General features: G+C 39.9%; 2 protein-coding genes and 1 pseudogene across 2 annotated transcripts; 2 read left to right on the top strand and 1 right to left on the bottom strand.

Annotated features, from left to right (window-relative positions):
* Positions 1-1,622: 1,622 nt before the first annotated feature.
* On the bottom strand, positions 1,623-3,033 carry LOC133866201 (photosystem II CP47 reaction center protein-like; annotated as a pseudogene).
* A 1,407-nt stretch (positions 3,034-4,440) lies between these two features.
* On the top strand, positions 4,441-5,419 carry LOC133866200 (uncharacterized). Its single transcript, XM_062302740.1, has 2 exons — positions 4,441-4,929; positions 5,120-5,419. The coding sequence occupies exons 1-2, from the start codon at positions 4,441-4,443 to the stop codon at positions 5,417-5,419; spliced, it is 789 nt and encodes a 262-aa protein (XP_062158724.1).
* A 16,511-nt stretch (positions 5,420-21,930) lies between these two features.
* On the top strand, positions 21,931-31,322 carry LOC133865813 (uncharacterized). Its single transcript, XM_062302297.1, has 7 exons — positions 21,931-22,604; positions 23,034-23,168; positions 24,857-25,215; positions 29,598-30,342; positions 30,519-30,615; positions 30,725-30,779; positions 30,943-31,322. The coding sequence occupies exons 1-7, from the start codon at positions 22,118-22,120 to the stop codon at positions 31,003-31,005; spliced, it is 1,941 nt and encodes a 646-aa protein (XP_062158281.1). The 5' UTR covers positions 21,931-22,117; the 3' UTR covers positions 31,006-31,322.
* The last annotated feature ends 29,626 nt before the right edge of the window (positions 31,323-60,948 follow it).

Below are 60,948 nucleotides of genomic sequence, written 5' to 3'. Positions count from 1 at the left end.
TTAAATGGAAAGTGCTTATGTATATTTCTATCGAATAGTCGCATGTGTTAAGATGTCATACATTGAACTTGAAAGTACATGGATACATGACTGCCAAGGTGCGAGTGACGACATGTCTATGAGTAAGAAGGTTGACTGTTATTGTTCTTCAGGAAAGACGTGTTAGCATGATTGAGTTTAACTCTAGTGCTCTCATGATCTACAGACGTTCAAGGAACGAAGCTGAAATACGATTAGAGATGATGTTGTGAGTGTTTTGTTGAAGGATGTTATCCTAGTATGGAAGAGTAAGATGCCATGTTTTATTGCTTAAGACTTATGTGTAGACGCGATATCTGTGATGGAGTGATCGTGTGCACATATGTCTGAGCCTCCGTTGAAAAGTATTATTATAGAGGGATCTATATGTAGAAACTTTCAAGGAGGGATGACTGGAACTTCTACATATGTTCACAACTATATAGTATGTTTTAAATGTTTTCTGAATAGTCGGTGTTTGCTGCATTAGCTATTGGTAAATTGTGGCTAATATAGTGCTCGTACGACTAAAAATAAAATAAAGGTTGGTTCTTTGTGAAAAAACTCAGTTAGTTTTATATCACTGAGGTCTTAGTATGTTTATACTGAGGCGGTGAATTTTCACCTATGCGGATGTGGATACCACCACAACCGTGTAGATGAGGTTTCTTGGTTGCAGGTACCGCGGATGTAGATGATGACCAGCTTGCTTAGCATATGGGATGCTATGATTGGAGCATATCGCGACAGTCATATGCCGGACTCATGGGTAGTCTGCTTTTTTGCATATTTTGTTATGGCTCGTGTCCTATGGGGCATGCATTTACAGACCCTGTATTTTGGGTATGTAATTATAGTAATATGTTTTATAAGCTTTAACCAGTTAGACACGTAATTAGCTCTTGTTGTAATTAACTGTTATGTATTAGATGTATTTCCACTTATGAAATGTGTTCCGCTACACATGGATTATTATATTCCGTTGTTAGATGTAACTCTGATGATCTGGTGCATGTTATGGGGCATGTGCCATATGTTGGCTGAGCGACACGTAGTAGTGCCACTGCGATGACTCGTTTTACGTTTCGTATAAAAAAAAAAAAAAAAAAAAAAAAAAAAAAAAAAGGGTCATCATAGGAGTTATGTTATTGAACCCTGAAGGTCAAGACCTTCGATTCGCAGTCAAGTTGAGTTTTTTCACCACCAACAATGAGGCAGAATACGAGGCAGTTATAGCTGGCTTGTCCATTGCCCGAGAAGTGGTCGTCAAGAATATAGAGATCCGAAGCGATTCCCAAGTAGTGGTGGGCCAAGTCCAAGGAGAGTTCGAAACTCAAGAAGTCAGGATGGCCAGGTATCTAGAAAATGTACGCAAACTCCAATCTTGTTTTGACAGGGTCATTATCACAAAGGTACCAAGGGAGGCCAATACGACGGCAGACGAACTCTCGAAATTGGACTCGGGAAGTAAAGAAGAAATTGAAGCCTCGGGTCAAGAGGTTATTGTTCTAGCCAAGCCCTCCATTTCACAAAAATCTGATGTTATGGAATTGGAAGCGGTTCCAGTTGAACCCCGAATGTCATTTAGTATCTGAAAAACGGCCTCATATAAGGTTGTGGCTCGGAAGGTCAGGTTGCAGGCGACTCAATACAGTACCGGCAAAAACATCTCTGAACAAGGTTCTAGCACCATGCCAAATGTGTCCGAAGAAGAAGAGTAGAGCAAACAAAGCATGTCCAAAAGTAAACCAACCCCTTGGACTGCTATGAAAAACACCATCGGATTTCAAAGTAGCACGATCTAATTCAAAAATTTCTCCCAATTGAGCACGTCAAGCATATTTTTTCATAGTAGCAGGATCACTATAACTGACTCCATTCAGTTCGCCGCCATAGAACTCCACAGTTACACCTACTTGTTCGACACTATACTTCGATTCTGCCCTTCGAAAAGGAACATCGGCTCTAACAATTCCATCCCCGTCTACCAAAACAACCAGAAATGTTTCAAAAAAAGTAGGCATATGACATACAAAAAGTTCACGCCCTTCTTTTTCTCTAAAGATAGGGTGTCCAAACCACCTAACAGCTATTCCATCCCCGTTGTCTGTTGAGCCCGCTCTGAATAATCCCTCCTTTGCCGGATTATTGCCAATGTAAGCATAAAAAGATAATTTTTTTAGGAATTTTAGACCAAGCTTCTAATAAACTTTGATTTTCGGCTAGCCCAGCACCAACTCGTCGATAAATTTCTTGCTGGAAGTATCCCTAATCCCATTGATAACGAGTGGGACCAAATAATTCAATCGGGGTAGTTGCTGAACCATACCACATAGTTCCAGCAACAACAAAGGCGGCAAAAATAACAGTAATGATACTACTACTGGAAAGGACAGTTTCAATATTTCCCATACGTAATCCTTTGTATACACGTTGGGGCGGACGAACACTAAGATGGAATAGACCTGCTAATATGCCCAATGTCCCTGCTGCAATATGATGAGAGGCTATTCCTCCCGGAACAAAAGGATCAAAACCTTCCACACCCCACGCTAAATTTATAGATTGTACCCTTCCGGTTAGTCCATAAGGATCAGACACCCATATTCCAGGACCATACAACCTCGTTACATGTAATGCGCCAAACCCAAAACAGGTCAGTCCTGAAAGAAATAAATGAATTCCAAAAATCTTAGGTAAATCCAAAGAAGGTTTTCTCGTGCATTCATCACAAAATATTTCTAGATCCCAATACACCCAATGCCAAATAGATGCCAAAAAGCACAAGCTAGAAAACACAATATGTGCACCGGCCACACCTTCGTAACTCCAAATACCCGGATTCGTTATAGTCCCTCCTGTGATACTCCAACCGCCCCATGAATTGGTTATTCCTAAACGAGTCATGAAAGGTATAACAAACATACCCTATCTCCACATTGGATCAAGAACAGGGTTAGAGGGATCAAAAACCGCTAATTCATATAGAGCCATCGAACCAGCCCAACCAGCAACTAGAGAAAACCCATGGAAATACCCCTTTATCAACGAAAAATAAACACTATGTAGCTTTATTGCATTGGAAAAAACTGTGCTATGGACCTCCCCTTTTCAGTAGATTATCTCGAGGAAAGGATTCAAATTTGTTCTATTATAAATAATGGAAGAGTTTTGTTTGTAGGAACAAACAGAAACAGATCTATTCTATAATCGATAAGTACCAATACGCAATGGTAGGGGGTGGGATCCCGGTTTCATTTTCTATGAGTGAAAGCATACATATTTGTTCATATCATTCAAAAGACCCATTCTTAAAAATCATTATGTCTTCCCTTTTTTTCTTTTTTCTTTTTTATTATGTTATGAACTTATTCCATTTTTGGATAAACTATTATAAAGGCTAATCTTATTCAGACAATAAAACCATTTTTACGCTTCCACATCAAAGTAAGATATAGTACTTAATTCTTTTTTTCTTTCATTTAATGCCTATTGGTGTTCCAAAAGTACCTATTCGAAGTCCCGGGGAGGAAGATGCATCTTGGGTTGACGTATAGTGCGACTTGTCAGATATATTGGGTCACATGGGATTCCCCTATTCTCTCCCCCGATCGAGATATCCTCTCTTTTGCCCAAGAAAGATTGATTGAATCATCAAAAATTTGGAGCGTGAAGTGCAATTATATTTATTTTGTTTTTTTGGAGGGGGTATCTAGATTAATATTATCAATTAGAATAATTTTATAGTTGGCTCAATTGGACCAATAAAATGAAGTATCCAGGCTCCGTTTAGAAAAAACCCAATTGGTAATATATCTATGATTACTATTTTTATCATATTATAAACATGAGCAATCTCAAACTGTTTAACCAATTGAGTAATATAACGAATACATTGAATATTTGGCAGAAGACATGAAATAAATAAATAAATAAAGCCATAGCAAAAACACGTGGTATTGGGGCATTTGCCCTATATGTGCAAATAAAAATCGGGCTGATCTTTACTCGGAGTAGAGCATAAACCTAAAAAACTTGAAGAAGCCCATTCCGGAACAAGAAAATGACATCATGATTTGGATTCGATCTCAATGAAACAATAAATCAATGAGAAGTTCGTTCGATAAGTTTAGTAGGTTACTTTTTATCTATTTTTTTTATTTATAGGTAAAGTAAACAGACCAAAACTAATCTTTCTTGAAAAATAGAAGAAAAAAGCCATTTGTTAGAAGTTAGAAGGAGCCCCACTAACTCGGAGGTATCCTTTACAAAAGGGGATACTCTGAACCCTTACTAAAGTGCCTCCCAAAAGACGAAGCAGAGTATGTGATGAAAGAGATCCATGAAGGCGTCTACAGGAACCATTCGGGAGCTCGGATGTTGGCACACAAAGTAACTCGGGCCAGTTATTAATGGCCTTAGATGGGCAAGGACTCGGCTCGAGTCGTGAAACATTGCGACAAGTGCCAAAGATTCTCCAGGGTAGTAAATTCACACCCCGAGAAGTTCACCGCCATCACATCTCCTTGGCCCTTTGCGAAATGGGGGGTAGACATTGTCGGTCCAATGCCTCCGGGGAAGAGCAACAGGAAGTTTCTAGTTGTGGCTGTTGACTATTTCACCAAGTGGGCTGAGGCAGAAACAATGGCAACTGTTACCACCACAAACATAATCAGTTTCCTTTGGAGGTCGATTGTTTGTCGATTCGGAATACCGCACGCTTTTGTAACAGATAACGAGACACAATTTGATTGCAAACAGTTCCGAGAGTGGTGCTCCGAACTCCAGATCCGAAACTATTATTCTAGTGTCTTACGTCCTAAAGCAAATGGACAAGTGGAGGCAACAAATAAAGACCCTGATGAGAACATTGAAGAAGAAGCTCTAGCAGAAGAAAGGGGCCTGGGTAGAGTATGTCCCCGAAGTGCTCTGGTCATATTGTATGACAGTCTAAACACCGACTGGTGACACCCCCTTCTCCCTCACTTATGGGACCGAGGCGGTCATCCCGGCAAAAGTAGGATCCTCGAGCTTCAGGGTAGCATACTACAACCTGGGGCTCAATGATGAAGGTATCAACTTGAACTTGGATCTTTTGCAGGCAAAAAGAGATGATGCCCAGGTGACCTGGGCAGCCTATCAGGATCAAACGACTCGGTACTTCAACAAGACAGTAAACCCCAGGAAGTTCCAAGTCGGGGACTGGGTCCTCAGGAAAGTGAGCTTGATGACCAAAGATCCAACTGAAGGGAAGTTCGCACCAAAATGGGAAGGACCCTATCGAGTAGTGAAGTGTCAAGAAAAAGGGGCCTACCATTTGAAGTCCGAGACTGGGAAGATACTCTCGAGAGCGTGGAATGCCGAGCATTTGAAGAAGTACTTCTTCTATATAAAAAGGTAGCTGTTGTAGCTCGGCAATCTTATCATCAATAAAGGAATCTTCTTCTATATTTATTGTCTACTGCGAAGTTATTATGACAAAGCTATACAACTATCTGCATGACTCCTCCCTAAAAAACTCAATCGAGTATTGGAGGGATACCCAGGGGATTATTTGCCCAACTCCCTCCCCAAAAAACTTGGTCCAATACTGGAGGGATACCCAGGGAACTATCTGCCCGACTCCCTCCCCAAAAAACTCGGTTGAGTATTGGAGGGATACCCAGGGAACTATCCACCCGAGTCCATCCCCAAAAAACTCGATCGAGTATTGGAGGGATACCCAAGGAACTATCCACCCGACTTCCTCCCCGAAAAACTCGGTTGAGTATTGGAGGAATACCTATTTGCCCGACTTCCTCCCCAAAAAAACTCGCTTGAGTATTGGAGGAATACCAAGGGTACCTGACTATTCACCTAAGTTAAAGGTGATAGCTCAACAAAAAGATATGAATAAAGATACAGATATAACCAAGAAAAAGGTCAAGATCCGAAGACAACTCAGAGATTATAAAATTTTTGGAGTTGAAGGAGATATCCCCGAAGCAGAATCCAGCTATCGGGCTCAAATCTCAACGTAAATGCCTCAGAAGAAGATATGAGGACAAAACCTCTTTAAAAAATTATTAAGTAAGTTTTAACCGAGGGTAAAGTTCAAAAACCCTCGGGGGGTACAAGTTTCATAGTGCATATTAATTAAGTTTTAACCCTCGAGGGTAAAGTTCAAAAACCCTCGGGGGGTACAAGTTTCACAATGCATATTTAGTAAGTTTTAACCCTCGGGGGTAGAATTCAAAAACCCTTGGGGGTATAAGTTTCAAGAAAAATTCTACAAGTTTTGGGAAGAATATGAATAAGAAGAAAAAGAAAAGAAAGATTCTAAAATTCATTCATTGACTGTTGTTAGTATTTTATATTGGCTACATTCTGGATAATAAAAAACACTTTATGTAATCGTTGCGAATTAACAGGATGGTCAGTTCTCAATTCAAAATCTTCATGTATTCAGACAGTGTTCAAATCAAAGCATGTGACTGATCACAAGCTTCTAGAAGATGTCCATGAAGAGTCCTTGCAAATTCCAAGCCAAATCAATCGGTTCCTGTACAATCGTCCGGACGAGCCTTTGAAGGCGTCCTGACACCTCGCAGTGTCCAGCAGTTTGCTTTGAAGACGTCCCAATGACAGAGTAACACCGTCCGGACGGCTAGGTCAATCAGTATTCAACACGGAGTTGGATTTCAGAAGTCGACACTATTTGAGAAGTCTCTGCAAGTCATCCGGACGACGTGGCAACATGTCCGGACGCTGTCCAGCATTTCAGAATATTCCAATGTTCCGTTCGAACACAGAAAGGAGTTATAGTGAAGACCGTCCGGACCCTCGGCGAAGCCGTCTGGATGTGGACCTGATAAGGATAGAATTGCGCTGTTTCTGAAAAGATATCGTAGAAGACCGTCCGGATGTGGCTAACTTCCGTCCAGACGCTCGACAGCCAAAGTCTGAATCTCAGCAGTTTTAGGTTTTCTGTAAGCCTATAAATAGAGGACCCTAGGCTTGTCAATTGTACAGAATTCGGTAGTGAATTCTCTTAGCTTTGAAAGGGTGTTTAGGGAGATTTGAAAATTCGCTAGCTCTCAAGCCGTTGTCGGTGTGTGCTACTTTGTTTGTGTGAAGTGTATCTTAGGGGTCAGCCCTAAGGTAAAGGATTCCATTGAAGACGCCTTCAAGTAGGAGACTTGGTTGGGAAGCGTTCACGATGGGCTTCGTGTTATAGTTAAAGGTATGATTACTGCAATGGTTTTTGTGAGTACGAATGCTTTGTAACTTGCTTTATTTTTGGATAGTGGATTTCCTGGGTTCGGCAGTCCCGGAGTGGTTTTTCTCTTCACAGAGTTTCCACTTCGTCAACAAATATCTTGTCTTCTTTAAATTCCGCATTTAAGACATTTTGTTTCCTAAGTGTGATCCATGACTTCTTCTAACATAAATCTTCTTGAGTTCTCAAAAGATGATTTTTATGATTTCTCTAAATATACCCTATTGATAGGTAAACTCTTTAAGAAATCCAATAAAGAACTTAAGAAGATTAAGCAAGAAAAAGAGTCTTTGATTTTATAATTATCTGAATCACATGTTTTGATTGACTCTTTGAAATCTGAGAATACCATGCTTTTTGATACTGTTGATGCACTAGAGAATAAATTAAAAGAATCGGAGGATCTCTTGGAAAAATTCTCTAGTAATAATTTGAAAAGCATGCTTTGTATTTATACAGATATTTCTAACAAGCCTGATTTAATTGTTAATGATTTAAGTACTTCTACTTCACATGCTTTTGATTCTAAATTAGATTCTATTGATATTAAGCCTGTGATGGAAGATACAGCTTGTTTAGATAATTCTTGCTTAACTAATTATGTGATGCCTAACTCCAAGCAATCATTAATACAAGGTAAGTTTATTCCTAAGTGTCATAATTGTGGGAAGATTGGTAATATTAGGCCAAATTGTTATTTGTTGAAATCCCACTGGCTTTGGATTAAGTAGGATGCTTTGAGAAAAAGTGAAGTTGAAGTTTCTTCCTCATCAAAATATGTCCCTCCGCATAGGAGACATATAAAAGGGAAGGGCAATATTGTTTGTAAGAATGCTAACCATATTTCTGCAGAGAAAGTCAAGCAGCATTCCAACAAAAGAAGCCTACCCACCTGTCATCACTGCGGCATCACCGGTCACATCTGACCCAAATGTCCACAGCTCCAAGCTCAGAAGAAGAAGGCTCAGAGGAAGTTGCCTACTAAGACCACATCAGGTACTCTACCTTCGGTGGGAGATCAGGTTCCATGGCATCAGTGGCAACAACAGCGGTCTGATCCGAATAACACATCAAGGCACTACAAGAAAAAGCCGCAAAAGCCCGATAGCAATCATGCCTATGAAGGGTTGCTGAGCTTGTTACAAGGGATGCTGAGGAGAATGGACAATATGAGCAATACCCAATCACATCTACCACGGGTACACCAGGGTTGGGTCAGAAAGGATGAGATCATTCACCCCTTAGGGGGAGTGGACTCACCTAGTATAGGTGCAGTCTCACCATGCCTAGGATTTTGGTTCCTAAATCCTAGTGCATACCAAGTATGTTTGCATTGCATTGATTGTCATATCTTATATATCCTATTTTTGCCTTACATTCTGTTTGAGGAACCATCTTTTCTATCCCTAGATTTTCTCTTGGTTGCTTTGAGAATTTTTTGCAAGTATATTCTAGGGATGACAGAGAAAGCATGTCACTGCTTTTCTGTCTTGGTATAGTCAAACCTCTCTCCCAGATGACAGGTTTGCTCTTACCTACATGCTTTGTCTAGACATATGTTCTTTTCCTTTTACGCATGTCTTTGTTGTTTTTCTATTTTATTGTTTTCAAAAAAAATAAAAAATTGAGGGAGAAGATGCAGAATTTTATTTATTTTTATATTGCTTTTTAGATATTGTATGTGTGTTTGCCTAATATCTTAGTTCATTGTGCATTAATTGAATATGCTTATATATGATTGAGAGTTTATGTCTAATATCTGCTAAGTTTTCATGTGTATCTTAATGCTAGATAGTTGTTTTTCTCATGCGATGAAAAATTGTGCACTATCCAAAGCTCCCTTAAGGTACATTTTATTTTCTCTCTGACTTTTAGCTTCTGGAAATTCTAATGAGAGAGATTTTTTTTGCTAAGATGGTCAAATTGACCAACTCGCTAGTTGAACCTAGAACCCATAAATTCTGGCATTCTTTCTAAATTGCAGTACCAATTGATAAAAAGCATTCAAAACTGTATAAATATGGATGAATAAAAAGAACCACTACTTTTGTGCTATAAATCTATTCTTGAACTTGTCCCTACAGAAACAGTCAATGACCAAATCATTGCGAAAATAGACAGTCACTAAAGGACGAAGTAAAAGAAAAGTGTTGCGGCTTAGGGGGAGTGTATCAGATGAGGGTGGCTAGGCCTAAGTAAAATAAGGTTTGACTTCTGACTGATCTACCATTGATTTTCTCTCTTATTTAGAAAATCTGCTTGCTTTAAGTCATATCAGTGAACTTCATACCTTATTGAGAAAGCTTTCACACACACACACACACACACGCATTGCATGAGTTAAGTTTACTATTAAAAAATTTCTATCTGGAGGAAAATTTTTGTGCTTATTGACTCTTAACTCTCAATTATATCTTGGTATATTTTTGAAATGATATTTGACTGTTTTATCAGTTATTTATACATGCGTGTTCTGAAGCTAACGTTAGGAAATTTTTTCGCATATTTCCCTCTGTCTTTCAGCTTCTAGTGTGAAGCGTCCAGACAAACATGTTCTTGCGTCCGGACGTGCTCAGCTCTGTCGATCTCTTATCTGACAGCATGCCGTTCGGACGAGTATGTACCACATCCGGACGAGAGCTTTTTGCTTTCTCTGCCAAACACACATACACACACACACTACTTTTTGCCTGTTCTATCATGTTGTGTTGTGTGTGTTTTCTCTCGGACTGATCCCGAGATTTTGTCATTCTCTGCACATTTTTTCTCATTCCCAGGTATTTCCTTTGACTTTCCTTATTCTCTTAAGCTTTCATTCTTTTTAGAATATTGGAATCTTTAATTGATTATGATTTGAGAGATTGTGCATGAATATCTTTTTCTATCTTTATGCTGGGTGGATATTACTAATCTGTGTCTTTTTGATTGCTATATCTACTTTTGTATTTCTTTATGCATCCAATTGATAGCCATTATAATACCACATTCTATTTGAAACTAACATGATCTAATATTTATTTTCATTTGGTTTCATTGTGGTGTTATTTTTGGATAGATTTCTGTTTAAATATTTTCTGGAATATGTTGTCCAACGGCTTCCAGCATAGTGTCAGACAGAGGGCTCTTCAGAAAACAGACTAGTGTTGAAATCATATGTTCCAGAGATCTCAAATGTTAGATGAGCTCATTCCCCCTGCTCATACAGAGTCTTCTGTAACATTTTCCTCTAGATCTGCACAAACTAGAGATTCAGTGATGAATCTTCTTTATCATCTTGCAGACCACTTGTCTAGAGGATTTCTTTCTGTGGATGATCAGTTTCAGGCTAGAAGACTCAAGTGACTGAAAATTTTCAGTCTATGGTTTCCCGACTTTAGAAGCAAGAAGCCGAAGTGGCTCAAATTCAGGAAATGTGATATCTTGAGGTTTTGGTTTTCTCTTATGTTAATTTGAGCTTTTGATGAGACACTTTACTATTATTCTTGTTGTTTTGAATTTTAGTAATTGTGGTTTTCTCTTATACTTTGTTTACCCTTTGTCCTTTTGAGACAAAAATGGGGAGTATGTTTTGTTTTGGACCGGGAATGTATTTCCAAACCAGTCAAGTATTTTTGTCCCAGAATGGCTAAAGGGGGAGTTTGTTAGTATTTTATATTGGCTAAATTCTGGATAGCAAAAAACACTTTATGTAATGGTTGCAAATTAACAGGATGGTCGGTTCTCAATTCAGAATCTTCATGTATTTAGACAGTGTTCAAATCAAAGCATGTGACTGATCACAAGCTTCTAGAAGATGTCCATGAAGAGTCCTTACAAATTCCAAGCCAAATCAACCGGTTCTTGTGCAACCGTCCGGACGAGCCTTTGAAGGCGTCCTGAGAACTCGTAGTGTCCAGCAGTTTGCTTTGAAGACGTCCAGATGACAGAGTAACACCGTCCGGACGGCTATATCAATCTGTATTCAACACGGAGTTGGATTTCAGAAGTCAACACTGTTTGGGAAGTCTCTGCAAGTCATCTGGATGACGTTGCCACATGTCCAGCATTTTAGAATATTCCAGTGTTCCGTTCAAACACAGAAAGGAGTTATAGCGAAGACCGTCCGGATGCTCAGCCAAGCCGTCGCTGTTTCTGAAAGGATATCGCAGAAGACAGTCTGGACATGGCTAGCTTCTGTCCGGACGCTCGACAGCCAAAGTCCAAATCTCAGCAGTTTTAGGTTTTCTGTAAGCCTATAAATGGAAGGCCATAGGCTTGACAATTGTAAAGAATTCGGCAGTGAATTCTCTTTGTTTTGAGAGGGTGTTTAGAGAGATTTGAAGATTCGCTAGCTCTCAAGCCGTTGCCGGTGTGTGCTACTTTGTTCATGTGAAGTCTATCTTAGGAGGTCGGCCTTAAGGTAAAGGATTCCATTGTAGACCCCTTTCAAGTAGGAGACTTGGTTGGGAAGCATTCACGATGAGCTTCGTGTTATAGTTAAAGGTATGACTACTGCAATGAGTTTTGTGAGTACGAGTGCTTTGAAACTTGGTTTGTTTTTGGATAGTGGATTTCCTGGGTTTGACTGCCCCGGAGTGGTTTTTCTCTTCACAGAATTTCCACTTTGTCAACAAATATCTTGTCTTCTTTAAATTCCGTGTTTAAGATATTTTGTTGCACACAAACACACATTTGGTTATTTAGAAGTCATTATTTTTTTTTTCAACTGTAAAATTTTGTTTATACAAAATAAGTGTAAAAAGGAAAGCCCATGCCTCAAAATCAACTTTTAGGCTGCATTATCTTCTAGAGGATCATCGTAAGGATTAGGAGTGTTCGCGCCCCAACTCGGAACATCGGGTATAAAGTTAAGGCCGAATTCCTCCATTTCCTGGACAGCTTCATCCGGGATCCCAACTAGAAGTGGCCCAACAGTGGCAAGATCGAACTTATACTGAGGATTTGTTGCCAAAGTTTGAAAGTTCTCGAATCCCTAGTTGAAGCCCTGACCCTAGCTCTGGTCTCGAAGGTAAGGCACATAGCTGAGCAGCTTCAGATAGCGCTTCGTTTGGCCATGCAGTTGTCATATCTGGTCCGAAGCCAGATTAGAAGGCTCTCCGCTTTGTCCTGCGCTTTTAAGGCTTTGTTTTTCTCTGCCTCAAGCCTTTCCACCTCATCCTTAAGCTTTTCCTTCTCGGCTTTAGCAGCCTCGGCATTTTTACAGGCTTCGGAGCACTCATTTTGGACAACCTCCAACCAAAACTCCAATCGATCCGCCCGTTCAAACTCCTTAGACAGGTTAACAACCAAGCGGTTGTACCGCTCGTTGGATTCGAGGACTTCCTTCTTCAGACGGGCGTTGATAGAACGTTCCTCGAATATTATTGCTTCTCGAGAGGCAAGCTCTTCGTCCCGAGATTGAAGGAGGGCTTTTAGGGTCGCCACTTCCTTTTCAAGTCCCAAGAGTTGAGCTTGCACCTCGGGGGCTGGAGCAGGAGCCTATGCTTCTTGACGCCTCTTGAAGTTTTGCCAAAAGGTCGTCATCTTTAGCAAAAGCTGCAAAGTCAAAGAAGAGAAAAACTCAGAAAAATTGCGATTTAGCATAAAGTTGCCTCACATAAAAGACTGTTTCAAGAAGTTTACTTGATAGTGAGAAATGAGGATGCCTTGGGAAATCCTCTCAGGAGAAGCAATCCTAGCATTCTCTAAGAATCCCTCGGGAATGAGGTTCTTGATGGACTCCATTGGATGTCCAAGAAGACCCCTACCCAGAACCTTGAAAGCTGCCCTAAATCTCGAGGTACCAAGTTCTTTGGCAGTTGGGACTGCCTCAGCATTTGGGGCAGCTTCGGAGTCAGTTCTCCTCGGGCCAGATGTGCTAGCCCTCAGATCAGCCTCAGTCCTATCTTGAACCTCGGTAAGTTGAGACACTTCGGGCCCCATCAATCCTGCAGCTCTGGGATCAGCTTCAGGTCTATCTTGCACTTCCACAGGCAGAGGCGCTTCGGGCCTCGTTGTGCCTGCGCTTTTGGGAGTAGGGCCTTCTAGAACCCCACAATGTTGAGGAGTTTCGGGCCTCCCAGCACCCGCACCTTCAGGAATAGCCCTTTCAGCCTCCGTAATTTGATCGATAGAAGGCCTAGACCCCGGAGACATTCTACTCACTCCTTTGCCCTCGGACTCGGTGGGTGGAGGGGTGCCCATTCGCTCCGCGGTAGGAGTCCTGGGGGTATGTTCTTCCTCTAATTCTTCAACAGGTGTTTGAATTTGGGGCCGAGGAGTGGTGTCCCCTTCATCGTCATTACCCTCGGGCTCATTGCCCAAAAAGGCAGACTCTTGACGAACCTCCTCAGCGTCAGAGGGCTAATGACCGGCCTGCCCACATCCTCTCTGCTCCCGAGATGATTCCTACCAGGCGTTCTCGGGGCCCAAATTTCTTCTTCTGGGCCATATGTTTTACTCGACACTGAATCGACTCGGGGCTTGCCTCAGGGGTCAGAACTTGTTGTGCCCGGAGCATCTTGATGTCCGAGATTAACCTCCGAGCCATTATGGGACGCCCCGAAACTTATCTCATCCCTTAGGTGAAAGGGTTGCGAGTAGGGGTGTGCATGGGGCGGGGCGGTGCGGGTTTCCGCCTTTTTTGGCCCCGCCCTGTACCTTTGCGGGTTGGAAATTTCCAACCTGCAAACCGCACTTGATAAAGACTAACTGTGTGGGGCGGGTTCGCGCGGGACTGGGCGGGTATTTTGAGTGGCATTTATGTAATTTTGATTTTATTTTGTAAAAAATAAAAATTCGAAAAAAATATTGGTTTTTTTAATAAAAAAATTAAATTCATATTAATTTTTCACAGAATCTTATGAATGCAAAGTCAAATTTTTAGGAAATCAACTCTGTTTCATTAAAGAAAAAAGGGGTAATTACCTTTTCCCCCCATCAACTACCAGCTATTGTCAACATGCCCCCATGAACTGACACCTCGACCAAAAGAGAGTATCCAACTACCAACTTTACACACTTTGCCCCCTTCCTTCAGTTTAATTCGTAAAAAGACATAAATGCCCTCAACTTTTTTAAACATATTAATTTTAATATTTTTTTTATTAATTGCTGTTGGAGGGCATTTTGGTCTTTAAACCAAAATTAGAGCCCAAAAATGGAATATTCCGTCCAAGTTAACGGAATTCCTTGACGGAAGGGGGCAAAGTGTGTAAAGTTGGTAATTGGATACTCTCTTTTGGTCGAAGTGTCAGTTCATGAGGGCATGTTGACAATGGATGGTAGTTGATGGAGGGAAAAGGTGATTACCCCAAGAAAAAAATTATAATTTCAAAGCTCCTTAAATTTAGTCCTTCGACATGTTGACACATATCTTTCAATCGTTCATATTTCCATACAAGAACATTTTCCATGGAATTAACCTTGTAAACTAAACTAAAAACCCTATTAATTATAGATAAAATTCTAAGAAACATGATTTTATTTTATTTTTTCTTTTTTTCTCCTTTGTGCGGTGCGGGGCGGGGACCGGCATTTTTTAAAAGGCTAAACCCGCAACCCGCCCCGCCTCGCATAAATTTCTCAAATTAAGACCCTAACCCGCAAAAAAACCTGAAAACCCAGTCCTCTACAGGGTGGGGTGGGGCGGGTGCTGCAGGTTTTGCACACCCCTAGTTGCGAGGCTCCTGTTCCTTGGTTCAGGGAAGCTTCTGGAACAAAACCTCGGAAGCTCACCGAACCTTCCTCGGTATTGGTCTCAAGAGTAGGGCTCTTTGAAGGAGCCCTCCTCGCACCAGAAGCAGCTAAGGGAATAGCTTGCTTCTTCTTTTGAGGAATCTCTCCGGGATTAACAATATTGGGTTTGGAAGGCCTCTTTTTGGTAGCTTGTCTCAGAGATTGAGGGGCGTCACCCTTCTTCTTCATTGCGCCTCTCTTAGTGACGGTTTTCTTGTTTTCTGGGATTGTATATCCGAGGAATCATCTCATGGTTTCGTCGGTTACCAGTGTATTGAAGTCGATCTCCTCGAACTTTTTCGCTTTTACCCTCTCCTCGGTCCAATCGCACATCCTTTTGACATCTTCTTGGTCAGTTATGTTGATGGATGGAGGTTTGTATCGATCAGGTCACAGCAATCGCCAAGTCCGAGGCATCCTACGGTTCTCAGGCAAAACAGTGCCCTCGGGACATTCCCACTCCCCGGACACTCGGAAGAATTGTTGTTCCCAGAATTTGATATTTGTCAGCCCGCTCTTAAGTTTGATGAAGATAGGGGGTGTCGGACAACCAACTTGATCATCCCCTCAACAGTTTGCCTCGGCCTATAGATATTGAAAAACTGAAGGATCTTCATCTCCTTCTCCAGAACCAACCTCCACAGTATGTAGGAGGCAAACAGGTACCTCCAAGTGTTCAAAAGGATCTAGCTTGGTGTGACCATCAGGAATAAGACGAAGTCCCTGGCGATCTCGGGAAAAGGAAGCCGAAGACCCTCCATGAACATCCTCTCAAAGAGAGTGACATCACCACCGTTCAGAGCTCGAGTCTTGGGGTTTTGATAGAATATCCTCACCGTCAGAGGGATGTCGTAATTCAGGCGCAGGACATCCTCATGTCTTTCGAAGATGACAGTTTCTACCCTGCTCTCTAATGGAGAGAGATCCACAGAACTGTCGGATTTCTTGGTTCGAACCCATGAAGTGGAAAGAACTTCAGAGGCAGATTTCTTTTTGGCCATCTTAGAGAAGAGAAGCAAGAAATCGAAAGAAGATGGAAGGGCAAAAGGAATTTAGGAAGGAAAAAGGTTGAAGAATCAGCAACAATGGTAAAAGTGAGTAGGTGCAGTAAAGTACAGTATTTATAGGGGGTGAAAAGTAGGGAGTTAAATGCCCCACACGTGTTCGAGAAACCAAAGGGCGCCATTATTTAAAAAATCCCCAAAATCAAGGAGGTGGCTGTTTGAAATTCAAAAAGTTAATATTAAAGGCGCGACCTCGAGAATGCAAGCCTTGATTTGACAAGTCGGCGTCATTATGAAGTGTGCAGGACTTAGTCATAATGATGGGAAAAGGCAGCGACTGACAAACGTGGCGTGAATAGCGACAGTTGTCAAAAAATAAAAATATATGGATTAAAAAGATACAAATAATTCTCTTGAGTTCAAAAAGTTGAAATAAGGGAATTGGGGGGTAACTGTTGGGAAATAATAAGTCCCGGAGCCACGTGGCCACTGAGTTAATTCGGAGTTTCAACCCATAGGCTCGACCCAGTCCGACTCGACTCGATCACCTCGGACAGAATACCTCGGCTCGACTCGGTCCAACTCATGTAGTTTAGCTCAATCCAAACTTGCTAGATCACCTTGGTCAAAACGCCTCGGTCGGGGTACCTCGGATGTTTGTCGATTGCTCAGCATGGATAAAACAACCCAGTGCTTGAAACACTTCGGACTATAGCATGACCCGATAGATGGGACGCCTTGGACCTCAAGACTCCGCAGGATGCGGAATACTCCGAGATCTCCTAGTCTGTATAGAGCCAAATGTCTCGGATGTTCCTGCCTCGGAGTTTTGGTCAGTACGAACACTGTAAGGTTATCCCATCTTCAGCAAAATCAATATTTGTTAACTATTAGGATTCTAAGTTCAAGATTTGTGAGACTTCTGTTGAAGTATCTAATCCCAAGATTTGAGGAACAAATCCATATCCCAAGATTAAAAGGATACAGATCCCTGTCAACGTGAAGTTCATTTGAAAAAGGAAGAGTCCTATCCAACCTACACTCAGTTCAAACTTTATGAAGATAAGGTTGAAATCTGTATGATCTAGTGCTAAGACTCCTATTCCAGATATACTTCAAGGACTCCTATAAGTTTATAATTAAGGTCACCATACCAGGTATTAAGATATATTCTCTAAGCTCTGAAATTCTAGAGTTTTCCCTGAAAAGCATAAAGTCTATACTGACTTAGTCATCGGAGTGGGCATAGTCGGTACCCCAGACTAGTCATTTGTTATTTTTTGCAAATTATCAAGGAAGATAGGAGTAGGAGGAGTTTGATTGACAAATTACAAGGTGACATGTCATCATACCGGAAACTGCACCAACACACAAAAACCCCAAAAATTGGAACTATGTTAAAATAAGATTAGTTTAAACAGAGATTAATTTTCGCAACACAATTCCCTGTGGATTTGACCTCGCACTTGCACACACATTATATTGCAAACGATTCGTGCGCTTGCAAGTACTTTTAAAACTCACAACAATATCCCTCCTCCCTTAACAGAATTTTGTCCACGAAATTCGTAAACTATGCTTCGCATAAAGTTTACATTAAGAGGAGATTTAGATTCCTAAATCTTAAGTCTAGTGACAGTTTTTTTTTTTTTTTTTTTTTTGAGAGTAGATCGAGTGAGGGAAAAGGAGAGGATTTCTACTGTAATCCAAAAGAGATAAAGAGAGAAGAAGATAGGAGAAGGGAGTTTCTGCTCTTTCTTTGAGCTTCTGGCCAAGACAGAAAAGGAGAGAAGAGAGAGAGAGCTTCTTGAAGCTCTGTGTAATTCTATGCATAGAGAACCGAGAGAGAAATAGGGAAGAAGGAAGAGAAGTTGTGCGTGAACGTAGAAGGGGTGCCTCTCCTTACATAGTAAATTGGACGACCTAGTTGACTCCATTTTGATCTGATCCAATGGTTGGGAATGCAACTTGGGCTACAGGTTGTAAGATGTTTTGATAAAATATCGGATATAGGTGTTCGATATGATGGAGTTTATCCTCTGCAGAACTATGTCGATCGATCTCAAGATATTGGCAGTCAAGCGTCGTGTGGATCGATCGCTCAATTTGGGGATCGATCGCCCGATTTGGGTATTGATTGCCGATCTCCAAATTAGATATTTCTATTTCGATTTATTGTTTAAGGTCCGATAGTCTTATCCAATTAATTTGGAACCGTAAACGTGTCTCAAATATTATTGAATATTCAATCCTATAAATATTTATATAGTAAGATCAAATATCAATGAATATTTAATCATATAAATATCCAAATCTTTATATTCTTTGTATTATTATTAGGTCGTACATTTTATTTTAAGACGTTATATTTTATGTCTTAAAATCTGGGGCGCTACAATAAATACCCATTGTACCAAACTTTTTTCGAGAAGATAAATCAAATGAACTAAATTTCCCTAACTGAGCAAGCATCTTAGATAAGGGAATTATGGGGTAATTCTTGGGAAATATTCCCACAACCACCAATGAATGGACTTATCGAATCTATATAAGCCCACAAAGATGTAGGCTCATGAAAGTGATAAGCCAAAGTCTATCAAAATTGAGTCACCAACTCTACTTGCCGAGGACATCTCGGGATTGCCAAATCCCATGAAGGCCGGGAGAAATAGTCGCACCACATTTTATCTGGGAGACAGGTAATCTATAGAAGATCTCAACTGATACAATATCATGTCTTGATATATATGGAGGGAGTTCTGGGATGAATCAATCTTGAGATTCCTGAAACATCGTGGGAAGCTCAGAATCCCGATATTCAATCTAATCCCGAAAATCTTGGAATCAGCTCCCACCCGATTTGGAATGACAGTTAAAGGCTCGCCTATAAATAGGCGAGGACCATCAGGTATCAACATATGAACTTTTGTGCTTTACACTTAATGCGAATTACTCTCCAAAAATAGACTTAAGCATTGGAGTGGGATCCAGTTCGCACCCCCGACAAACTCATCTGCTTACGTTTATTGCTTTACAGCAATTGAAGAAAGTATTCATTAAGATGTATTTCACCATACCAGAAATTGTTCTAACATATTATATGTATATAGGTTCATTATGCATACGCACAGATTTATATATACACATAAACACACATATATCTATATCAAGACTCACGATAACAAAAATTCAAGTTATATCTATTATATTAGGAAGATAATTCATCTTTACTTAAGATGTTCTAATTACGAAATTAAAATAATACCATAAAAAATAATAAAAATGAAGTTATATGAGTTTATACAAGTATAGCTCATTTAGTAATTGATCCTAATTTTGTGTTCAAGATCAGCTCAATTATTAAATGAATTGAATTTGAATCAAATTTATACCAGCAAGTATCTAATGGGTTGTCAAACAAACTTGTTCACTTAGAGCATTTCTAATAGCCTCACCAAAATAGTTTTTTAGTTATTTTGATGAGCTAATTTGATGAAAACACTAAAAAAATCACTCCCAGCAGCCTCACCACTTTAACCAAAAAGTTTTGGTAAGTGAAAATACTCACCAATTTTGATGAGTAATATTCACTCACCAACTCTCTCACCAATTTTGCTTCTCCTTTTTCTCTCACATGATTAGCACATTTTTTTTTATTTTTTCTCTCATTTTCTTCTCCCATCTCTCACACACGATGATGTCCTTATTTTATGGACATGAAGGTTTAATTTTCTTTGTCCCTAACATAAACTTTGTGGTTCTTTCATTTGTCTTTTCTTTCTTTCTTGAATTTGGTTGAGAAGCAAATGAAAACTTCTACGAATTTCTTAGCAATGATCTAATCTCAAGATGAAGGTGTATGGAATTAAATAAAAAAAGAAAAAAAGAAAAAGATGAAGCTCTATGGTAGCTTGTTGTATAAAAAGATTAAATAGAAAAATAATATAGAAATCTGAAAAAATGGAATTTATATGAAATAATGATAGTGAATAGTTAAAATGGTGAGGCTGTCAGGAAAATTTTAAAAAAATGGCTCACCAGAATATAGAAAAGTAATTTTTAGCTACTTTGATGAGTAAAATTTGATGAGGCTACTAGGAATGCTTTTATGACCCTAGATCATACTCTTGAAATTTGTTCTTCCATGAACATCATTGTAGTTCATCTCCATTTCAATTGATGGTATCTTTTCTTAATTTAATAACTTCTTATAGAACCACTATGGCTTCATTTGTTAATTTTTTTTAAAATATTTTTTATTTTAAAAAATAAAAATATACTTTCTTTTAAAACATTTAACAAAAGACTCACTTAAAAAATTAATTAAAAAAAAAACCATAAAGTACTTTACAAAAAATAATATGAAAAATATTTTTCAAGAAATAAATCACAACACGCTTGCTTAGAAAACTTATTATATCTTCTTATAGGACTATTTTGAAAAAACATTCGCTTATTATTCCTTTTTTTTTTTTTCTTTTTTTTTTTTTTTTTCTTTTTTTTTTTTTTTAAATGTGGAGACTAATTTATGACTTTATATATATATAGAGAGAGAGAGAGAGAGAGAGAGGGGTGGCCATGCACAACCACCTCGAGCAGAGAAGATGGGTGGCTGAGCTATCACTTTTTTTTTTTTCTTTTTTTTTTTTTAATTTTTTTATTATTATTTATCAATAAGAAAGTTAGCCTCCACACTAAAAAATAAACTGGTGTGCATGTTTAGTGTTTATTTATTTGAAATATAGAAACACTTTCTAAAAGGTTTACCAAATAATTTTCTTAAATATATCATATAGATTTTTTTTTTTTTTTTTTTTTTTTTTTTTTTTTTTTTTTTTTTTTTTTTTTTTTTTTTTTTTAACATGGACTCCACAAAATACACTTCTCAACTTTATATATCGCAATAAAAAATAATTTCAAACAAAAAATTAAAACAACTTTTTCGAAACATTTAACAAACATACCTCAAACCTATTTGATTATACTAATGTTTGAATGTTTGAGATGTGTTTTGAGTATTTGAAAATCAAAAAGAGTATTTTAAAATTTTTTCACACAGGGTTTTGATTTGTATAAAAAGTAATGTTATTTAGTAAATTAACATATGATTATTATACAATTGAAATAACGTAGTAGTGAAAATTACTCATTAAAAAAATAAAGATTTATAAAAAAAAAAAATTCTTTTATAATAGTTGTAGAGCATCCTAATATGGCTGAATGGTTAAAGCGCCCAACTCATAATTGGCGAATTCGTAGGTTCAATTCCTACTGGATGCACGCCAATGGGACCCTCCAATAAGTCTATTGGAATTGGCTCTGTATCAATGGAATCTCATCATCCATACATAACGAATTAGTGTGGTATATTCATATCATAACATATGAATAGTAAGAACTAGCATTCTTATTGAGACTAAAGCTCATAAGGAAGAAAATAGATTTATAAATGGAATCAAAGATATAGTATTTACAGACAAAAGTATTCGGTTATTGGTTAAAAATCAATATACTTATAATGTCGAATCGGGATCAACTAGGATAGAAATAAAGCATTGGTTCGAACTCTTCTTTGGTGTCAAGGTAATAGTTATGAATAGTCATCGACTCCCGGAAAAGGGTAGAATGTGACCTTTGCGTTTTGTGTGGTTCGTTAGTGAATCGAATTTTTGGGAACTAAAAAGCAGTTTTATTCCGATATTTCCATTTTTTTTTTAAAAAAAATTTGAGTTCAACTAGATATATCACAATCTTATGAGATTTTGACACATTTTTCAAATGATAAATCTCATGAAATTGTGGCACATTAAGTTGGAACTAAATTCTTAAAAAAAAAAAAATTCGGATTGTTAATAAATTCTCACCTCTCATCTGAAAAAACAAAAAATAATAATAATTGTCACATCCCACCACGTTGGTCCGTCAAACTCTCCTCCTGGCTGCCAGGTGATGTAAACATTCCCGCAGCCGAAAGAACTCGCGTCAAACCTCTCTCTGAAACTCTACAAAACCCTAACAAATATGAAACCCCAAAACTAAATTTCCTCTATGGCTTTTAATCATCCTTCAATCATTCAATTTCTTCACGACCAAAATCCTAGCGATTGACACCCACGTTCCCATGGAAGCGCGTCGCCCCTCTCGAGCCGTCATCGACCCCAAGGTCCGCCACGTCGGCTTTTTCGCCCCCGTCGCCAACCTCCTACCGGGCCAGAATTCCACGTCGCTCTCCGGCTCTCCAGCCGGGAATTCTCTCTCTCCGGTGATGATTCCCCCTCCACGTCACCCTTCGGACCGCACGCCTGCCGTGCCGGTACCGGACACCGGGCTACGGCGCCAGGGTAGTGACCACGTGCCCGTTGGGAGCTACAACCCGTCCGAGTCTCTGCTGAGCTCTTCGCCGGCGCCCTCGTCGCCCTCGGGTAGGGTTGGGCTGGGCGACGGAGAGTTCTCCGAGGAGTCCGACGGGTGGTACAGGTACCGACGTAGCGGGTCGGGCAAGTTCGATCTGACTCTTCCCGATACGACTCTGGAGAAGGCTCCGGATAATCCGGGGAAAAGTTCTGCCGCGCCGGTGTTGGAATCGAAGAAGCCTGTCCACGTGCCCGGTAATAATGCTTTATGATCATTGCCGTTGCACTATGAATTGAATTTGGATATATAATGATGAATTTCGTTTGGAATTTTGTGGTTGTTGTTGTGTTTGTGCGAATTGGTTTAGATTGATATTTTTTTGAGGAATATTTGTCCGACTTGTCATGTTTTGGTTTTAACCATTTTATCAAAGCTATTGTTTTGCTGCCAGTTGCCTGGATTTACTATCTGATTTAAGAACTTACTCGTGCCTGTTGAACTAGAAGTTGTCAAAGTACATCTTTTTAGGCATGATTTAAATGCTGGTTCGTTCCTGAAGTTGCTAAGTCGCTGCTTCCTGTTAATCATATGGAACCTTTCTGTGTGTCCTTTTTTTTTTTTTTTGGTTTTAAACGTATATTGTACTATTTGTTCCTTTCTAAGAATTTGTAAGAAAATTGCAGAAAAGAGTGGAAAAGCTGTTGTGGAAAGGCAAAATGAACTGCAGTCTAGTTTGAAGCCGCTGAAAGAAAAAACAACCAAAGCTGAAAGGCGTGCCTTGCAGGAAGCCCAAAGAGCTGCAAAAGCTGCTGCAAAAGGTTCAAGAATTGAGCTCATGTGTATTTGTTATTCCATGGTTGACTATCAACAATTGATTGATTTTCTTCTAAGTTGACAGCTTGTTTGCTTTATTTGTTTTCTTCTTAAGTTCTTCCCCCCCCCCCCCCCCCCCCCCCCAACTCTCCCCCTCTTTTCCTTTGGAAAAATGAGTCTGCTTCGTTTGAACTTTTTACTTCATTTCCCTTTGAGAAAGCAATTAAATAATCAGGCAGCTGACTAATTGTGCATTGGTTTGCGCTTTTTACCCAAATAGGGCATGAATTGAATTGAACTTTGTAGGTTTCGAAGCTCTTATTGGATCTTTATATTTTGGTTAGGCAGCTATAATTTTTTATTTTATTTTTATTTTTATAGATTTTTATGTTTTTATATTTGTTGGTTTTTTTGGAGCTTGAACTCATTAAAATATGTTAGTGGTGGCTTGACATTGTTTTCAACTTTCAATCAACTCTGAAAATGCCTCAAAAGCTGCAAGGAATTTTTCTTTGCAGTTATAGCTAATTTTCATTTTTTTACTTACAAAAAAAAAAAAAAAAATATAGTTTTCTTTTTCTTCCTACCGTATAGCTTGATCATATCAAACACCGATTTATTGCTCTTTCCTATAAGTTGCTGAGAGCTGCATTTTATCATTAAAAGTGGCTTTTTTTTTTTCTTCACGAGGACAGATGGTGTGTGGATTTTTTTATTTTTTTTTTCAGAAAACATTGATTTTTTGAGATATGTTGCTTTTATGCTCAACTCTTAACATTCGACAGGTCTACTCTATTTAGGGAACCTTTTCTTTTGGGCTAAAATTTCTTAGGAAGGGTCTTTCTGATATTGTTTGGGACACAAGCTGTCAAACTTGAAATTCGTACCAGTATAAATTGTATCAATACACTTTCTATTAGTGCTTATGTCATGGTATCTATGGTGGTTAAATTGATATACCATATATCTTGGCCAGATGATAATTCCCTTGGTAAAAGTTGTAATGGCTTATAGTAATGTTAACCTTTATTTTTTTATTTTTTATTTTTTAAAAAAAAAATAAAAAAAATAAAAATAAGTAAACAGAAAAAGCGTAAGGCGCCCCTATAGTAATGTTACTTAACCAAATACAGGTAGGTTTTCAATATTCATGTAAACAAATCAATGTTTACCTTTGAATGAGTGGTTCCTCAGAAGCCAGAAGGTTTCTCTTTGCTTTTAGTCAAGCTTGTCCCTGGTATTTTACAGTTTCTAAGTAGGGTACTATATAAGGCTGTGAGCCTGAGCATGTTTGCATGTGGATATCAATCTTTTGGTGCATATGGATACATTTATGCATACACATGTATATGTACATGTGTGTAGTGTCCGTGTGTGTGTGATATCTACATGCTTCATGCCATTTATGTGATCCTGAGCAGGTCAATGTTTAGTTTTGAATGAGTGGTTACTCGGAAGCTAGAAAGTTTCTCTTTGCTTTTAGTTAAGCTTGTCCTTCGTATTGCACGGTTTCTAAGTAGGGTATTATATTAGGTTGTGAGCCTGAACAGGCTTGGGTGTGGATATAAATCTTTTGATGCATATGGATGTATGTATGCATGCACATGCACATATATATATTTGTGCCTGTGTGAGAGAGATATCTACATGCTTCATGCCATTTATGTGATCATTAATTGTTCATATGATGTAGGAGAGGGTAACAAATCTGCTGCTGTATCTGGAGGAGCAGCTACAAGTAAACCTGTGAAGCAGCCTTCAATAAAGAAAGATGGTCCTCCAGTTTCATTGTCAATTGCAGCTTCTGACAAAAAAGGCGGTGACCGTCCACCCGAGAAAGACAGGAAGAAAGATGTTCCTCCTCCACGGATGCAATTTGATGATAAGAGCCGAGTGGAGAAGGCTAAAAGACGTGCAGTTGTCAATCAAACTGAAGCTAGAAACAGAGTTGAATTGTTTCGGCATTTGCCTCAATATGAACATGGAAGTCAGCTTCCTGATCTAGAGTCCAAATTTTTCCAACTTGATCCTGTGCATCCTGCTGTATACAAGGTACTTTATTTAGGAACTTAGTTATGATCTGTTAGTACTTTAAGATTATTTCTTAGGCTTCAAGCCTTTGAATAGTAAATTGAAACCTGAACATTCAACTTCCATTTATGTAACAAACAAGCTTTGTTGCCCAGACACTTAGTTATGATCTCTAAGTAGTTTGAGTTTATTTATTTATTTTCAGGCATCAACCTTTAACTGGTAAATTGAAACTTGAATATTCGTCTTCCATTTATTTAACAAATAACAAGCTTTGTTGCCCAGACAGACATGGGAACGGACAGAACATGACATGCATAGAGACATGGAAAATTAAAGAACTAGATGTCCGCACACGTGCATGTGCTTGCACCCTCTATATGAATGGCTCAAATATTTTGTGATTGCAGTTATATTCAATGTTTAAATATGTTAATGAAGTAGTTTCGTGCAGTGTACTTTACTACCCAAGCGTCAGTTAAGTGTCTCTTGTTGCAACTCTAAAAGTATGATAAATTCTGGAATGTATTAGAGACATGTTGAAGAAATGCTGGAGAAGTGTCAATGTTTAAAACCTGGGAAGCGAGACGGCTTTTTCTTCTGAGACGGGTTCGGAGCGGGTATCGGGTCCGGTTTTGTGCCCTAGTTTGGGTTTGCCTCAAAGTTTCCCGGAGGCGGCGGCAACAGCTCTGCCGAATGTTAGATCCTTGCCGGAGTCGACGTCGGAGTTGTCTTCTGGGTTGCGTCTGGCTCGTTCTTTTACTGGGGGTTTAGAGGATGCTCCGTCGGGAGCCACTATGACCGCGGATCCGACTCTGTCAGCGATTCTTGGGTGCTCTCTTCAGATGGAACCGTCGTCGTTGCCTTCTCTTGGGGCGGTTCCGTATCTGCCTTCTTCCAGGAGAGGGGCTAGCGTTTTCTTCTTTCCCCCAATGCCGGCTTCTGATCTGTCTTGTCTGGCAGATCCAGCTCCTCCGGTTTCTGCCTCTTCTTGTCTGATTCCTGGTTGTGCTGACAGTGAGATGCCAGTTAAGAAGGTTGCAGATTCTCCGGAGCCCCCAGTGAAGCTGGGTCTTAAGAAGGGGTTTCTCAACCATCGTCCGAAGGTGCCAGTTTCTCCCACCTTGCCTCGGAAGGCAAATGTTTTAGGGATGGTTGGCCCTTCCTCCCCTTCGAGAGGCTGCCAATCTCGAAATTGGCTGGTTGGATTTGATCATAACGGGGAGGTTGTGGTTTGGGAGGACGTCAATGATTTTTGGGATGGTTTGCCCTTGGATTGGGATATGGATGGTGATTTTGAGGAGGAGGCTTTGGCTATTCGGGATGCCATGGAAGAGGAATTTCTGCGTGAGAAGATGATAGCGCGCCAGAAATTGAAGGGAAAGAGGGAGTTGCTGAATTTGCAAAGTTCCGTTAACTATGGTGTTGCTTCAGACTCCTCTAAGCGCAGGAAAGGAAAGGGCCTCAAGTTGTAGGGTAGTGTTCTTTAGAGGGCTTTTGGGTTGTCTCTAGGTTTCTTTTGTGGGTTGTTTTGGGTTTTTTTCGGGTTCTAGGGTTTTCCTTTCGGGGTTTTTGGTGGGTTTCGGGCTTGGTCCTCTTGGGGTTTTTTTGGGTTTTTTTTTCTTTTTTTGTGCTGGCTTTGGCTGCTCGTGTATACCCCTGGTGTACTTAGAGGCACCTTACGCTTTTTAATAAACTTACTTATAAAAAAAAAAAAAATTTCAAACCTGTCTGACACAATCATGGCTTCTTTCTGTTATAGTCTGTGCAACTTGAGAAAGAGGATGTACATGTTTTGTCGATTGTCTTTTCTTCTTCTTCTTCTTCTTCTTTTTATTTTTTATTTATTTTTATTTTTATTTTTATTTTTATTATTATTATTTTTCTTTTCTTTTCCTTTATTTTTCTCTTTGGTTTTTCCTTGTGTTGGTAGACCATCTTCTATGTACAAGGGACCCTTTCAGTTTAACTAAACCTGTATTGTGTGACTTAGGTGGTAGGATTATCCTTATCAAGACCACCCTATCCAATTTACCTACGTGCTTCATGGCCCTATTTCCTCTCCCTGCAAGTGTTGCAAATAGTATTGAGAAGCTCCAACATGATTTCTTATAGGTGCTAGATTTTTGAATATAAGTGAGATGGTTGAAAGTTTGTACACCGATCTCTAAGGAGGGGGGGGAGGGGGGGGAGGGGTGGGTTGCGGCTTGGGGATTAGGAACTTGCTGAGGTTCAATCATGCTCTCTTAAGTAGGCTCTGGTGTTACGGGCTTGAGAGAGAGGCTTGGTGGAGGGCAATGGTGGACTCTAAATATGAAAGTGCATGGTGAGGGTGTTCTAGTATCCCATCAGGGCATATGGGGTGGGTTTATGGAATATATATATATATTTTTTAATGAATAATTCAAATCTTATTGAGAAAAAAAGGGTTAAAACCCTCGTACGCAAAAAGTATACAATAGAGACTCAACCTTATAAGCTGCTACAATGTAAAAAGCTAATCAAATCAACCAAATTTGTAGAGACAAAGTTAGGAACATTAACAAGAACCCAACCCAAGAGAGATCTCAAAAAAGAAGATTTTAGAAAGAGCATGTTTGTCTCACTATCCTTGAAAATACGACGATTCCTTTCTCTCCAAATGCTCCTCATTAAGAGGGTAGGAATAACTTTCCAGATAGCCTCTTTGGGATGTCTCATCCCTTATACTATCCAGCAATGAAGAAGTTTTTGGATGTTGCTAGGCATAACCCACAAGACTCCACAAAGATTAAGAATCAATTGCCAAAGAGCCGGAGGGGTTGGGGGAAGTTTTGTAATTAGACTAGATTTGAGGTGGGAGATGGATCCAAGATTAGATTCTGGCATGATCTTTGGTGTAGGCATACGAACCTTAAGGAAGATTTCCCAGTTTTATTTGATATAGCTTGCATACAGGATGCTTTTGTTATGACTTGTGGAATTTTCTGGAGGTGCCATTCAATGGATTATGAGCTTTACTAGATCCGCTCATAATTGGGAGGTGGAAGCCATTGCCTCGTTCTTTAGGGTGTTGTATTTAGCGAGAGTGAGACGGGAAGGGGAGGATAAGTTGTGGTGGATCCCTTCCAAAAAGGTCTTTTTTTTTTTTGGTTGTTAAATCTTTCTACAGCATCATGAGTTGTCATGATTGTGTTTGATTCCTTTATAAAAGTGTTTGGCGAACTAAGGTTCTGTTGAGGGTGCCCTTTTTTGGTTGGCTGGTGGCCCTAGGAAGGATCCTTATGATAAACAATCTTCAAAAGCGGTACATCATGGTGGTTGATTGGTGTTGCTTTTTTAAAAGGAATGGGGAGTCTGTAGATTGTGAGGTTGCTTGTGCCATTTAGAATGTCTACTTCAGTCGATTTGGGTTGTCTTGGGTCATGATGAGTAATCAATTTGTATGCTTTTTAGTAGATTGCTAAACACTCAGAGTGCTATTGTGTGGAAGATGGTACCTTTTGTGGTGTCTATGGAGGGAAAGGAATGATAGATGTTTTGAGGACCGTGAGAGAACTTTGGAGTAGATTAAGTCTCTATTTTTCAACACAATTGTGGCTTCTCTTTGATGATTAGTTAATCTATTTTTCAAAACATAGATTAAGTCTCTATGTTTTGAGGACCGTGAGAGAACTTTGGAGGAGATTAAGTCTCTATTTCTCTTTGATGATTAGTTATCATGATTTTCTTGTTCTTTTTACTCCTAATTCGGTGGCTTCTCATATATACTTCATATGTACCTGGGGTGCTTTACGCTTTTAATGATATTTTGTTTACTTATACGGAAAAAAAAACTTTTGTTTTCAAATGACCATTGTTAAGCACATCAATATCTTTCAGCAACCTGACTCAATTTGTTTCACTGTTACATGGACTGGACAGTAATGTTTTATTTTACTTTGGTTACATTTCTTAATTTTCGAAAAGGCTTTGTTAGAAGAGTGCACAACAAATAAAAATGGATGAGAATGTAGCTATTATTCTAAAAGAAGTATTAATTTTTCTGAGGACCTGTTTAGATGTATTTTTCTGAGTATTTTGATTTATTGAATAATCAATTAAAAAGCTCACTTGAAATCAATTGTTTTTATATAATTGTATGATTGGTTATAAGATTAAAGAAGAAATATCGTGTAATATGATCATTATCTTGCCTTACATTATCCCACCAGATTGATCGTTATTCTGTCAATTATTGATGTAAACAATCATTATTCAATGTTGTCTTTTGGTTAACTGAACAGTATTTTGAGGAAAAACAAGCAGATTTAATCTAATTTTTATATTTTATCGCTCTGAAAATATAAGCTAAACAGGTCCTTAATTTCATACCAGTTAAACAAAATGTAGTTTATAATCTGCTTGGGGTGGATCTTTGTCAGGTTGGATTACAATATTTAGCTGGAGATATAACTGGGGGTAATGCTCGTTGTATTGCGATGCTTCGAGCTTTCAGGGAAGCCATAGAAGACTATTCCATGCCACCAGAAAAAAATCTTGCGAGAGATTTGACTGCAAAAATCAGTAGTTATGTATCATTCTTTACTGAATGCAGACCACTTTCTATCAGCATGGGGAATGCGATTAGGTTTGTAAAGAGCCGTATAGCAAAGTTGCCACTAAATCTTTCTGAATCAGAAGCGAAAGCTACACTTTGTTCAGATATTGAGCGTTTCATAAGTGAGAAGATAATACTTGCGGACAATGTCATAATTAGACATGCCGTCACAAAGATTAGGGATGGAGATGTTCTTCTCACTTATGGATCATCATGTGTTGTTGAGATGTTTCTGTTATATGCCCATGAGATGGGGAAACAGTTCCGTGTTGTGGTAGTAGACTCGCGTCCAAAGCTTGAGGGCCAAGCATTACTTCGTAGGCTAGTGGCAAATGGCCTGAGTTGTACATACAGTCATATAAATGCCATTTCTTATATTATGCATGAAGTTACACGAGTTTTTCTTGGGGCTGCCTCTGTATTGTCAAATGGAACTGTATATTCAAGGGTTGGGACTGCATCTGTTGCAATGGTTGCTCATGCTTTCCGTGTTCCAGTTATAATCTGCTGTGAAGCCTATAAGTTTCATGAAAGGGTACAGCTTGATTCTATCTGCTCTAACGAACTAGGTATGCCATCCTATGTGAGCTGATGTTGATTTTGCTTTTCTCCTTTGATTAACATCACATTTACCAGGGCCTTCATTGGCAGGGTCATGAGTGAGTAAATTACCCTCGCCCCCTCCTGATTTCCTCCCCACTGTTTTGAATGAAATGAACCCTGAGCATCTCCAAACTGTATGCAGGTGATCCTGATGCTATTGCAAAAGTTCCTGGAAGAATGGATGTGAATTATCTGAATAATTGGACCAATAAGGAAAATCTACAAGTTCTAAATTTAATGTAAGCTTTATCACTGAAAATAAAAAAGTTCCAAATTTTGTTCTGAACTGTTCAAATTACACATCATTTTTTGGATAAGGAAATTTACACTGGTATCACACTGTAACAGGTATGATGCTACTCCTTCAGATTATATCTCCATGATTATCACAGATTATGGCATGGTAAGTCATGTTTTCATACTGATCCTTAAATTATAGTCTCCTTTATTTAGAAGCATGCCAGGGATAGGATAGGATTTGATATATTTTTTTTTTTTTTCCCTGGAAGCTTGAGATTGTTTTCTAATTTTTAGTATTAATCGTTCTCTTATTGTTCTTATTGCAGATCCCAACCACTAGTGTGCCTGTCATTGTGCGTGAGTATCGAAGGGAGCACTTGTTCGTATAGAAAAGTCTGCATGGGCGACATTGTTGGATGAATAAAGGTCTTCAGTTTTTGTAGTTGCCCTTAGAAATGATACTTGAAATTTTTTCGACACCTAGGAATATATCTTATCATTCTTTACTTTTAAATAATAATGTTGTGTCTTACCAATCTTGATGGTATTTGGATTTTATTTGGTAAACATGACGCAGTGAAGAGTGCACAATTTTGCCTCTCCTGAAAGTGTAATCTAAAATATTTAGTTGTATATGTTTGCCTTTTGGTTTGCAAGTTTTCCACATGGAAGCTGATCAATTGATAGTAAATTTTTGTTCTCCAAATATTAATACTTATTGATTTCATTTACCATAGATATCGCTTGGCTTGCTTTTCATGAGATTAAGATTAGCCTCTCTGAAAGTGCCTTCCGGGCTTTGAATGGATTGCTGTCCTTCTACTTGAAGTGACGCTCAACTTATATTTATCAGATGTATCTTTTTAGCAATTCTCTCCAGTCTGTATCCTCTGTTGTGTGGAATGTTTGGTCTGTTTAGGAGGTCAAAACCCTCCAGTGTATAGAGCTTTGCGATTTTAGTACCATCCAAAGTGTATAATTTTTTTTTTGGTTCTCTTTTCTTCTTTTTCTTTGCCTTTTTGTAATGTATTTTCTATGATAAAGATGGAAATGGATATGAAATTGGAATGGATATTGATGGATTTGTAGAATGAAAGAATGGAATGGATAAACTGTATATTGAAATTGATAAAAGATTGACTAATTCGAGCATAGTCGGGCTCCAAGAATGGATGGTTCGAGCTCACCCACAAAGGCTCCAAGAACTACACAATTTTGAGAATTCCCTTACACAATCGATAACCTTTCTTTCTCATACATCGGGCTTTTATACTCTTAACCTACTTCTGTTAACTAACTAAGGAAAGCCCAACTATCTAACTAACAAAAGTCTAAAGCCTGACTATTACAATTATATTCCTTATACTATTATATCCTTTACATATCGAAGGATTTGTAGAATGAAAGAATGAAATGGATAAACTGTATATTGAAATTGATAAAAGATTGACTAATTCGAGCTTGGTCGGGCTCCAAGAATGGATGATTCGAGTTCACCCACAAAGGCTCCAAGAACTACACAATTCTGAGAATTCCCTTACACAATCGATAACCTTTCTTTCTCATACATTGGGCTTTTATACTCTTAACCTACGTCTGTTAACTAATTAACAAAAGCCCAACTATCTAACTAACAAAAGTCTAAAGCTTGACTATTACATTTATATCCCTTATACTATTATATCCTTTACACTTTTCTCCTTTTTGAAAGCCATATACATTGCTATACATCTTCAACCACCTCCACCGTCACCCTCTGCCCCTCACACCATCTTATTTCTAGGATCACTTTTGTGGACTATATTTGCTTTATTCATGTCATGCACCTTTGTCCCTGCTCCAACTACAAAAGGAACCCACAGTCGTGCATTTGTAACGGCCTTGCTCCAACTGTGAAAGGCACCACTATCATCGATTCTAACACCATTTATTAACTAGATTAATACTTTGAAAGCCTTTTAGTGAGATTATAATATAACAGATTGGGATACCAAAAGTTTCAAAATATGAGTTTTGGCCCAAATATGTTTTTAATGTGAAACTTAACGACTATGTTTGTTGGCGTATTTTGGGAGAGTTTTGCGTTTTTGGTTTGAAAATGTTAGTTTGTAATTGGCCTCATTCTGATTGGACAAAATCACTTGTATGTAAAGATGCTATTTAACAGGAATTCCGCTAGTCAGAAGTGTTCCAGAGATTCTGCATTGTTTGCAAGTCAAGAAAAATCGGTTCCCTGCCAGTCGTCCGGACGACGTGCCATGCCGTCCGGACGCTTGACAAACCAAAGCATCATCTGTCCGGACAACGTGGATTTCCGTCTGGACACTCATTTGTTTTGAGAAGCTTCTGTTCCAGCTTGCATCCATCCAGACGATTCAGCAGCCCGTCCGGACGACCCTTAGTGATCGAGCTTCAGATTTTCTTTCCAAAAGCAAATATGGGAAGATTGCTGAAACCGTCCGGACGACGTGGATTCCCGTCCGGACGCGCTACTCCTTAAGGCAAGTTCGCAATTCAAACTCAACCGTACGGGCGTTAGTCTACCATGGTTCGGACGCGGGTCCAACTGATATGGAAATTACGTGCGACCGTCCGGAGGACAGTGCCTCACCGTCCGGATGCGGCTTTGAAACAAGAAAGATTTTCAGCGAAAATCTCGGAATTTCTGTCGCACAGTTGTCCGTCCGGACGGCCCATGACCACCGTCCGGACGACGCCCAGCTTTATCAAGGCAGTCGCCCATTTGAACCCTCAGCTTATAAATAGAGGCCCTTGGGCATTGAGAACTGCAAGAATTTGGTATTGAATTCCACTAGAGCTTAGAGAGTTATTTGTGAGATTATTGAGCTGATTCGTTCTCTCTAGAGCCATTGCTGTGTGTGCTGTTGTTGCGCTTAAACTGAAGTCTATCTTAGGGGTTGGCCCTAAGGTAAATGATTCCATTGAAGACCCTTTTAGGTAGGAGACCTGGTTGGGAGGCGTTCGTGTTGGGTTATACGTTAGAGAGCAAGGTACGACTACTACAACAGGGGTATGTGAGTGTTACTATCTTGTATCTAGTCTTGTCTTCTGAATAGTGGATATCCTGGGTTTGGCTGCCCTGGAGTGGTTTTTTTCATTTTGAGTTTCCACTTCGTTAACAAAAATTCTTGTGTTATTTATTTTCCGCACTATTTTGTTAACACATTATGCACACACACACTTGCCTTTATTTTAGAAGTCAATTTCATTTTTCAATTGGTATCAGAGCTTGGTACACTCTGAGAAGATTTATTTCTTGAGTGTTATTTGTTGACTTCTAAATTTTGATATGTTTCAAACTCTTAATTCTGTTCCTGCCTTTGACGGCTCGAACTATGACTGTTGGAAAGCTTGTATGCGGTTCTTTTTAAAATCTATTGACTGTTGGAGTATTGTTGAAACTGGTTGGACTAAACCAGAGGATACAACGCTTGAACTAGTCCCTCAGAAAAACGCACGACTTTCCAATGACAAAGCCTTCCATGCTCTGTGTCAAGCACTTTCACCGTCTAAATTTGCAAAAATTTCAAACTGTGAATCTGCTCAAGAAGCGTGGCAAATTTTGGAAAGAACATATGAATGCACTAAGCTTGTAAAATCTGCCAAATTTCAAATGTTGATTTCGAAATTTGAAGAAATTAAGATGTTGGAAGAAGAGACATTTGGAGAGTTTTACTTCAAGATGAGTGACCTAAGAAACTCCATGGTGAGTCTTGGGAAGCCTGTCTTGGATGTAAAACTCATCCGAAAGATTCTAAGATCTTTGCCTGAGCGTTTCAGGATCAAGGTGACCACCATTGAAAGAAAGCAAAGATCTAGAAGAGATGAAAATTGAAGAGTTGGTGGGATCTCTTCAAACGTATGAGCTGTCTCTGCCCCCTGTCAAGAAGCTGAAGACCATTGCCCTAAAGGCTTCCAAGAAGAAGGTAGAAGCTTCATCTGAAGATGACTCTGAGGAGGAAATAAAAAGCTGTGGCTATGTTAGCCAAGAATTTCAGAAGACTTATGAGAGACGACCGATTCAAAAAGAAGTTTTCTAAAAAAGTGAAGAAAGCTCCCAGAGAAGCTGAACCTGAGGAAGAAGAAAAGAAGGATCCCAGAGGGCCCAGATGTTTTGAATGCTCAGGTTTTGGGCACATCCGAGCCGATTGCAGGAATCTTAAGAAGGGCAAGGGGAAAGCTTACAATGTGACTCTAAGTGATGAGTCAGAAGAAGAAGCTCCAGAGTCTAAGAAATTTCTGACCTTTGTAGCCCCACACGCTGAGGAGGAAGACTCTTATTATTCGGAGCATAGTGATAATGGGGAAGAGCTCAAGGAGGCTTACAAGACACTCTACATAGAGTATGAAAAGCTGAGGGAAGGTCGTAAGCAACATCTTTATGATCTGAACAGTTTGCAGATTGAGAAGAGTTCATTGCTGCTCAGAATACAAGAGCTCGAGGAAAAGCTACTAGAGACGCAGCTCCAGTTAGAAAGAGTCACTGATGAGAAGTTGACTCGTATGCTGTCGATCCAGAAGAGCCCTACTGACAAGACCGGTCTCGGGTATGTAGCTCCCTCTTTTGATGCTCCCTCTTCTAATTCTCCCTCTACTTCAAAGACTGTATTTGTGAAACTTGCAGTCCCAGAGCCTCCTCCCACTGCTGAAGATAAAGGGAAGGACAAGATCAATGATGATGTTCCAAGCATTCAGAAGCCTCATTCCATCAGAAGATCTCCCATATGCCATCACTGCGGTCTAAGTGGGCATGTTTGTCCTCAGTGCTCCCTCCTGAAAGCTCAGAAAGCCAAGGCCAAGAAAGAAGTGCCCCGACAGGCCAATCATGGCACTAGACCTGCGACCTAGTTTCAGACTCCATGGTATCCGGTTCCTTGGCATCAAGCACGTTGGTCTTATACACCACGATACCAGGCATCTCAGCAGCAACTTGTACCAGCCAATCAAAGTGGCAACTTCAAGAACAAATCCAAGCAGTTTAGAAGGCCTCAGAAGGTGGAAGAAGATCAATATCACAGTGAACCACCTATTTGGATGCAGAGCAAGATGGAGTGGATGATGTCCTGCCAACAACCACCCTCAGGAAGGCAGGCTTGGGTTAAGAAGGACAGTCACCCCATGAAGGGGAATAGACGCACCTAGCAGGTTCGGGTGTTCTTGCCTAGGATTTGGTTCCTAATCCTACGGCATCAGGTTTGATTGCTTATCATCTTGCTATATTTTGTATGCAATCTAAGAACCAGTTGTGTTTTTACCCCCTATTTCTTTTGAGAGAACTGCGTAGGTACTTGTTGGGGAAGACAGAAAAAGTAGGTCGAACGACTATTTTTCTGTATTGGCATCATCAGGTTTGATCTTGCATTGAATATGATGTCATTTCCATATTGCATGTTTTAATAATAAAAAAATAAAAAAATTGGGGGAGAATTTGCAGGATATTTTTTCCTCTTGACATATCAGATAATTGCATGTATTTTCTCCTAATATCTCAATTCTTTAGGTATTAATTTACTTTGCTTAGATATAATTTGGAGTTTATGACTATAATTTGCCAAGTGTTTTCTTGTATATGCAAAAGTAGGATAGCTTATTTCCTCATGCGATGAAAAATGTGCACTATCCACGACTCCCCTAAAGGTACATCTTTCCTTCACTACTTTTTGTTTCTAGAATTTTTGGATAAGAGAAGAAGTCTTTGATAAGATGGCCAAATTGACCACATGCTAGTTGAACCTAGAATCTAAAAACTCTGGCATTCTCTCTAGGTTCCAGTATTGTAAGAATCAAACAGTAAATCTTATATATTCTGCGCTCTAATTATATTTTCATTGCTCATGTGTTGAATTTGCAATATGCCTTGCCCTTTACGTGCAAGTAAAAATTTACCTTGTCCTTTATGGTACAAGTAAAACATTTGTGTGATGCATCTTAGGGGGAGTGTATCAGATGAGAGTGGCTAGGCCCTAGTAAGTTATAAGGTTTGACTTTTGATTAAACTGTCATTGATTTTCTCTCTTGTCTAGAAAATCTGGTTGCTATCTGTCATGTCATTGAAAGTCATACCTTGCGGGTTAAGTCTTCATACACACACACATTGCATGAGTTTAGTTGACTATTTGAATTTTCTATGTTAAGGAAAATATTTGTGCTGATTGAAATCTCAACTCTCTTTTATATCTTTGCTTAGTTTTGAGATGCTATCTGATTGTGTTATCAGTTGATTATAAATGCGTGTTCTGAAACTGACTTGAGAAAAATTAAATTATGCAAATTTTTCTTCAGTTTTCTGTTTTTCAGTGTGAAGCGTCTGGACGGTCCCTCTTGGCGTCCGGACGGGTGGAGCTTAGTAGTCCGGACGGTTAAGATTTCGTCCAGACGCGCGCGGCACCAAACGGCCGGACGGTAAGGATACTCGTCCGGACGCGCGCCACCTGTTCGCTTGTTTCCAATGTAGCGCGCGTCCGGACGACATTAATACATCGTCCGGACGGGGACCCCACAGGCCCTATATATAGTTGGTCGCCGCCTTTTTACTCTACCCCACCAAAATCTCTCTTTTTGGCATCTTGTGAGTAATTTCTTGTGAGCTTTTGGACTTATCTTGCTCCTTGTCATTTTGTGCATTAATCTCACATTCCAGGTATTTTTCTTGTCATTTTCTCTTTAGTTTTATTTTTTTAAAAAAAACTGTTAGAAAATTAATGTCTTTTAGGAATGTTTTTGAGATTATCAGATGCATATATATGTTGTGTTGAGATTATTTGTGGTGATATTTTTAGGACTACAATGTGATAATTTCTGTCTATATTTGTGAAAAAGTCCTTTTTACTGTTGTTATAATTCTCAAATTTTTGTGACCTAACAAGAATACTTTTGGATTATTTGTTTTGGCAAATCTTGTTGGTCTCTTTTACAGAACCATGTCAGCAGGCAGTCCATAGCGCAGAGTCCGCAAGAGGACCGAGGGAGACAGAACGGCCCTCAGAGCCAAAATTATGGACCGCACAGTCATTGCTGAAAGAAATGTGGTCCGGTCAAACATTATGGTGGCACCTCTGGATAGTATCCACGACATCATCCAGACATACTACTGGGGATATCTTCATAGCTGTGCCTGTGTTGTCTATACCAGGCTTGTCAGACTCTTCTATGCCAACCTAGAGGTGGTGTAGGACGATGACCACGGGTTGGTACTTCAGTCAATTGTTGCAGGACATACCATCATTGTTGATCCCCAGATCATCAGTCATTTCATTGGAGTTCCTGTCCTCTAGCTATCTGATAGCCCATATAATGAGGTAGTCATTCCTCCCTCTATGGACGATCTCCGAGAGTTCTTCCACGCTGTTCCCCAGGGTGAGGAGCGCGCTACCACCATCAGGATCGGTGCTTTATCCCCCGCACACCGCATGTTGGCCAAGATTGTTCAGCACAACCTATGGCTAGTTGTCAGGCGTAGTGACCTGATTTTGAAGAAGACCCAGTTTGTTTATGCCATCCATCTCCACTTGCCTTTCTGCCTGTGCAAGCATATTTTGGGCGTTATTTTGGAGGCCCGCGATGAGAGCAATACCGGTCTACCCTTCGGTTGTCTACTTACACAGATTATTCTTCAGTCTGGCATCAGTATTGCTGGAGAGCCGAAGATGAAGATTCAGAATCCAATCGGCAAGCAGACTTTGATGAAGTCCAATGCACAGCTGCGGAGAGATGATTCTGATGATGTACCTGCTGCCATGCCTGTAGGCTTTCCGGATATGGCTTCCTCCTCTCAGACCGTCCCGACTTTTGAGCCGTAAGTCAATTATTCTCAGATAATGGAGGCCCTGGCTGCCATTCAGGGAGGGATGAGTACCATGCAGCACTCCATGTCATCCATGCTGCAGTCTATCTCCACCATGCAACAGGAGGTGCACTCCATCAACTTGCGGGAAGAGCAGAACCAGCTGGACCTCGGGGAGTGTCTCAAGTTCCACCATCATGCCAGTAGTGACGATGAGGATGATGCACCTAGGACTGCTCTTATGGCAGAGGATGCTTGAGTTTCCTTTTGTTTAGTTGTTTTTTTTTTTTTTTTTTTTTTTTTTTTTTTTTTTTTTTTTTCTTCTGTGTTTTGAGACATTTGGTTTATTTTCTGCTATGTTTGTTAAACTCTTGGACTAATATAACTCTGTTTACCCTGGTCCTTCTGCGATCGTTAGGGGGAGTAATTTTTGTTATGGTTGGTTTTCATTACTCTATTTTACCCTTTGTTCCTTTGTGACAAAAATGGGGAGTAATTTTTATTTTTGGACCGGGAATATATTTTCAAACCGGTCAAGTGATTTTTATCCCAGAATGGCCAAAGGGGGAGTTTGTTAGTTTGTAATTGGCCTCATTCTGATTGGACAAAATCACTTGTATGTAAAGATGCTTTTTAACAGGGATTTCACTAGCCAGAAGTGTTCCAGAGATTCTGCATTGTTTGCATGTCAAGAAAAATCGGTTCCCTGCCAGCCGTCTGGACAACGTGCCATCCCATCTGGACGCTCATCTGTCCATAGTTCTAGCTGTCCGGACAACGTGCCATACTGTTCGAACGACGTGGATTTTCGTCCGGACATTCATCTGTTTCGAGAAGCTTTTGTTTAAGCTTGCATCCGTATGGACGATTTAGCAGCCTGTCCGAACGACCCTCAGTGATCGAGCTTAAGATTTTCTTTCCAAAAGCAAATATGGGAAGATTGTTGAAACCGTTCGGATGATGTGGATTCCCGTTCGGACGCGCTACTCCTTAAGGCAAGTTCGCAATTCAAACTCAATCATCCGGAAGTCAGTCTGCCATGGTCCGGACGCGCGTCCAACTGATATGGAAATTGCGTGTAGAAGATCAACCGTCCGGACGTCCATCCCCCATGGTCCGGACACGCGAAGCCTTATATGGAAATTACTTGCAGCGGACGTGCGACCGTCCGGACGACAGTGCCTCACCGTCCGGACGTGGCTCTGAAATAAGAAAGATTTTTAGCGAAAATCTCGGAATTTCTGTCGCACAGTTGTCCGTCCGGATGGCCCATGACCACCGTCTGGACGGCGCCCAGCTTTATCAAGGCAGTCGCCCATTTGAACCCTCAGCCTATAAATAGAGGCCTTTGGGCATTGAGAACTGCAAGAAATCGGTATTGAATTCCACTAGAGATTAAAGAGTTATTTGTGAGGTTATTGAGCTGATTCGTTCTCTCTAGAGCCGTTGCTGTGTGTGCTGTTGCTGCGCTTAAACTGAAGTCTATCTTAGAGGTTGGTCATAAGGTAAATGATTCTATTGAAGACCCCTTCAGGTAGGAGACCTAGTTGGGAGGCATTCGTGTTGGGTTACATGTTAGAGAGCAAGGTACGACCACTGCATCAAGGATATGTGAGTGTTACTATCTTGTATCTAGTCTTGTCTTCTGAATAGTGGATATCCTGGGTTTGGCTGCCCCGTAGTGGTTTTTCTCATTTTGAGTTTCCAATTCGTTAACAAAAATTCTTGTATTATTTATTTTCCGCACTATTTTGTTAACACATTACGCACACACACACTTGCCTTTATTTTAGAAGTCAATTTCATTTTTTAGAAAACTTGTTTTGATGTAAAATAAATGTGAATCACTTTTTCAAAGTATATTATGGTGGGCCCACATTTGATAAGGTATGTTCTATATAGTATACTTGCTTATTTTGAGAAAACCTAGATGGATAGCCTTTGTAATGCCTTCAAATTATTTAACTAGTAAATAGCTTGGGATATTACTTTTATACCTTAGATTGCGAAGTCAATATGTGTGGCAAAGTAACTTTTTAGCCCATAAACTACAAAAAATGTCATGGAAGTAAAGTGTTGAAAAAAATTAAAACTAAAAAAAGAAAAAGAAAACTAAAAAAATGGTATATACAAAAAAAAAAAGGAAAAAAAAAAGTGTGGATGGTTGAGCTATAATCTTTGGCCAAATGGAGTGGCCGGCCATCCCCATTTGGTGAGCTAGCCCAACATGGGCAAAAAAGGGTGCCTAAAACCACCATTTGGCTAAGGGGTAGCTCGACCACCCCATTTGATTGGACTGGGGGTGACCGAACCCACCCCAATAAGTCATGGAGGTGGTTCGACAACCCTATTTGGCAAAGAGGATACCTCGACCACCCCCTCGCGAGCTCAGTTGGCCATATGGGGGTGGTTCGACCACCCTTTGTGTATACCTGAAATAATAAAATAAAACAAAACAAATATCCACTTTGACCTTGTTTTATAAAAATCAACACTCGTGATTAACATTTAAAAAGAAAACCCAATGAACGCCTTAAAACAATGTTTTTTTTTTTCAAAACTTAAATGATTGCCAGTTTCATGCCCTGGCTGAATGGTTTATGCCCCTCTAGAACGTTCAATGGTTACCCTAGCTAAACGTTTGATATCCTACTAGAACGATCGAGCTGTCTTTTTCTCGAATGTTCAATATCCCTTTGGAAGGTTCAAGATGTCGTTTTCCTGAACGTTCAAGTACACCCCAAACATTCAATCACGCCTGAAATACACTTTAACTTTTCAGTCATCTCAGCCAATCTTATCCCTTCCCCACATCTATAGATAGTGCACCACAACCCTTAGTCTTCATCATTAATTCTTCCACCACAACAAACCCTAGACCTAGTGAGAGAGAGGTTTCAGAGAGAGAAAATGTGTCATTTGGAGTGATTACATTCTCCATAAGGTAACCTCTAAACCTCAAGTTCGTTTTCAAAATAATTATGAACTGACCTTATTGTTTATCAAGCCTTTTGGTGAATTCGTAGCATGCAATGTTGAGTTTATGATTTATCACATGGGATAATGACATTTTCCCAAAAACAAAATTATGAACTTGTCATTATTTTTCACGTTATGTTTTATTACGTTTTTATAGAGTTATTATAAGCTTTGGTTAAGCTATGATATGGTATGGGTTGAAGTTTTGAGATTTTCATGCATTCTGGTACCCATTGAATGCTCACCGTTTTGACTTAACGTTCGACCCTTGTTGGTCGAATGCTCGACCTCAAAATTGAACGTTTGACAGTGACCATAAATGAATTATTAGGGTTTTAGTGATAGATTAAAGTACCTAGAGCGTTATTAGGGTTTTTACGTACATAGGTTCTACTCTCGATGAATTATGTATAATATTAGGGTATGTTTTACAGTAGCGGGAGTTCAAGATGTTCGAGTTTGTGGATTGAGCAAGTGAGGTAAGGAAATGCTTACGGAACTGATTTTACTTTAACATGCAATATATCAAAGGATTGAGCATGCTTTACTTTTCAAGATAATATGTCCCAAGCCTACTAATTTTAGAACATGTTTAGATTGCTTCAATTGGATAAATTATCACATATGATTTTCTTAAAGTAAATGAACAATATTTGCATCGTATGACATGGTACACTAGTATATGTTGCATAATGGCCATGGACTTACTATTATACAGGCTTGACCCCATTGGTCACAAAGTTTTTTGTTTATGTTTGACATTGCATCCAATTGTTTTTTGTGACGGGTGTACCATGTACGGATGGGGACACGGTTACGGCTTTGCTAGTAGCGTGGGCAACCTGAGGTCGGTCTTAGTCGGGCTGCTAGTATACGACAGTATACAAAAATATCTGAGACAGTGCCAACCCTATTAAGAAGAGGTTAAAGGCTTTGATAGACCATACAGAGGACAACTATGATTAAATGATATATATATACATTAGTGATTTTTTACCAAGAATATGTCACTCCACTTCAAAATAAATCTAAATTTTTAGATGACATATTAACGGAAACAACACATACCATTTTATGAAAAAACCCACATCTAATAAATTGAGCGTAATGGTCAATCACTTCAGGCTCATTGCATAAGACGACTTTGTAATAATTTACTTATCAAGTTGTGGACTTAGATAGTTACTTCTCTTCCACTGTAAACCACCTCAGTATTTTGCATATTAGCAAGTTGCTGGGTAGTAGAGTGAGAAATTCGATGGGATGAAGATGGCAAGCAAATGACTTGCATTATCAAGTGGGATTAGTTAGTAGTTATCTGTTTTTGTGATAAAAGTTTATGTTTGGAGGCTCAGAGTCTATAATTAATATTAGAAATCTCAGATTATTTTAATTTCGCTTTCTACTTTAGTATACTCTGATAATTAGTGTAGCATAGTGAATTCAGCTAATTACAAGTTATTTGGTTTGATTACACTACGAGTAACACTCCAAGTTAAGTAAATATAATTATTTAATTTTGAGGGCGTTACTCCTAGTTCGGCCATAAGAGGTCATCTATGTGACGTCCCACATTGCTTGGGTATAGGAATCGAGATGTGCTTATATATATATTTGCACCCTTCTTGACACAATGTGTTTTAAAGTCGTGATGACCATGAACCTATCAGAACTCCGCAGTTAAGCATGCTTATGCGAAAGTAGTACCAGGATGGTGATCTCTTAGGAAGTATGGTTTAGGGGGAGCCAAAAGCAGACAATATTGTGTAGTTGAGAGTGGGTCGTTACAAAAGGTATTTGAGCCATTGCCCAACCAAAGATGGCGATAGCGTGCACGAGCCCATGAGGGTTGCCAGTAGGCACTCACTGGGATGCTAAGAATGTGGTGATTCCACGAGGGTCGCCAATGGGGATGCTGTGTGACGACCCTTTTTTTTTTTTTTTTTTTTTTTTTTTCCTTTTATTTTTTTTTATTTTTTATACAAAATGGAATTATCTTAGTGGCATGGCGAATACTCATAAGTGAATATCAACCTAATACATCTCTAAACATACTCATAATATATCATAGATAACATATTGCAGTGGAAACTAAATTCATTATCCAAAAAAGAGAAATACAACATCAGAGCCATTTATCTGTCTATTTGTATAAAGCTTAATCAAATAATATTTACATCAAAAGAATAGCTATACAAAATAGATGTCACATGCGACACAAGCAATATATCAAATGTCTTTACAAAAGATGGACTATCCATAAGTTCAACAAATACAACTGTTGCGAGATATTTCAGTCATAATATCCCAAATATAAAGCCACTGAGTCCTCATCGATATCAACGTTACCTGCAACCAAAGCATCAACATCTACACGGTCGTGGTGGTGGCCACGTCTGCATAAGTGGAAATGAGTCCACAAGCTCAGCAGTATAAAACTCACTAAGTTTTTGTTGGGGATCATGCGCAAATCAAAGTATGCGCAGTGAAATACTGATCCAAAAAAAAAATTCTTCAAGATAAACAAGGCTAGATTAATTAAACTAACATGTTCAGGCTATTAGGGTCAATTGATTTTGGTTGATTTGCACCTTGTATATTGAATGATGAAGAACGGTAGATCATCATCAATACCTGAAATGTGAGAGAAATGCACAAGAAGACAAGAAACAGGGAGATAAAACCAAAAGCTCGCAAGAAATAACTCACAAGATGCCAAAAGGAAACTTTTTGGTGGGGTAGAGAGGATATGCGGTGACTAGCTATTTATAGGGCCTGTGGGGTCCCTTTCCGGATGGTGTAATAATGCCGTCCGAACGCGCGCTGCCTCGGAACCATTAATCAAGATTCCATTAATCATTAAAACCAATCACAAAAATGTAATCCTTATAGTTATACAATCATCGATGCCCAAAATAAAATATCCCAATGAATAAAACACAGTTAAGCCATTGATACTTGGATAGGGTTTATCAAAACCCTAGGGAGAACTTTAGCCACACATGAAGGTCCTTTGATAATTTGGAATTGAAGTGCAATGCATTCCACACTGCTGTCCACGATCAATCTAAAAACACTAAGGAAAGAAAACTAAACAAAAGAGCAAAGTTCTTCACTGTACTTTAAGAGCTTTCTAAAACTAAATATATCTGAAAACAAAAACTTCAAGCTACGTGAAAGCTGAGAGAGAGCCCAAATGGACGTGATCCTCTTCTTTTTATACCAGCTGGCTTTTATCAAGGTGAGGATAAGAATCATTTAATGTTGTGATGCCCAACAAAGGACAAAGGGGCCCACTCCTCTTGCCTTCTTCAAAATTCTGCACCGCCTCTTGTTGAATTTCCAGCCAAACAACATTTAATGATGACTTCAATTTCCAATGTACAGCACATCATCTAAAGCTCCAGCCGCATCATGATTTGTATTGAGTCGCACAACTTAATTTTTCTTCAGTTCGGTGCTGACTTCTTCTTCAGTTTGATTTTCAGTTTCCCTTGATGCAATTTTAGGCCTCACTAAAATGATTTTGAATGTATTTTTCTTTAGGATCTAAAAATAAGATAAACACTAAAACAAGATAAAATGTTAAATTACAATGAGGCTAAGGGTTTAACAATAGCAAATTAAGGGGCTTCAATTTGTAACATTCAAGATCTATCACCTCACCCTTTCTTTTTTGCTCAATCTCACTTTTCAGCTTAAGTTGGTCCTCATAGATCTGTTTTGGGGTTAAAGGAGCAAGCTTGATTGCTTGTCCATCCCTTACTGCAGCTGGATCATTTCTATCCCACTTGGTTTCCAAGGAGTGCTAGAAACTGAAGTACACCTTGCTGCCTCCTTTCTTTGTAACTGCCTCTCCACCTTCATAGCCATGTTTACCATGTCTTCTACCTCCACATAATGATGCAACTCAACTACATTGGCTATGTCTCTATTCAAACCACATAAAAATCTGGCCATTGTGTCCGTCCGATCCTCCTCTACATTAGCCCAAATCATAGCCACCTCCATCTCCTTATCGTAATCCTCTACACTCCTAGACCCTTGTGTAAGGTTTTGTAATTTGTGGTATAGGTCTCTATAGTAGTGGTGATGTGAACTCATGGGATCGAACTCCCTTGAACCCATAATCAAATTGAAACCTACCCAAGAAAGGCAAGAATCCAGTCAAGAAGATCTAGACCCGTTGAAATCTTGTTTCAAGAACCTAGATCCGGTGAGAACGCCACAAAGGGATTGCCTTTGATAAGTTCTTAATTCAATCAAGAACAAGTAGAGAAAATTGAAAAGTTTTCTATGAAGAACAAAAACTTCATTGATGATGAGTGCCAAAAAGTGTATATTTGGACCCCTTAATTTACATTAGTTAAACCTTTAGCTTTGTTATTTTCTGATGTTTTGGTTAGTTTTGGTGTTTTTGCGTTTTTGCAGGACATTAAGAGAAAAACGGTAATTTTCAAGTGAAAATACATAAAAAGCTGGAAATTCAGAATTGCTGGGAAGTTGATCGATCGAAAATTGCCCGAAGTCGATCGATTATAAAATCGATCGATCGAATTTATGCGGAGCTAGAATTTTAGAAACCCTAGCTAACTCTATAAATACCATTTTTTTCTCATTTTTAGACGAGGAGGCCGCTTGGGAGCGCCCTAAGCGCCGTTCTCACTGTAGTTTAGGGGTTGGCCCTAAGGTAAAGGATTCCATTGAAGACCCCTTCAGGTAGGAGACCTGGATGGGAGGCGTTCGTGTTGGGTTACACGTCAGAGTTCAAGGTACGACTACTGCATCAGGAGTATGTGAGTGCTACTACTTTGTAACTAGCTTTGTCTTCTGAATAGTGGATATCCTGGGTTTGGCTGCCCCGGAGTGGTTTTTCTTTTAATTGAGTTTCCACTTCGTCAACAAATATTTGTCTCCTTTAATTCTGTATTTAATATTTTGTTGCACACTGTTCACACACACTTGTTAAAATTAGAAGTCCATTTAATTTTACAATTGGTATCAGAGCAGGTACACTCTGTTAAGGATTTATTTCCTAAGTCTGATCCTCATCTCTTGTGACTTCTATTTTTTATTACACCTTTTATCATGGATTTCTCTCAGTTATCTGAAGAAAATGATATTGAGCTCTCCAAAGTTTTTTCGAAATTGGATAAATTGGTTTCTACAAAAGAGCTCAAAAAGGTGAAACAAGAAAAAGAGTCATTGATTGTACAATTGTCTGAATCACATGCTTTGATTGACTCTTTGAAATCTGAGAATACTGTGTTGCTGAATACTATTAATGAACTTGAGAATAAATTGGAAAAATTCTCTAGTGATAATTTGAAGAGCATGCTGTGTATTCACTCAGATATTTCGAACAAGCCTGTTTTGACTGCTGATTTAAGTACTTCTACCTCACATGCTTCTGATTCTGAATTAGATTTTGTTAATATTAAGCCTGTGATAGTAGTAGATGCAGCTTGTTCTGAACATTCTTGCTTAAATAATCATGTGATGCCAAAGTCCAAGGAATCAGGAACACGAGGTAAGTTTGTTCCTACTTGTCACAATTGTGGGAAAATTGGTCATATTAGGCCAAACTGTTATTTGTTGAAATCCCACAGACCCTGGATTAAGTAGGATGCTCTGAGGAAAAGTAAAATTGAAGATTCTTCCTCATCTAAATATGTCCCTCCTCATAGGAGACATATAAAAGGTAAGGACAATGTTATTTGTAAGAATGCTAATCATAATTCTGCAGAGAATGTCAAGAAGCATTCAAACAAAAGAAGCTTGCCTATCTGTCATCACTGTAGCATCACCGGTCACATCAGATCCAAATGTCCACAGTTCCAAAAGTTGAAGGTTCAGAGGAAGCTACCAACAAGAGCTGCATCTGGCACTATACCTCCGATGGCTCTTCAGGCTCCACGGCATCAGCAGCAGTTTATTCCTGCCGATCAAAGTGGCAAACCAAAGAAGAACAAATCAAGGAGCTAAAAGACAAAGCCGCAGAAACCCATTAGCTACCATGACTATGAAGGGTTTCTGAGTCTGATGCAAGGTATGCTAAGGAGAATGGACAATATGGACAAGACCTGCAAGCCACCACCACAGGTCAAGCAGGTATGGGTCAAGAAGGATGAGACCATTCACCTCTTGAGGGGGAGTGGACTCACCTAGTAAAGGTGAAGTCTCCCATGCCTAGGATTTTGGTACCTAAATTCTAGTGAATATCAGGTATGTTTGTGTTGCATTGTTTTTCATGTCATATCTTATTCATGCTTTGCATTCTGTTTGAGGAACCGTTTATTTTATCCCCCATATTTTCTATTGTTGTCTTGAGAAACATCTGCAGATATTTTTTTTGGGGATGACAATTAAAAGCACGTCGGGCGGCTGCTTTTCTATCTTGGTATTTCTAAACCTCTCTCTATGAGGACAGGTTTGAGTTTACCTTATATGCTGGGATTAGATGTCATCTCCTTTTCTATAAGCATGTCTTTGTTATTTTTTCTGTTTATTGGTTTTAAACAAAAAAAAAAATTGGGGAGAAGATGCGGAATTTTTATTTTTTCTCTTGATAGCTTTTCAAATATTGCATGTGTTTTTGCCTGATATCTCAGTTCATAGTGCATTGATTAAATATGCTTATATATGATTGAGAGTTTATGCATGACATCTGCTAAGTTTTTCCTGTTGCATCTTAATGATAGATAGTTACTTTCCTCATGCGATGAAAATGTGCACTATCCAAGGCTCCCCTAAGGTACATAATTTTCCGCTCTGACTTCTTGCTTCTAGAAATTCTAATGAGAGAGATATCTTTGATTAAGATGGTCAAATCGACCACATGCTAGTTGAACCTAGAGCTTAAAAATTCTAGCATTCTCTCTAGGTTGCAGCACCAACTAGAATCAAGGAGTAACTCTTCAGTTTTCTATGCTATATGATTATATTCACTGCTTCTGTGCTGAAATAAGCCTTGTCCTTCATGGTACAAGTAAAATTTTACCTTTTCCTTCATGGTACAAGTAAAACAATTACGTGCTACATCTTAGGGGGGGTGTTAGTATTTTGGCCTTATTCTGTGTTTGGACAAAATCACTTATGTGTAATGATGCGGCAAATAGGGATTCCACTTTTCAGAGTGAAGTAAGAAGAATTACAAAGTTCCCTGTTAGCCGTCCGGACGATGTGTCATCCCGTCCGGACGCCCATCTGTCTACTGTTCCATCCGTCCGGACGACGTGTCACTCCGTCTGGACATCAGACAGACAAGCATCACCTGTCCGGACGACGTGCTTCTTCCGTACGGACACCTACTTTGCATCGAGAAGCTTCTATGCAAACTTGCTCCGTCCGGACGTTTCAGCAGCACGTCCAGACGCCTATCGGTTCTCGAACGGATCACTGATTCTTTCCAAGTTTCAAGAAAGGGAAGATCAATCAACTGTCCGGACGATGTGGTATACCGTTTGGACGTGTATCTCCGTAAGGCAAGAATCGCAGTTCAAAATGAACAGTCTGGACATCTGACAGCTGTGGTCCAGACGCTGGTGCATCGTATATGGTAATTGCCGATTCGACTTCAACCGTCCGGACGTCTCTCCCTCATGGTCCGGACTCACGCGCATCAGATATGAAAATTGCGTGTTGAAGTTTAGCCGTCTGGACACTCTTGCCCCATGGTCCGGACGTGCGAAGCCTGTTATGGAAATTACTTGTAGCGAATGTACGTCCGTCCGGACGATCGAGCCATCCCGTCCGGACGATGTTCTTATACAGGAAAGATTTCTTCGCAAAAATCTTGGAAAATCCTGTCCCACAGTTGTCCATCCAGAAGGCCATGGTCCACCGTCCGGACGGCTCCCAGGTAAAATTTGCCTGACGCCCATTCTGACCCCCAGCCTATAAATAGGGGTCCTTGGGCACTTAGAGCTGCAAGAATTTGGTGTGAATTCCATTAGAGCTCAGAGACGTGATATCTCCTCTGAAGCCGTTTTTCAAGTGTGCTGTGCTGCAAACCGAAGTCTATCTTAGAGGTCAGCTCTAAGATAAGGAGTTCCATTGAAGACCCCTTTAGGTAGGTGAACCTGGTTGGGAAGCGTTCGTGTCGGGTTACACGTTAGAGATCAAGGTACGACCATTGCATCGGTACATGTTAGTGTTACTGTCTTGTATCTAGCTTCGTTTTCTGAATAGTGGAATTCCTGGGTTTGGCTGCCCCGGAGTGGTTTTTCTCTTAACTGAGTTTTCACTTTGTCAACAAAAATATCTGTGTCATTTACTTTCCGCTGTGCTTTAATTTTTGTTGACACTTATGCACAAACTTTGTTTTTAGAAGTCATTTCAATTTTTCAATTGGTATCAGAGCTTGGTACACTCTGAGAAGATTAAATTCTTTAGTGTTATATTTTTCTTTGACTTCTATCATGTCTAATTTAAGTATGGACAATGTTGCTTCTATTTCTCATGATATGTATGTGCATAGAACCATGTTTACTAAGCCTGTCATATCTCATAATCATACTCATTCTGTCAGTAAGAATAAAGGGGCAAACAATCTATACCTACGTGTCATCATTGTGGTATTAGTGGTCATATTCGCCCAAATTGTTTCCAAATTAGGTCTCAGCAACCTTGGAACAAAAGTCTTATCCCTAGGAAAGAATAACCAGGTCTTGAAGAACAAGTCAGCATGTTAAGTAATCAGGTTAGTCTCATTAGTGAGAAGTTAGCATACCTCACCCCTAATGAGCAAAAATCTGTCCTGATTAGAAAACATAAGAAAATTTCCAAACAAGTATGGGTCAAAAAGGAAGATAATCTATGCTTAGTGTCTCATACTGCACTAAAAATTCTTGATACTTGTTTGTGGTATTTGGATAGTGGCTGTTCTAAACACATGACAGGTGATAAGACTCTGCTCAAAGAAGTTCAAATGGGCAAAGGCGGGCGAATCACCTATGGAGATGGGAGCCAATCCAGAGTCATCGGTAAAGGGATCATCGACATCCCAGGCCTCGGAACATCTCAAGAAGCCTTGTATGTTGAAGGGCTCAAGGCGAATCTCCTCAGCATCAGCCAGTTCTGTGATAATGACTTGGTAGTGCAATTCTCCAAGAAGGAATGTAATATATTTGACAGCAGTGGCAGATGGCTCATGGGAGGAGAAAGAACTGCTGACAATTGCTACGGCCTTGCTGGTTTGACTGCAGACCCTCAGATCTTCTGCAACAAAGCAACCATAAATGACAGTGAGCTAAGGCACCAGAGGTTTGGGCATCTCAATTTCTCCGATATGTTGAAAATTGCAAGCAAAGATGTTGTTAAAGGCCTGCCCAAAATGGAGAAGACTGAAAAAGGAGTCTGTGGGGCTTGTCAGCTAGGGAAATAGACTCGAGCTGCTCATAAGAAGACCTCAAGTATTCGTACTTCCAGAAATCTAGAATTACTGAACATGGATCTCATGGGTCCCACTAGAATTACTAGTCTAGGTGGGAAAAGACATATTCTGGTTATTGTAGATCATTTCTCTCGATTTACTTGGGCCATTCCTATTCGAGAAAGTTCTGATGCTTTTGATGTCGCTCAGCATTTGTTCAAGAAAATTCAGGTTGAGCAAAATTGCCAGATTATGAGAATCCGTAGTGATCATGGAAGAGAGTTCAAAAATTCCAAGTTTGAAGAATTCTGTCTCTCTTATGGAATCAAGCAGGAATTTTCCTCACCTATTACTCCTCAGCAGAATGGAGTTGTTTTAAAGGAAGAACAGGGTAATTCAGGAGATGGCTCGTGTGATGATCCACTGAAAGAATCTTCCTCAACACTTCTGGGGAGAAGCTGTAAACACTGCCTGTCATATCATCAACATGGTCTACCTTAAGCCTGAAACAAACAAGACTCCCTATGAAATTTGGAGAGGTAAGAAACCCACAGTGAAGTATTTTAAAACTTTTGGGAGTAAATGTTATATACTTTGTGACAGGGAAAATCTGGGGAAATTTGATACCAAGAGTGATGAAGGCATCTTCTTGGGATATTCCACAAACAGTAGGGCTTACCGGGTCTTCAACAAAAGAACGGAGACTATGATGGAATCAATAAATGTGATTGTTGATGATGAAGGAGTTCAGAGATCTATCAGCAAGGAAGAAAAACAGATTGATTCAGTTGATTCTTCAGCAACTCAAAATGATATTATTGAGCCCTCTTCAAAAGAATCTCTAGATGAATCTTCTCCTACCACTTCGGGTTCCACTCCCATTACTTTCGAAGATGAGGATATACCAGCTAATCCTCCTAGGCAATCACGAGTAAGGCATAATCATCCTCCTCAGCAGCTTCTTGGGAATTTAGATGAAGGGCGCAGATTGAGAAGCAGAGTCATTTAGCCTGCCAATGAAGTAGCAAATCAAGTCTCCTACAGCTGCTATCTTACTCAGACAGAACCCAAGAAAGTAGATGAAGCCCTACAAGTTGAAGGATGGGTATCTTCAATGCATGATGAGCTCCATCAGTTTACCAGAAATGATGTCTGGACCTTGGTTCCCCGCCCTGTAGAACAGAATATCATAGGAACCAAGTGGATCTTCAAAAATAAAACTGATGAGCATGGTACTGTGGTTAGAAATAAGGCCCGTCTTGTTGCACAGGGATATACTCAGATAGAGGGAGTAGATTTTGATGAAACATTTGCCCCAGTTGCCAGGTTAGAATCCATTCGAATTCTTCTTTCTGTTGCCTGTCTGATTTCAAGCTATACCAGATGGATGTAAAGAGTGCATTTCTGAACGGTGTTCTCCAAGAAGAAGTCTATGTCGAACAGCCGAAGGGTTTTCAAGATCCTCATCATCCTCATCATGTGTACAAGCTGAAGAAGGCTCTCTATGGGCTTAAGCATGTGCCTTGAGCATGGTATGAGCGTCTCACCACTTATCTCTTAAGCAAAGGTTTTGCAAGAGGGCAAGCTGATCGAACCTTGTTCATCCGAAATCAAGGTACTCATAAACTGATTGCTCAAATATATGTTGATGACATCATTTTTGGAGCTACTTTAGACTCTCTTGCACATGAGTTCTCTGAAGAAATGAAGTAGGAATTTGAAATGAGCATGATTGGTGAGCTGAACTACTTCCTTGGCCTTCAAGTCAAGCAAACTGCTAAGGGCATCTTCATCTCTCAATCTAAGTATGCCAAGGATCTGGTCTAACGATTTGGATTGGATGGAAAGAGTCGTACTCACACCCCCATAAGCACCAGTGTCAAGATTAGCAGTGATCTTGCAGGAAAATCAGTTGACCCATCCCTTTACAGGAGCATGATAGGGAGCCTCCTGTATGTTTCAGCCAGCCGACCAGACATTGCCTTCAGTGTAGGAGTTTGTGCTCGCTTTCAAGCCAATCCTAAGGAATCTTACATCACTGCAGTAAAGCGTATCATCAGGTATGTAAATGATACCCTTTCTTATGGCATTTGGTATTCTAGAGAAACAAATCTTGTTGTTGTAGGATACTCTGATGCAGATTGGGCTGGAAATGCTGATGATCGAAAGAGCACCTCAGGAGGATGTTTCTATGTGGGGAACAATCTTGTAGCTTGGATAAGCAAGAAACAAGCCTCCATATCTCTCTCCACTGTTGAGGCTGAGTATATCGCTGCGGGTAGCTGCTGTACCCAATTACTGTGGATGAAGACATTGCTAGGGGACTACGGATTCTCTCAAGATACTATGATTATCAACTGTGATAATACTAGTGCTATTAATATTTCTAAGAACCCCGTTCAACACTCTCGGACCAAGCACATCGACATCAGGCATCACTTCTTACGTGATCTTGTGGAATCCGAGGTAGTATCTCTCTCATTCATCCCCACTGAAAATCAATTGGCTGACATTCTTACCAAACCTCTAGATGGTAGCAGGTTTGAGTCTCTTCGGAAAGCCATTGGTGTTTGTGCCATGTCCTAGACATGATGTTTCCATGTTAGGATGAACTCTTTGTCCTCTAATAGCATGATGTTGTATTAAAAAAAAAAAAAAAAAAAAAAAAGAAGGGGGGGGGGTGGGGGAGTTTTCGTAGCAGGTTAAGTCTTTCACAAGGTATGTCAGCTATTTCGTGTATTCTCTCTATTTTACTAGTTTGTTGAGCTTTGATATATTATGCTTACATGTGGGTAAGAGAATTAGTCTGACATGTGCAAAAGTTTTTCCTGCTCATTGTTTTGTTTGATAGTAACTTATCTCATGTGATGACCTCATGAACTATCCTAGACTCCCCGAAGGTGCGTATTTTTCTTTCTCTGACTCGTTGCTCCTAGAATTTTTGATAAGAGAAGAGATTTTTGCTTGGATGGCCAAAATTGATCGCAGGCTAGTTGAACCTAGCACCTATAAATTCTTGCACTCCCTACAGTTTGCAGTATCATAAGTTACAAGCAGTAATCCATACAAAGTTTTGTGCTTTAAAATGCTTAATCACTGCTTATGTGCTTAAATTTACCTTGCCCTCTATGAGCAAGTAAAATTTTTATTACCTTGTCCTTCATGGTACAAGTAAAACAAAAAATATGTGCTGTCACTTAGGGGGAGTGTATCAGATGAGGGTGACTAGGCCCTAGTAAATTATAAGGTTTGACCTTTGGCCAATCTGTCTCTAATTTTCTCTCTTGTCTAGAAAATCTGGTGGTTCTTGTCGTTTTTGTAAAATGCAAACCTTATGGATACGAGTCTTCACACACACACGCTTTACATGAGTTGAGCAGGCTATCTTCATTTTTTTTGGCAGGATATCTTTTGTCTGTGTTATACTTGTCTATCACCTCCATGCTCTCATAATACCGACTTGCTCTATGACTAGTTTTTCAGATAGAAATACGTGTGTATGCTACTTTCCATGTGAAGGCCCTAACTTTGCTAATTTCTCTCTCTCAAGAAGGTTTCATCAGTATTTTTGTTCAGTCTTTGTTTTTGATAAACTGTTGAACTTATATTACTCTATTTCTTGGGTCCTTCTGAGACCGTTAGGGGGAGTAATTTTTATTTCAGTCGATTGTTTTATTACTTTGTTTACCTTTTGTCCCTTTCTGACAAAAAGGGGGAGTAATTTTTATTTTGGACCGGGAATGTATTTCCAAACCGGTCAAATGATTTTTGTCCCAGAATGGCCAAAGGGGGAGTTTGTTAGTATTTTGGCCTTATTCTGTGTTTGGACAAAATCACTTATGTGTAATGATGCGGCAAATAGGGATTCCACTTTTCAGAGTGAAGTAAGAAGAATTACAAAGTTCCCTGTCAGCCATCCGGACGATGTGTCATCCCGTCCGGACGCCCATCTGTCTACTGTTCCATCCGTTCTGACGACGTGTCACTTCGTCCGGACATCAGACAGACAAGCATCACTTGTTCGGATGACGTGCTTCTTCCGTACGGACACCTACTTCGCATTGAGAAGCTTCTATGCAAACTTGCTCCGTCCGGACGTTTCAGCAGCACGTCCAGACGCCTATCGGTTCTCGAACGGATCACTGATTCTTTCCAAGTTTCAAGAAAGGGAAGATCAATCAACCGTCCGGACGATGTGGTATACCGTTCGGACGCGTATCTCCATAAGGCAAGAATCGCAGTTCAAAATGAACAGTCTGGACATCTGACAGCTGTGGTCCAGACGCTGGTGCATCGTATATGGTAACTGCCGATTCTACTTCAACCGTCCGGACGTCTCTCCCTCATGGTCTGGACGCACGCGCATCAGATATGGAAATTGCGTGTTGAAGTTTAGCCGTTCGGACACTCCTGTCCCATGGTCCGGACATGCGAAGCCTATTATGGAAATTACTTACAGCGGACGTGCGTCCGTCCGGATGATCGAGCCATCCCGTCCGGACGATGTTCTTATACAGGAAAGATTTCTCCGCAAAAATCTCGGAAAATCCTGTCGCACAGTTGTCCGTCTGGAAGGCCATGGTCCACCGTCCGGACAGCTCCCAGGTAAAATTTGCCTGACGCCCATTCTGACCCCCAGCCTATAAATAGGGGTCCTTGGGCACTTAGAGCTGCAAGAATTCGGTGTGAATTCCATTAGAGCTCAGAGATGTGATATCTCCTCTGAAGCCGTTTTTCAAGTGTGCTGTGCTGCAAACCGAAGTCTATCTTAGAGGTCAGCTCTAAGATAAGGAATTTCATTGAAGACCCCTTCAGGTAGGTGAACCTGGTTGGGAAGCGTTCGTGTTGGGTTACACATCAGAGATCAAGGTACGACCACTGCATCGGTACATGTGAGTGTTACTGTCTTGTATCTAGCTTCGTCTTATGAATAGTGGAATTCCTGGGTTTGGCTGCCCCAGAGTGGTTTTTCTCTTAACTGAGTTTCCACTTCGTCAACAAAAATATCTGTGTCATTTACTTTCCGCTGTGCTTTAATTTTTGTTGATACTTATGCACACACTTTGTTTTTAGAAGTCATTTCAATTTTTTAGGGGGTATAATGGGACAATAAAACTCTACATCCTTTAACCCCCTTTTTTTTTATTACATTTTTTAAAACAACAACCATGCTACACAACATAGAGGATAATATAGACCTAGCATGTAAGGTAAAAACAAAACTGTCCTCAGGGAGAGAGGTTTGATAGTACCAAGATAGAAAAACAGCCACTCGACCTACTTTTACTATCATCCCTATTTAATACTTGTAGAATTTCCTCAAGACAACCCAAGAGGGAATATAAGGATAGAAACAATGGTTCCAAAACAACATGCAAAGTTTTTATAAGATGATAAGATAAAATAAATTATGCAAGTGTACCTGTCATGCTCTAGGATTTAGGAACCAAAATCCTAGGCATGTGTTACCTTACCTACTAGGTAGGTCTGCTCCCCCTCAGGGAGTGGGTGTCCTCGTCCTTCTCCTGTCCTTCCTTCTTAAGTTGTAGTGCCAGAAATCTGACCAGATTTTACATGAAAGAACTGACGGAAGATGTTCATTCATAGGAGATTTCCCTTTCTGCAGTCTTCTGTTCTTCCATATACAACTTCTTGGGGACCCCAGTCTTTTTTGCATGAGTAGGCTTCTGCAGCTGCTGATGCTTTGGAACATGAATTCTGGACGGAGATCTATGCTGCCTGAGAGACTTAGGTTGAGGACACTTAGGTCTTATATGATTGCTAACTCCACATTGGTGGCACATGGGAGTTTTAGAAGCCTGCCACTTTTTCTTCCTTTGAACTTGCCAATGTGGGTAATTAGGTCTGATATGCCCTGCCTTGCCACAATGATGGCATGTGAGAGGCTTTCTTCTGATAGGAAGCTTGACTGGAGGTTGAGGTATGATAGGAACTTCCACTTCCATAACAACTTTTCCCTTATCCACTCTTGGGGGTGGAGATTCGGGAATAACTGGCTTCACGAAAATGGTCTTGGAGGTAGAAGAAGTATCAGAAATAGAAGGAGGAACATACCCGAGTCCGGTCATGTTAGTTGGGCACTTCTGAATGGAGAGCATGTGAGTGAGGTTCTCGTCTAAAACTCTCTCTAGTTGCAACTGTGTCTCCAGTAGCCTATCTTCTAAATCATTGATCTTTATGAGCATAGAGGTCTTCTCTGTCCTGAGGCTGTTAAGCTCTAGTACCTGTTGTTTGTATTTCTCCCTCAACTTTAGAAATTCAACATATTGAAGTTGATAGGCTAATTGCATATCTTCTTCTTCACTATTCTCAGAGTAGTAGGGCTGAGAATCCTCCTTATCTTCATGTGGGGCTATGAAGGCCAGGAATTTTTCTTCCTCAGGAGTTTCTTCTTCCTTCTCAGACTCATCATTGAGAGTTGCATTAAAGGCTTTCCCTCTTTGTTTCTTCAGATGTGCACATTCAGTCCTGATGTGCTCAAAGCCAGAACATTCGAAGCACTGGGGACCCATCGGATCTTTCTTCTCTGCTTCTTCTGTATCAGTTGTGTGGGGAGCCTTTCTTAGTCTGTCAGAGAACTTCTTCTTGAATTTATTATTCCTCATAAAATACTCGAAGTTCTTGGCTAACATTGCCACTGCATCTTCATCAATATCGGAGTCTTCGTCAGATGATAATCTTTATTTCTTCTTGGATGCCTTAGATGCTTTGAGGGCAATTGTCTTTGCCTTTCGAACTGGGGGTAAGGAGTATTCATATGTCTGAAGAGATCCTACCAGCACTTCAATCTTCATCTCCTCCAGATCTTTGCTTTCTTCTATAGTTGTCACCTTAATCTTGAAACGTTCAGGCAAAGATCTTAGTATCTTTCGGATAAGTTTTACATCCGAGATTTGCTTTCCAAGACTCACCATCGAGTTTCTTAGGTCGTTAATCTTAGTGTAGAACTCTCTGAATGTCTTTTCTTCTAGCATCTTAATTTCTTCAAATTTAGAAATCAACATTTAAAGCTTGGCAGATTTCACCAGTTTTGTGCCTTTATATGTTGTTTCTAAAATTTGCCATGCATCTTTAGCAATTTCACAATTTGAAATTCTTGCTAATTCAGATGGTGAAAGTGCTTGACATAGTGCATGAAGGACTTTATCATCGGAAAGTCTTGCGCTTGTTTGAATAACAGTAATTTCGTCTGTTTCTTCTGGTTTAAACCAACCAGTTTCAACAATTTTCCAGACGTCAATAGATTTTAAAAAGAAGCGCATTCGTGCTTTCCAATAGCCATAGTTTATCCCATCAAAGGGTGGAACAAAATTAAGATTTTGAGACATAATAATCAGAAACAGAAGTCAAAAGGATACACTCAAGAAATAAATCTAAAATAGAGCGTACCAGGCTCTGATACCAATTGAAAATAATTATTGACTTCTAATTTTAACCAAGTGAGTGTGTTTGTGTGCAAACAATTATCTTAAATGCGGAAGTTAAAATAAGACAAGATATTTGTTACGAAGTGGAAACTCTGTGAAGAGAAAAACCACTCTGGGGCAGCCAAACCCAGGAAATCCACTATCTAAAAACAAAGCTAGTTGCAAGACACTCGTACTCACATAACCCTATGCAGTAGTCATACCTTTAACTCTAACATGAAGCCTATCGTGAACGTTTCCCAACCGGATCTTCCACCTGAAGGGGTTTTTGATGGATTCCTTTACCTTAGGGCCAACCCCTAAGATAGATTTCACACGAACAGTTGAGCACACACTGCTAATAGCTTAAGAGCTAGCAGATCTTCGATTCTCCTTAAACACCCTCTCTAAGCACTATGGAATTCACTATCAAATTCTATACAAAACACAAGCCTAGGGCCCTCTATTTATAGGCTTACAGGGAACCTAAAACTACTGAGATTCGGGCTCTGGCTGGCGAGCGTCCAGGCAGAAAGTTAGCCTCGTCCGGATGGCTTTCTGCGATATCCTTTCAGAAACAATGCAATTCTATCTTTATCAGGTTCACGTTCGGACAGCTTGACCGAGCGTCCGGACGGTCTTCGCTAAAATCCTTTCCGTGTTCGAATGGAACTCTGGAATATTTTGAAATACTGGACATCATCCGGACGGCTTGCAGAGACTTCCCAAACAATGTTGACTTCTGAAATCCAACTCCTTGTTGAATACTGATTGACCTAGCATCCGGATGGTGTTGCTCTAACGTCCGGGCGTCTTCATCGTTATCTGCTAGACACTGAGGGGAGTTCGAACGCCTTCAAAGGCCCGTCCGGACGGTTGCACAGGAACCGGCTGTTTTGTCTTGGATTTTGCAAGGACTCTTCATGGACATCTTCTTAGAAGCTTGTGTTAGTTTTATTGGCCTTATTCTGTGTATGGACAAAAACACTGGTATGTAAAATATGCTGTAAACAAGGATTCCACTATTCAGAGTGATGTCAGAAGATTCTGCCTGCAAGTCAGAAGAATTAAAGTTCCCTGTCAGCCGTACGGACGATCGAGCCATCCCGTTCGGACGCCCATCTGTCAACCTTTTCCTGCCGTCCGGACGACGTGCCATACCGTCTGTACTAGTTTGCATACGTCCGGACGACCTTCAGTGATCCACCAGCTTCAGAATTCTTTCCAAGTTCAGAATAAGGGAAGATCGATACATCCGTCCGGACGATGTAGGTGTCCTGTCCAACGCGCTTCTCCATAAGGCAAGAATTGCAAATCAAATATCACGGTCCGGACGTCAGTCAGCCTTGGTCTGAACGCGCGTGCAACTAATATGGAAATTGCCGATTCGACTTCAACCGTCCGGACGCGTACATAACTGATATGGAAATTGCGTGTTGAAGTTCAGCCATCCGGAAGTTCATCCCCCTTGGTCCGGACGCGCGAAGCCTTATATGGAAATTACTTGCAGCGGACGTACGACCGTCCGGACGTCAGTGTCTCACCGTCCGGACTCGGCTCTTAAACAGGAAAGATTTTCAGCAAAATTTTCAAAAAATCCTGTCGCATAGTTGTCCGTCCGGACGGCATCTGTACATATTACAGCAGTCGCCCATTCTGCACCTCAGCCTATAAATAGAGGCCCCTGGGCATTGAAAACTGCAAGAATTCGGTATTGAATTCCACAAGAGCTCAAAGAAGTTCAAGATCCCTCTGAAGCCATCACAAGTGTGCTGTGCTACATCTGAAGTCTATTTTAGGGGTTGGCCCTAAGGTAAAGGATTCCATTGAAGACCCCTTCAGGTAGGAGACCTGGTTGGGAGGCGTTCGTGTTGGGTTACACGTTAGTGGGCAAGGTACGACCACTGCATCAGGGGTATGTGAGTGTTACTTTCTTGTATCTAGTCTTGTCTTCTGAATAGTGGATATCCTGGGTTTGGCTGCCCCGGAGTGGTTTTTCTCTTAATTGAGTTTCCACTTCGTCAACAAAATATTTGTTTCCTTTAAATTCTGCATTTAATATTTTGTTGCATGCTGTTCACACGCACTTGTCTTATTTTAGAAGTCAATTTCGAATTTCAGCTTGTGATCAGATACTTTCTTTGATTTGAACATTGTCTGAATACATGAAGATTCTGAATTGAAACCAACCATCCTATTGAGTTGCAACCATTACATAAAGTATTTTTGTTTATCCAGAATGTAGCCAATTAAAATACTAACAAAATCCCTATCTGGCCATTCTGGGACAAAAACACTTGACCGATTTGGAAACACATTCCTGGTCTAAATACCAAAAAATACTTCCCCTTTTGTTCAGACAATGACAAAGGGTAAACAGAGTATTAATTAAAAACCATAAGTGTTTGAATAATTACACCAAAATGTCAGCACAAATTTAAAATTGTTCGATAACCAAAACAAGACTAAACATAACATAAAAAAAAACTCAATCATCATCATCATGCGACTTTGGATGATGATATTTCAGGCACTCCCTTATGTTGATATGGCTTTGCTCGACACGCTCTCCTATTAGATTGACTTCCCGCTGGAGAGTTGGCATATAAGTCATAAGCTGTGCAAAAGCAACTTCAATGTCAAAAGTGGGAGGCACAGCCTGAGATGATGATGCAGCTGCTGTGGGGAGATCTGGTGGAGGCTGAGGAACAGCGCCTTGAGGCTCATGCCACAACTAATACTCACAACT

The sequence above is a fragment of the Alnus glutinosa genome, chromosome 4 (genome assembly GCF_958979055.1).
Source record: "Alnus glutinosa chromosome 4, dhAlnGlut1.1, whole genome shotgun sequence".
In the NCBI taxonomy this organism is placed as follows: Eukaryota; Viridiplantae; Streptophyta; class Magnoliopsida; order Fagales; family Betulaceae; genus Alnus; species Alnus glutinosa.
This window is presented reverse-complemented; position numbering and strand designations above follow the sequence as displayed.

Coding starts and splice junctions, on each gene's coding strand:
- LOC133865813 (XM_062302297.1), top strand. CDS start 22,118: ATGGAAGCGCGTCGCCCCTCTCGAGCCGTCATCGACCCCAAGGTCCGC. Junction 22,605..23,033: donor GAAGCCTGTCCACGTGCCCG/GTAATAATGCTT, acceptor AGAAAATTGCAG/AAAAGAGTGGAAAAGCTGTT. Junction 25,216..29,597: donor TGCATCCTGCTGTATACAAG/GTACTTTATTTA, acceptor GATCTTTGTCAG/GTTGGATTACAATATTTAGC.
- LOC133866200 (XM_062302740.1), top strand. CDS start 4,441: ATGGGCAAGGACTCGGCTCGAGTCGTGAAACATTGCGACAAGTGCCAA. Junction 4,930..5,119: donor AAGAAAGGGGCCTGGGTAGA/GTATGTCCCCGA, acceptor GATCTTTTGCAG/GCAAAAAGAGATGATGCCCA.